The sequence below is a fragment of the Gastrolobium bilobum genome, unplaced genomic scaffold (genome assembly GCF_033153095.1).
Source record: "Gastrolobium bilobum isolate Gb01-03AN ecotype WA unplaced genomic scaffold, APGP_CSIRO_Gbil_v1 utg11607, whole genome shotgun sequence".
Lineage (NCBI taxonomy): Eukaryota > Viridiplantae > Streptophyta > Magnoliopsida > Fabales > Fabaceae > Gastrolobium > Gastrolobium bilobum.
This window is the reverse complement of record NW_026898683.1, coordinates 147,963-218,694: the sequence shown is the minus strand read 5'-3', so window position 1 is coordinate 218,694 and position 70,732 is coordinate 147,963. Positions and strand designations below refer to the sequence as shown.

General features: G+C 34.3%; 4 protein-coding genes across 4 annotated transcripts; all 4 read right to left on the bottom strand.

Annotated features, from left to right (window-relative positions):
* Positions 1–11,143: 11,143 nt before the first annotated feature.
* Positions 11,144–12,087, bottom strand: LOC133318313 (transcription repressor OFP6-like). Its single transcript, XM_061520305.1, has one exon. It carries the CDS (start codon positions 12,018–12,020, stop codon positions 11,454–11,456), a length of 567 nt encoding a protein of 188 aa, XP_061376289.1. The 5' UTR covers positions 12,021–12,087; the 3' UTR covers positions 11,144–11,453.
* Positions 12,088–14,921: 2,834 nt separating this feature from the next.
* On the bottom strand, positions 14,922–21,273 carry LOC133318289 (transcription factor E2FB-like). The gene is made up of 14 exons (XM_061520282.1): positions 21,136–21,273; positions 18,016–18,175; positions 17,756–17,815; positions 17,519–17,604; positions 17,353–17,441; positions 17,208–17,262; positions 16,782–16,834; positions 16,639–16,689; positions 16,487–16,535; positions 16,312–16,377; positions 16,155–16,231; positions 15,821–16,037; positions 15,510–15,576; positions 14,922–15,052 (listed from the first exon to the last, which is right to left on the bottom strand). Exons 1-14 carry the CDS (start codon positions 21,271–21,273, stop codon positions 14,922–14,924), a joined length of 1,299 nt encoding a protein of 432 aa, XP_061376266.1.
* A 24,403-nt stretch (positions 21,274–45,676) lies between these two features.
* On the bottom strand, positions 45,677–46,702 carry LOC133318303 (NDR1/HIN1-like protein 1). The gene has a single exon (XM_061520295.1). The coding sequence runs from the start codon at positions 46,593–46,595 to the stop codon at positions 45,921–45,923; it is 675 nt and encodes a 224-aa protein (XP_061376279.1). The 5' UTR covers positions 46,596–46,702; the 3' UTR covers positions 45,677–45,920.
* A 6,209-nt stretch (positions 46,703–52,911) lies between these two features.
* On the bottom strand, positions 52,912–60,729 carry LOC133318306 (uncharacterized protein At1g08160-like). Its single transcript, XM_061520298.1, has 2 exons — positions 59,935–60,729; positions 52,912–53,036 (listed from the first exon to the last, which is right to left on the bottom strand). The coding sequence occupies exons 1-2, from the start codon at positions 60,637–60,639 to the stop codon at positions 53,028–53,030; spliced, it is 714 nt and encodes a 237-aa protein (XP_061376282.1). The 5' UTR covers positions 60,640–60,729; the 3' UTR covers positions 52,912–53,027.
* Between the last annotated feature and the right edge of the window lie 10,003 nt (positions 60,730–70,732).

Sequence of the window (70,732 nt, the reverse complement as noted above, 5' to 3'; positions counted from 1 at the left end):
CAAATAGAAACTATTGTGATTTTATATATCGGAGCAAATTTAGAGTATCCTTCTGAGTTGTGTAACATATTCCGAATAGAGAGAAAGAAAGCAAAGAAAGCGAACCGTATGTGCTGGTGGCGGAAATGGATCATATGTAATTTAATATGGTTATGTCATATAAGAGGATATTAATTATTAATAATCAAATTAATGGTGATGATTGTATAACTTCCTATTTATATATTTTTTTTCTCTCTTTCCTTATTACTATTAATATATTCTTATACTATTACAATTACCTTATATGACATGATCATATTAATTAACATATGAGAGAATTCACTTTCTCTAACAGAACAGGTTGGCATATATAAACAGAGATATAAATATTAATTACTTGAATCTCTTATGCGCAAGTTCTCCGTTAAATAAATATAGGAAGTTATACAATCATCACCATTAATTTGATTATTAATAATTAATATCTTCTTATATGACATGATCATATTAATTAACATATGAGAAAATTCATTTTCTCTAACGGGACATGTTGACATATATAAACAAGAGATATAAATATTAAGTACTTGAATCTCTTATGCGCAAGTTCCCCGTTAAAGTGCAAGTTTGAACATAGAAAGAAGGTAATCATCTTGAGTTGGGATTCTTGGAAGTATTATGAAATTATAAGACCCACAACACAAGTTGAATCAGTCGCCAATTAAACATTTTACAGGATCTAAACACGAGTCAAAGTCCTCCCACTACTTTCCAATTATCAGGTAGAAATGGAATCCGAGCATAATTGTTGAGCATATAAAAAACATTTTACGTAAAATTTATTAATATTTTAATGATATTAATGTAAATTATTTTTTAATATAAAATTATTTATTAAACGATGGTATTGGAATATTAATAAACACATCAATATAAATTAAATGTAATTGTTTTTTTTATTTTAATTTTCTCAACTTAAACTATAAAAGTTCACGTTAATAAAATCCTTTACATATATTGATGTCTGTGGTGCCACCGCTTGAATAAGGCATGAACGTAGCCCGCATGGGACCGTTATTCATTGGCACGGTCTTCCATGACTGCTTGACTTAATTAAAAAATAATACTCATAATTTTGTAATAACATTTTATATATAATGGGTTTTATATATGGATTTTATAATTTTCATTCAACATAAGAATTAAAATTTTCCTACACACCCTTCGATTTCCGTGCTGACATGGGTTCTACATATAATTTTTCTAACACATGGGTCTCACATGCTTTTTATCTCTACAATATGAGAATTGAATTCTCATTTAACATGAAAAAATCAAACCCCTTTATATATATTATGTTGTAGGATATTTTAGTGTTATGTTATTCTAATATATCTGATGTGGGTCTACTCAAAAAGAAAAAAAAAATAAGATGGGGTCATTTTTTTTGTGAGAGTAACATTACTTTACAAATATCCTACAACATGATATATATAAAATCCATATGTAATATACGGTACATTTAAATTATACCACCGTTCAACGTTGGTGGTGTCGTTGCTGTTCCAACGAGGAGTAATTTTGACACTGTACTCCGTGGACAATATGACGGAAGGAGATTAAATGGGAACAGTGGTTAAAGTGTCACTCTTGGTAAAAATATATATTAAAATATCACGCTAACAGTAAATTTTGCCAAAATATCACGTGGCATATTTTGCCACACCGTGTAGCGAATTATTTTGCAAATAATTCGCTACACGGTATAGCGAAATATGTCGCGTCAAAATGCACAGAACCAAAAATGTCACGTGTCAGACAGGGAGAATTTCGCTACACGGTGTAGTGAAATTCTCCCTGTCTGACACGTGACATTTTTGGTTCTGACGTGACATATTTTGCTACACCGTGTAGCGAATTATTTGCACACATATTTCGCTACACAATGTAGCGAAATATGTCACGTGGCATTTTAGCAAAATTTACTGTTGACGTGATATTTTGATATATTTTTTTTGCCAACAATGACACTTTGGCCACTGTTCCGATTAAATGAAAATATCTTATAAAAAAAATTATACTCTTTCAATTTTTCTCCTTTTCATATAATGCTTTCAATTTGTTCCACCTTAATTTTTCTTAACTTTGGTTAAGTTAAAAACGTTCTTTTTAATTTACTGTATAATTTATCGTTTATTTTAAGTATTATTTGAGGTAAAGGTCAGGAAATTAATTATCGAAAACAACTCAAGTTTTGTTGTCGGCTGTCGTATTACTTACTATGCATGATGGTCAAAAAATTTGTGAGTTATCTTTAATGACTCGGACTGGAGCAATACGTAATTAGCAGGTTAACTATATTCACATGTTGAGGGAGGCCAATTGTTGTGCCGACTACTTGACGAACTTCCGGCTTGACCGCCCACGACTTAGGGGTTGTTAGTTGATGCGCTTTCTTTTTCTTTTACTTTTTAGCTTTTCTTAATGTATAAAAAAAATACTTTATGAATTGAGATGATAATTTATTCTACTCATAACCATTTCTAAAATGAAAAAAAATTAACGAATAAGTTGAAAAAAAATTAAAAAATATTACTCTGTCATTGTTTTACCTAAAAAGATTGAAACTATACGTTGGCAATTTATAATTATTTTTTCCTTTTTTTCTCTTGCCTATTGAACGATTTAAGAAAACATGAAATTTATTACGCCACAGGGCCAGTTGGCCCAATTCGGAAGTGTTGGTGTGGGCTCTGAACAGGAACGATCTTGACCCAATTAGAAGTCTACATGTCTGAGGTTGGATCCTATGGAGCACCTGCTCATCTTACTACATGTTTTAAATGTGACTGCACTGAGGGATCATCTCCTATCTAGGCTAGGTCTCCGAGATCTGCATAAACAATTTCAAATATAATAATATTATTTAAAAAATTTCTATAAAAATAATATGAAATTTCCCATAATATATTGCTGTTGAAATATGAAGTATTTACCTGTACACAATCCTTCGGGTGAAGAAAAGGAAAAAAAGAACTTCATGTTTCGCAATTAAGGATATTCAACCACTGCTGAGTATAGATTACTAAAATAGAGAAGTTCAATAATTTTTTTTTAATATTTTAAAAACATAAATATCTAATAATACTTTTTATTTATTAATTAGAAATATTTAATGAGTAATATATGTTTTCTAATGTGTGTCAGACGGTCAGTTGACAACATCCTCGTTATATTATGAGTTTTGTTAATTTTATAAGGGTTCATCTAATGGACAGAGCATAATAAGGATGAATAAATAAATAATATGAAATAATATGGGTTATAAAATAAATAAAAATATCCTTTATAATATAATTTTTTAGAATTAATTTAAAATATTTTTTTCCTTTAACTTATTATATATTAATTTTTAATTTAAATATTAAAAAATTTCTAAAGTCATAATTTTAAACTTTTAAAACTTATTATATACTAAAATAATAAATTATATCTTCATCCAATTAATAAACTTTTAAAACTGTTTTAAATTAATTATAATGGGCCTAGTGGTTGATGGCAATGATAATGGAATGGCAGTGGCTAATGACAATGATAGGATCGACTCTCATGTTCTCATCACGGAAGCTTCAGAAGGCATAGCTACGAAAACTATCAGGAAAGAGTTTTTTTATCCTATCCTATTGAATTATAACTCAATTAAGCTCCTTTTAATTTGGAATTTGGACAATTTATATATGAAGTTACGAATAAGATAAAATAAGACAATATTATAAATTTATTATATCTTGTGATTAACCAAACAATGGATAAAAATAGAATATAATAAGCTATCATATACTATTCTAATTATTTATCCACTAAATGGGCCGTATTCCATCATTTATTTATCATACTTTAATTTATAATTTTTTTGATATATACTCATTAAAGCTAAATTCACATCCTACAAAAATTTAAATTAAAACTAATTGTAAAATCATATTAAAATAAAGAAAAAAAATAAAAGTATGTAACTTATATTTATATCAAAGGAGTGTTATGAAATTAATTATTTCATTTATTTTTTTTAAATTCTAATTTAAGGAAAAGAAAATAAAACCCGAAAATTTATACAATACCATATAGCATATGTACATGTATAAACCTATAGTAGATGCACGGACACTGACACGGGACACGGGACACGACACGACAGCCGACACGTTAATTCTAAAAAATGACATATTTCGACACGTTGGGACACGTTTTGATATTAAATAATATTTTTAATATATATAATATAATTTATATTTAATTGATATAACAGTTCATAATAAGTCATATAACCAATCAAATATTCAAATTTCATAACATAAATATAAACAAAAATAATTTTTCGTACCTTATTAATTTTTCATGTCAAATTTCATAACAGAAAAAATTGATTTGTAAATAATTTTTTTTATTTTTAGTTAATAAAATAAAATTAAAAAAAAACGTGTCTTAGCGTGTCCGATCGTTGACCACGTGTCCGAAAAAGTTGACTGCGTGTCCAAAAAATGTGTCGGAGAGTTGACCACACGGACACGCGTCCGACACGCACAATCTTTAAAAAATGACGAGTCCGTGTATTGGAGCCTATATATACCAGTGTAAGAATCAAAATTGAGATATATAAATGGGTTTGCTTTTTCTGCAAGTTACTTAATATAAGTTATTTACAATAAGCCCAATACGACGTCGTTTTGGGGCAGAAATCATGGTACTTTTGTAGTTTTAATTTATTATTCAGGGTTATTATAGTCTTTATAATTATAATTTTTTAATATTTCAATCTTAAAACGACGTCGTTTTAGGAGTAAATGCAAATAACTTATCCGCATTAGCTGCATAAATGTTTTTTTCTATATAAATTAGGGGTGTTCATCAACCGATTCAAACTGCGGTGACCGAACCAAAAAATCGAAAACAAAAAAAAAATCGCAAATTTTAATTGGATTAGATTGGTTTTCGGATTGATGAAAACCGATCCAATCCAAACCGATCCAATATATTAACTCCCTTCTACCTACTTGGGCCTTTCCTCAATCATAGCCCAAAAATATCTAAACCCAAGACCCATTAACCCATCAACTAAACCCAAGAAAAAGCCTAATCACATCTCATCAACAAAATTTTATGTGTAAAACTTTATATCTCATTGCACCACAAAAAAATATTACATTATCGTTTACTAATACTCTTGTATTTCAAAAAAAAAAAAAATTACAAAGTCAATATATACAATGGATGTTATTTGCACAATAATCATGAAACAAATTTTAGAATTTTCAGAAAATCGAAAACCGATCCAATCCAAACCGAAAAAAATTGAATTGGATCGGATCGGATTTGAAAAAAAATTCAAACCTAATGGATGATTACACGATCAAACCGAAGGGATTGTTGGGAACTCGGTTCCCTCAGATCGGCTCAGGAGCCTTTTTGCGGAAGTCAATCAACAAGATCCTGATCTCGGATCTCGGCAATACCTCGGCCTGAACTTCACCAGGTCAGGCAGCGCAGCGGAAAATCAAAACGAAAACAGGAGAGAGAGAAGAAGAACACAACCAGATTTAACGTGGGAAAACCTTCTTCAATGAAGAAGTAAAAACCCACGGGACCTAGTCCAGATCAAAAATCCACCATGAAAATAATGGTTACAAAGAATCAAATACACCAATGTGGTGGTTAACTCAACCTCTCCAACAATGGTGATAATCAAACTACCCTAGAGATGTTTCACTCAAACTTTCTCTAGAGATCTCTCAAATGCAAAGCATAAAGCTTTGCTCAAACAATCAAATAATTCTCTCAAATTTGTTCTCTCAAATCTGACCTAGCCTCCACCCACAACTAATTAGTATACATAGAGGAGGTGGAAATTAGGGTTACGGTTTTTAGGAAACCCCTCAAATGGGCTTTGGCTTAGCATTGAAGGAGGAATCCCAACAAATCTCCCCCTCCGACTTCAATGCGCCGGCTTCAGCATCAACACGGCTGTCTTCAAATTTCCTTGCTGGAACCGGCTTTGTCATCATGTCGTACCAATTTTGGTCAGTGTGCACTTTGACGAGTTCGAGCTCTCCACCTTCCACCACATCCCGGATCCAGTGATACCTCACATCAATATGCTTAGTGCGGGAGTGATAGGTCGAATTCTTCGCAAGATGGATTGCGCTTTGATTGTCACAACCCAGCTCGTACTTGTCTTGATCATGGCCGAGTTCCATGAGGAACTTCTTCATCCACAGCATCTCTTTGCTTGCCTCAGTAGCGGCAATGTACTCAGCCTCAGTTTTCGATAGTGCAACACATTTCTGAAGTCTTGATTGCCAAGAGACAGCTCCTCCGGCAAATCTCATCAAATATCCTGTAGTCGACTTCCTCGAGTTGGTATCTCCCCCTAAATCAGAATCCGAGTAGCCTTGCAACTCGGCTTTGCCTTCTCCAAATCGGAGACATAAGTTGGTTGTACCTCGGAGGTACTTGAAGATCCATTTCACTGCTTCCCAGTGCTCTTTGCCGGGGTTTGATAAATACCGGCTTACCATTCCAACAGCATACGCCAAGTCGGGTCTAGTGCAAACCATTGCATACATCAAGCTTCCGACGACGGATTGGTAAGGGACCTTCATCTCATCCTTATCTTCATCAGATCTCGGACATTGCTTCTGGTTCAGCTTTATGTGTCCGGCTAGGGGGTGCTCACTATTTTGGCTTTGTCCATGCTAAATCTCTTCAAAATCTTCTCAATATATTTCTCTTGACTCAGCCACAATAGCTTCTTTTGTCTATCTCGGATAATCTTTATTTCGAGAATCTGCTTTGCAGAGCCGAGGTCCTTCATTGCGAAGGACGAGCTCAACGCCTTTTTCAGGGCGGCTATCGTTGATTTATCTTTTCCTACAATAAGCATGTCGTCAACATATAACAACAAGATCAGAAAGTCTCCTGCCTCATACCTCTTCACAAATACGCAGTGGTCGACTTCAGTCTTCTCAAACTTATGATCAATCATGAATGATTCAAATTTCTTGTACCACTGCCGAGGTGCTTGCTTCAAGCCATAGAGGCTCTTCTTCAACCGACATACCAAGTCTTCTTGGTCTGGAGCTTGGAATCCTTCAGGTTGCTCCATATATATCTCTTCTTCTAAGTCACCGTGAAGAAATGCCGTCTTCACGTCCATTTGTTCTACCTCGAGGTCAATCGAGGCCGCCATGGCTAACACGGTTCGGACCGAGGTCATTTTCACCACAGGAGAAAAAATCTCCTCAAAATCAACTCCTTTCTTCTGATTGCAGCCTTTCACTACAATTCGGGCTTTGTATCTCGGCTTTTGCCCGTTCTCTTCCTTCTTAATCTTTTAGACCCATTTATTTTTCAGAGCTCGTCTTCCTTTTGGCAACTCAGTCAGCTCATAAGTCTGATTCTCGTGCAGAGACTCCATCTCGTCTTGCAATGCCTTTTCCCATTCTTCTTTCTCTGAGCTCATCACAGCCTCATCATAACTCTGAGGCTCACCGTCTTCAGCAACAACGGTGTATTCATCGGATGGATATCTTGTAGAGGGTCTTCTTTCTCGAGTTGGAAATCTCGGCTGTTCTTCAGCTTGAGAACTCGGTTCATCAATTTCATCCCGGATCTCATCCTCAACTCGGACCTGAATGTCTTGGTCATCTTCAGCTTGTTGCTGATCATTATTTTCTTCAATTTCTTGATTTTCTCCTCCTGCTTCAGCTCGGACAGGAGGGATGGGTTCTTCACGTCTGACAGTAACCCGGACTTTGGGCTTCGAGATGTCATGAATGTTCTCATGCTCATGAAAGATCACATCTCGGCTTCTCACTATCTTCTTATTGATTGGATCCCAAAGTCGGAACCCGAACTCACATCTCGGCGAACCAAGATAAATGCATTCTTTGGTCTTTGCATCAAGTTTGGCCCTTTCATCTTTAGGGATATGCACGAAAGCTCAGCATCCAAACACTTTCAATTGATTATAGGCCGTTTTCCGACCTGTCCAGACTTCTTCTGGAATTTCTCCTTCAAGTGGCCGTGATAGTGAGAGATTGGTCAAGTCAACAGCTGTTTTGACGGCTTCTCCCCAAAATGTTTTTGGTAACCCGACATTGGATATCATGCTTCGTACCTTCTCTTCAATTGTTCTGTTCATCCTCTCAGCCAGTCCATTTAACTGTGGAGTCTTGGGGGGCGTCTTCTCAAGTCGAATCCCGGCCACTCTGCAGTATGCATCAAATGGGCCGCAATACTCACCACCATTATCAGATCAGACCACCTTCAATTTCTTGTCAGTCTCCCTTTCAACCATAGCATGGAATTCTTTAAATGATTGGAGTACCTGGTCTTTAGACTTCAACAAATATACACACACTTTGCGGGAATGGTCATCAATAAATGAAACAAAGTACTGAGCTCCTCCAAGGGATCTTTCCGACATGGAGCAGACATCAGTATGGACGAGGTCAAGAATATACCTGCGTCATCTAGGTTGATCCGGTCTCACAAAAGAAACCCGGTGCTGCTTTCCAGCTAGGCAATGCGTGCAACTCTCCAACGCTTGGCCTTTCAACCCGGTCAGTAATCCTTTCTTGTTCAGGATCTGGAGCCCTTTCTCGCTCATGTGGCCGAGCCGCTTGTGCCATAGCTCCAAGCTAGGTTCATCTTGAACAGAATTGGCTTCTCCGCCATTGATCTTTCCTTGCATTACGTACAAGGAGCCTTCTTTCTTACCTCGGGCCACGACCAAGTTTCCCTTGGCCAGCTTCCATCTCACACTACCGAAGTAGTTCACTAACCCGGCATCGTCAAGCTTGCCTACCGAGATTAGGTTCAAACGCATGTCAGGAACATGCCTTACATCTTTCAACACAAGTCGGCATCCGACTTCTGTGGTCAGTTACATCACCGACACCAACAATCTTGCTAGTCACTTGATTTCCCATCTTCACGACTCCAAAATCACCACCTCGATAAGAGGAGAAAAAACTTTTGTGTGGAGTAACGTGGAAGGAGGCACCGGAGTCAACAATCCAGGTGCAGTCATCATATGCAACATTCAAATAATTATCCTCACCAAGGAGGAATATATCGGCATCAGGGTTGGCAGCCACCGTAGTGGTGCTCTTGTCTTCCCTCTTCTTGGGAACAATCTGATCCGGCTTCACAGAGCCGTTCTTCTCATCATTCTGCAGGGTCCAGCAGTCTGGCTTCTTATGGCCTGTCTTTCCACAGTAAAAGCACTTCAACTCATATTTCGGCTTTGACCGACCTCTGGACTTGTTCGTCTGTCACGACCTCTACCTCAGCTTTTGCTTCTACCGCGGGAGTCAGATTTCCCTTTGTTCTCAGCAACGTTGGCCTCAGACGTACTCGAAGTACCTCGTTCTCTTCTCCTGGATTCTTCGCCCAGGAGGCTGTCTGTCACGACATCCATCTTCAATTTTCCATCTGGAGTCGAGTTATTCAGGGTCACCACCAGAGTATCCCAGCTTTCTGGCAGCGAGCTCAACAGCAGCAATGCCTGCAATTCTTCATCAATTTTCATATCATCCTTTGACAGCTGATTCACAATACCTTTGTAGGTGTTCAGGTGTTCAATCATGCTCATGTCGTCCTTGTATTCAAGCTTAACAAGTCGGCGAACCAGGTGTGCTTTGTTCCTGGGAGTCTTCTTCTGAATCATGGACTCCAGCTTCGTCCACAACTCATACGCGTTCGTGAATTCGGACACGTGCTCAAAGAGGCTTTTATCAATATATTTCCTGATCGTGGCTACCGCCTTCCGACTCAGGATCTCCCACTCCTTATCAGTTTTGCCTGCCGGTCTCTCATCAAGGATAATGGGCTCATGTATCTTTACAGTAGAGATGATCTTCCATCATCGGTCTCCAATAAGTGAAGTTGTCTGCGGTCAACTTGAACATATCTCCATCATGAGTTATGCCACTGGTCTCCATCTCGTCTCCCTCAGAACCCGTCGAACTCGGGCTCTGATACCACTGTTGGGAACTCGGTTCCCTCAGATCGGCTCAGGAGCCTTTTTGCGGAAGTCAATCAACAAGATCCTGATCTCGGATCTCGGCAATACCTCGGCCTGAACTTCACCAGGTCAGGCAGCGCAGCGGAAAATCAAAACGAAAACAGGAGAGAGAGAAGAAGAACACAACCAGATTTAACGTGGGAAAACCTTCTTCAACGAAGAAGTAAAAACTCACGGGACCTAGTCCAGATCAAAAATCCACTATGAAAATAATGGTTACAAAGAATCAAATACACCAATGTGGTGGTTAACTCAACCTCTCCAACAATGGTGATAATCAAACTACCCTAGAGATGTTTCACTCGAACTCTCTCTAGAGATCTCTCAAATGCAAAACATAAAGCTTTGCTCAAACAATCAAATAATTCTCTCAAATCTGACCTAGCCTCCACCCACAACTAATTAGTATATATAGAGGAGGTGGAAATTAGGGTTAGGGTTTTTAGAAAACCCCTCAAATGGGCTTGGGCTTAGCATTGAAGGAAGAAGCCTAACAGAAATTGGATCGGCTAATTTTTGCTTTTAAAACTGATCCAATCCAGACCGCAAACATCCTTAATATAAATATAAGGAGTATTTCTATTTCTCCACTTCGATCTATTCCGCATCTAGTAAATTATAACTAACCAAAAGTAACAAAAGTCAACAGACATATTTAGATAAAATAAATGCGGCCTCCATTCTCACATGCGAAAGTGTTATATATATATATATTAAATTAGTACCGTAAGCATACACGTAAAATAAATAAAGAAATTTTCACCAAAAAAATAAATAAATAAAGAAATTGAAGCTGCAACTTAAACCCAAGAGTCATGACATCTAGCATGCACCCAGCAATTGACCCATGTCTATAAACAGAAGAATTTCACATCTACCAAATCTAGTGGCAATTAGAAGCAAAAGTCTAATGAGGAAAAAATTATCCTTCAAATTAAATTAAACATAAACCAATCAAAAGTTTAAAGTGGGAAATGGAATCCATTCTTTAACAAAAGTGGGTTGATCAATCTATACATTGGATGCACAATTACGATGAATATAAATAGAAACAAATAAAAATAAGCAAAAAAATATATTGAATGCTATATACTAATAAATATTATTATATCGTTTAATGAATTTAATAACATATGAGTTATTAAACTCATTAATGTGATAGAATAATACACGGTTAGATAAATTTTTGAATGTAACCCCAACTGCTTCCAACCCAGCCTTCATAATTGAAAATTGATATGAATAAATGAATGAATGATGAGTCAAATTTGAAACCGTGACGTTTCCATGCAGCTTCTTCTTCTTCTTCCCACGTGCGAATTCAATGCCTTCACATGGCCGCCACACGTGTATGCGCAAGGTTGAGTTACAGCATCAGCAACATTCACCGACTCGTTCGAATGATGTGGTTGTTCCTGCGAGACGGTTCAGCAACAGAACCGCCACCAAACTTCTTAGGGAATGCTTCTTCACATGTTTCGATGAAGGCTTCGACGATGACTTGGTGGTGACACTGAGGATTCAGTTGAAGAAAGCATTCGAGAAGCTCTTGAAGATCGATTTCTGAGAAGATCTCTCTCTCAAAGATCATTTGCAGCATCGAATAACGGAAATCGTTGTATGGATCCTTCGATTCCTTCTCAACGGCGATGCTGTCGACGAGTTTTGTCGTAGGTTTCGGTATACCATGATTCTTGTTGGTGGTGATGTTCTTGTTATGGTCGTGATGAGTGTCGGCTTCGGAGATGCTGGTGGAAGTGAAGTGTTCGTCGTCGTCGTCATCGTCGACGGAGAGGTCGCCGGAAGTGGTGGAGGGAGTGAGGCTGCTAGGGTTTTTGTTTTTGTAAATAGAGATTTTGGGTTTTGGGATTGGCTCGTATACCTCAGAGGGCTTTGGTTTGCTACAACCACATCCTAGGGTTCTCAATAGCCTTCTCTTGTTGGAAGACATTAAAAGTACTAATAATCAAGAGAGAGAGAGAGAGAGAGAGAGAAAGAAGGGGGGGGAAAGTGAGATTGTGAAATTGAAGAGAAAGGTGGGGTTGTGGATATGAGTTTCTTTTAGAAAATATTTGGTGAGAGAAAGGGTTTTTTTTTTTTGATATAAGAAAGGGTTTTGGTTTTATGAAAGGGAGTTTCTTCTTGCGGAAGATAGCCTCATGTATGTCACGATAAGATTATTCTTATCATGATAAGATTATTCTTTGACATCAGTGTCAAATTTAAAATTTGACAGACTCTGATTTGTAAGCATGTGACATCATTGATCTTTTTTATCTAACGGCTCTCAAGTGAGGTGTCAAACTTCAAATTTGACACTGGTGTCAAAGGATCCTATCTCATTATTTTAATGATTATATCTTTCATGTTTAATTTATTAATTACTTCCCTAATAATCAGGACCGTCCAATGATAACCATAGAACATAATTTTTTTAATCTTTAATTATAATATGTCAAATTGGTAACTAACTTCTCTTGTTTATAATATAACGTGACCTCAAATTAAAGGAGAAAAAAGAAACTTCTTTACTTAATAGAATTGGCTTCTGAGGCGTAAAACACAAACTCTTACTATTATATTATCATATATCGTTCTTTGAATCTTGAATTGCGTCTTCTTTTATCCATTTACTTCATCCAATAATATATTTTTTGAGAAAAATGCAGATAAGTTATCTGCATTTATTCTCAAAACAACGTCGTTTTTGTATTAAAATCTTAAAAAATTATAAATATAAAGACTATTATAACCTTGAAATAAATTAAAATTATAAAAATACCATGATTTCCGTCCCAAAACGACATCGTATTGACTTACTGCAGATAAGTTATCTGCAGTAGCAGAAAAATCGAACCTATATTTTTTTTCCCTATTTTTTTTGTTCAAAAGGTTTCGTTTTTACTTCGTCTTTACCCCCGGCGCACACAGATATTCAAATTAATAGTATAAAATGATTTTTTTTATATTTGTGTTAATATTTTAGATAAGAATAAGCCGTTTCGTTTCAAAGTAACCTATTTGAATTTAAACAACGAGCAACAGCTCAACTGATTTCTAGAAGTAAATCACCAGAAGTTTGATTGTACAATATATGATTTAATATGATCAAACCATATCTGTTAAAGATAAGAAAAGTAAAGCTATTTTTGTGGTATGGAAGAATGGAATAGGAAATTCAAAATTCAAACTCAACCCCAAATCAGGCGACCAACATTCTCTTACATGTTAAGCCTTTCATTTATTGCTGTGGTAGCAAACCTACAGAAACTCACTTGTAATAGAATCATTCGCCATCAAATTTCTTAGTATGTACGTTGATGGATCCGAGACAAACATTTACAAGCTACAACATGTCCACGGAAGCTCGTCTTGGGAACGTGTAAGTCTCATATATAAATTGTATTTCCTCAAAAAATTTACTTTGTTGATAAAGTTATGTCACTGATTAACTAAATATATTTTGATATATTTTAATTATAAAAAAATTGATTCAAAATTTAGTTATAATTAATTGGATTTGATGCAAATGATTAAATAAATCTGATCTCTTTGAATAATAATAAGTTAATTACTCTCATTTTTTAAATTTTAAATTAATTAAAATATCTATTATATTAATAAATTACGAGATGATTGTTTAATTTTTAATTTTTAAAATTTATGTTAATGATCATGTATATAATATTATTTATAACTAAAAGTAAAATTTTATTTTATGCACGGGTAATAAACTTGTCTTCATGTAATTATGTCCTTTTGCATATTTCAAGCTCATAAGAGAAGAACAAGTTAACTGAAAAGAAAGAGACCAAAGGGAGAACAAACTCGCTTACCAAAGAAAAAAAAGGGAGAACAAACTCGGCAGTTGGCAAAATTTAGAGCATACCTGCTCACTCCATTGTTGTTTCTTTGATGTCTTTCACTCTGTTATGCTCTGATTAGCGGCAACATTTAAAAAACCTGACTTGGGATGCAATCTGATTTTATACAGTAAATGGTTGCTATGTGTAACTATACAGCATGTATTTATCTTTTCAGCTGGAAATCTAAACTAATGAGACTGACAAAGTTGGTACCTTATTTCCAAGTAATCACCATATCATGTTTCATTATCAAAGCTGCTTCTAATAATATTTTCATTTCTTTCATCAGATGAATGTTGGGTTTTCACCCTAATGGGCATACATACATCGTTTCTATTGATTATGAAAATCACATTTGATATTCAACAATTTAGATCCACTAACTGTAAATTTTATGGTGTGGCTTTAATTTGTTGTGGAACAAAGCATAATTTATTAGTATGTAAAACATTGGTAAAAATCTTAAATTCTCCATTCTCACCTCTTTACTAGAATTGCAATGACTCATTAATTATTACTGGTTATAGTCTCTGATAATGCACCATCAAGAAAGACGAAAGAAAAGAAACGAGGACATGATACATCGTAAAAATAAAACCTCCACAGAAAGAATCCTAGATGAAACTTATCATTTAACTACAATGTGCTAGATTTCGCACATTGTAGCTTAAGGAAATGGATAGATTATAATAGCGTTAAGCGAGAGCCTCTACACATCGCGCTAAGTACTCAAGAAAGACTAATATAAACAAGGATGGATTCCACAAAGCTACAAGATTTATTATTATTTTATTTTTTTTGGAACTACAAGATCACTCACTGATTATGTAGTATTATGAGGCAGTTGAGTACCACTCCTAGCTCCTCAAACGAGCTTCTTGGAGAAACACAGAAAGAATCATGATGTAACCTTCAATCCAACCTCTTATACGTTCTCCGTGGAAAGAAACACCATTTATTAGATTCGTAACATATCTTGGTAAACATCAATCTCCAGCAAGGTTAGATGCTGAAGGCACTTCACTTGCGTTCGAAGGAGTTTGGGTTGGTGGTGGGCTCACATGAGTCAGACAATAATCTTCGTGAATTGTATCCAGATCATTCCATTCAACTTCGGCTGTAAAAGTATCAAGGATTATTCAAAATACAGAGACAGGATTTTTTAATTTTTTATTTCTTTTCTCAAAAAATCAAACTCCTAAAACCCTCCCCTCCTGGTGGGTGTGTGTTCATGAATTGTATCCAGATCATTCCATTTAACTTCTGCTGTAAATGTATCAACTATCAAGGATTTTTCAAAACGGAGACAGGATTTTCTTTTCTTTTCTCAAAATAATGAAACTCCTAAAACCCTCCTCTCCTGGTGTGTGTGTTCGTGAATTGTATCCAGGTCATTCCATTCAACTTCGGTTGTAAATGTATCAAGGATTACTCAAAATACAAAAACAGGATTTTTTTTTCTTAAAAAATGAAACTCCTAAAACCCTCCCCTCCTTTTGTTTGTTTGTTTTGTGTGTGTGAGCCTGTGCGTGCGTGCGCATGCATAAAGGTTAAAATGTCCAATGAGAGGATACGTTCCGTTCTCCACATGTCTGATATGTTAACATCAGCATCAGATAAAAGCCAGTAATCAGTATTGCTCTGCAAAAGAAAAAAAAAATCCTTTTATCAACAGACAATACTAAAAATTGGATGCATATAAATAAACACATGCACGGATTGATTTGGGTATATAATTTCGAAAGGTAACGCCAGACAACTTTTGGAACTTTCTTGCGATAAGATACCCTCTTCCTCTCAATTTGCAATAATTTGTGACTTCGTCTTGGGATTGCTAGTTGAAAATCCATAGAACAAGTATATCAAAAACTGTGGTCATACTTACATCAAAATCTGAAGGAACAATCTTCATGATCCCACTCACAAAGTCCGGCGAAGTAGGAAAATCTGAACTAGGCCTATGAACATCTTCCTGTATTTCTAGGTCCTTCCCTCTATCCTCTGAGACCACAGTTGATCCATGCCTATTAAACTCTGGACTGGATGGAAGATTAGGTGTCACGTCAACACCTTTAATCTCCTCAAACTTTTCTGCAAATTGACTAGGACAGGGAGAGGAGAAGAGATCAGGAGTGTAATATTTATTGCACTTTCCAAACATCCAAGCATCATTGACTTGAAGTCAAATGAGTTCAGACCCGCTAAAAAAGTAAGCATACCTAAGAAGGTGAACATCTATTGGGCCCATAGTGCTTCTCAGGACCATCCTGTATCTCCTCTGGGGATAATCAACAGCCTGATAGAACGTTTTGCATTGATAAAGATGAATGCAAAATTAATAACTTCTATGCAAACCTTCATAGCCTCTGAAATTACCTCATCAGGATCAGGGACCTCCAAAGTGGTGCAATGTGGAGATTTAATTGCTATCAAGGTTTCATTCTGACAAAAGAAAACGTTTTTAGGTAACAAACAAAATAAATTTATAATGTGAGATGCAAGGAACACATTGAATCACCATATAAAATACTTAATACTCAAAGATATTAACCTGAAAGCAGGGCAAGCTCTTTATATCTTCCTCAGTCACAAAAAGATACCTAAGTTGGAGGAAATAGGTTACAGAGAACCACATCAAATAAGTTATGAACATAAATATGTGGCAGTGACTCAAATCTAACCAAAGGTAAAAATAAATATTACTTTTGACTGTTTTCATCTTCCCTAAGACCCCTTAGTCTTTCTTCCATCTCTCTGCATTAGTTAGAAAACTTAAGCTAAGTTAACAGATAGGAAACAAGCATGCAATTATTCAATAAAGCAGAATCAGCAAATGACATTAAAACCTTATTTGTTCATCTAACTGGCTCTCCTCCATCGTAAGATTTTCAACTTCCGCCTGCAGATGAAAAAAAATATATTACTTTTGAAGTCGATATCAAATGAATTACATTATCTTGCAAGCATTCCCAGTCACCCATAGCAACGCAAATTACATGATAATTGAAATTCAAATCAGAGGGTCTGTCAACTATTTCAACAAAAATAAACATATCAGTTTCACCAGCCCTTCTCACATTTATGAAAAATTGAAAGTATTGCAAATTTGCAAGACAAACTAGAATTGATATGAAGCAAAGAAAGTTATCGTCGAGAAATCATAAAACCAAGAAAAAATAATGCAGTGAAAAAAGGAAAATCAATCAAGATCAAGAATTTTAAAGAAATCATCCCCGTGTAAATTCCAAGCAGCAAATTGAATAATTCCTTGCCTGGAAACTCGCAATACTATCATCAGCTTCCTCTGGTCTTGAAATATCCAGGTCCCTGACCAATCTCATGAGTTGGTAAAATAATTTCAACACTTACGATAACAATATATGACAGGAATGACAGGATTATAGAAAGCACTCCTACTTCCATTGAACTATGTTTTTGCTGTTCTTTTCTATAAGGCCAATCCCTTGAAGAACATTTGTTATATCATATATCCTCCTCTTTTGTACCTGCAGATAGAAAAGCACCTTCAAGTAATCAAACTTTACATCATAGAATCTTCAGACCAGACAGAAAAATATTTAACCTCTAATATATCAGCAGCTTTTCTCAAATCAAGAATACCATCCTTTGCTAGCTTGATCAAATTGATGAACCTCTTTGTCAACATACCTAAATTTTTTATTTTTTATTTGAAAAAAAGAAAGATATAGTAACTTAAAGAGTATAATTCATTTCTGCCAGTAAAGCACAGAAAGAAATGAATTACAATAAAATTCATGATTGACATCAAACTACTGAAGACATGGGGAATGCTTGCTACCTAAAGAGGTGTCATAACGACTTGGACCAGCAGGAGAGAGATTATTTCCTGAAGGAGACCCTGACAAATTTACAGAAAAAAATAAATCAAATATATCTAAATTATTTAAAAACCAAAATTGACAAGTAAGGATGGTCTACGTATACGTTAGTTGACAATAACCTAGTTGGCAACCAAAATATTGGTTTCCCGTTCTTTCAACACGTATCAAAACTATAAATATGGAAGCCTACTATACGAAGTCTGGAAGATATACTGACCCATATTTGAGCCTGGAATTTGAGGTTCAGATCCGTTGCATTTTGTAAGTCTGGAGGCTTTGCTTGACTTCCTCGTCTGCAAAGGACTATTAGCTGCTTCAGTGGAGGCAGGAGTCATTCTATCACCATAATCAGCTGTGTCACTCTTCCGCTTGAATTTCTGAAATAGATAATTTATTTGAGGAATAGAGTCGATGGAACTTGCAATGAACAGAAAAGAGGATATAACAGAGAAGTTATAACTGGAAACAGCTGCATTTTCATAAGCAATTCATGTACCATAATCATGTGATCATGATGGACAATTCTTAAATTATAATATCTACAAACGACAATGCATGCATAGCTCACAATACTTGGAAAGATGTCAATAGACCTAATGAAAGAGGAAGGTTGAAAAGAGAAGTGCAACTTCAAACAGCCCAACAGATGCAGGCCCATGTGTAGGAGAAAAGGAGCAGCCCATGGATGAAGAGGAGCAGCCCAAGCAAAGAAGAACTGAACCAATGCTGGTTTATTACAGAAAGAATAGAAATAGGGAAATTGTGTGACGTGTAATGAGTTGTAATAAACGGTTATGGAGAGAGAGTGAGAGGTGAAGTTTGTTATTGTTGTTATTGCTTTCAGTATTGCTTTGAGACGTTTATATGGAGTGGAGAGTAGGAGTGAGAGGGTATCGATTGATTTGTTAATTTTCTACAGGTGTAGAGGGGCTAGTGGAGTTATCTCCTTAGCAGGGAGCCTTGGCTCTTTTACTTTTCTGTTGCAAACCTTACTGTAATCGTTCCTTTTATTAATATACAAATTGTCTCCCTCTTAATTGATAGAAAGGGCTAAATTCCTATCAGAAAAAAGGCAGCATTCCACTGCATTTATAAGATTTGGCAGGTTATTCCTTCACAAAATTATATACCGAAGGCAATACATTGCTTAAGCACTCCAAAGACACCAAACCTCTAAGAGTGCACCTAGTGCAGGACAGCATCTTCCCTGTAGTACCGTGCTCTATAGGGTAGCAGCACTCCTCCAGAGGACTATGCTTTCAATGTATTGGTAGGCTGTTAAGTGTGGGACGCTCTATCAAGGCCACCCACCTTGGTAAGCAGTCCCTATTGAGAATATGATACAAGTAGCTTCGGGCTTGGGCTTTCTTCAAAGCATTACATAGTGCTCTCCCTTCCAAAGGCGCACTAGCATACTGCAATAAGCACCACCAAAGTATTATTCTTACTTGGGAGATAGGCATTCGGAATATAGATTTGAGAAGTGAGAAAAGGCGCAGTTGTGAAAGAGGCAACTTTTTGTGAAGGGGAAACCCTAGGGAGGAGAATTCCCTCCTTAGGTTCTTAGTTTGTGATTAAATAAACACCACCAAAGTATTATTCTTCCTTTCCTCTCACTGTAGTCCTCATCTCTCTCTAAAAACTCAGAAATAATTTCTTGGTTCGGAAAATATTCTCACTCTCCCTTATCACCTTAGGCACTGACTCACCCAACCTCTATCTCCTAGGCATGTGCTGCAAAGACAACAACATTGCAGAAGGCCTTTTGCTGCCACGTATTTAATGCCCAACAAAGAAGTCTCCTATATAAACAAAACCTAGCCTAGCACATTCTTACACAGCCAAGGGAGAGCCTCGTGGCGGGGAGACCACCCACCATCAATGGGTTAAACAATTATCAACCACAAAAAGTGAACCCAACGACATGTCTTTAACAAAAACCTTAAGGCATTGATAGAGGAAAAAGGGTTTTTGAAGAGACAAATGGAAATAGGATATCTAATACATAACCTTTTTCTTCTTCTCAGGGCAATAGATAAGTCATCAAGGTCAATCTCACAATTATTTAAAGGAATATTCAAAAGACCATGTTCAAGGTTATGATGAACAATATGTTCAATACTTACCGTAGGCTTAAATGAATGAAGTTGCTACTGAACGAATTTGGGTTTTTCCCCCCATTTGATACAATAGTTGTGGGGGACCAGCCTTGCCTTAGCTGGCTCAGGAGCTGATTCAAGTGAGCCACCACAAGGCCCTAGTTCCTAGATATTAGCTGGGTTAGACCGTAGAGGGAAAGGCAACTCGGGAATGACTCAACTTCAACAGTGAACTCAAGAACACTCCATTCCCCTGGAGATGAGGATGAGGAAAATATGACACGTCTTTATGAAAAGTGACATTCCATGGAAATAAAGAAGCAATAACTCAAAGGGTCCTAGCATTTATATTCCTTTTTGTCAGGAGTATAACTTAGCAAGACACACTTAACACTCTGAGAATCAAGCTTATTGCGGTGTTAGCGCTGCATATGGAAAAAGGCCATACAACCAAAGACAAAATACTAAAGACTCTGCATGAGAGGAATGAAAAGAAAGAAGTCATAAGATGATCAGGACCAACATTACGAAGTACTTGAGAGACGATAGTCGATTTATCAAGGAAGCAGCAATTAAGACAATGTTCACCCAATTCGTATTCAGTTCTTGGTTTTGGAATAAAGGTATGAAGAGATAGCCAGGACTCACGAATTTCTAGGGGTTGGGAGAGTTAATCCTCTATATTTCTTTTCTTTTCCATCCTCCCTCGTGATTCTGCAATCACCTTAAATCAGAATTAGGGAGAAGAGTGATGTTCAACAAAAGTTCATTTCTTTCCATTTGTTCTCTACTTTTTATGGTTCAATTTCCATTTGTGCTCAAACCCGCTCAGACAAATCTCATTCCAAAACATACAACCACTTAATTTTTGTACACATAGATCAACAAAAAAAAACAACCAATCTTTTGTGATTCACTTCATCATGATCACAAGATTACACATAAATATCTAATCTGCGAAAGAAAAAGATCAATAAATGGCCTTGTTTAGTGAAACCAAGTTATACTTCAGTTCCAGTATTACATGCAGAACTAACAAGTAAGAAACTGATTAAAGCCCTAATTGAGCAGATCTCCATCCAACCGTTCAATTAATAAACTGAAAAGCCACTCTACAAAAAAACTCCACAAAAATCACCAACCACCGAAAAAAAAATTAAAAAAATTAAAAAAAAAGCAAAATATATTAAAGAAACACCGACATTAGCGCAGAAATAACAAAGACTTAGAAGACTAACAAGCGGATTAACGACAATGCTGTCCGCGTCGTTTTGAGGAGGGGGGTGGTGGTCGGGGGAGAATCGGTGATAATCTCCGGAAGGTGCAAAAGCTGGCTTCATGGAAGAGAAAGGGAGACGTGGCTTCTTGGATTGCATGAACGAGATTGATTAATTGGGGAGATCTGAGTGTTTGGCAAGTGAGAAAATAAAAGAAGCGGGAGAGAGAAAACGAGGGAAAAGAAGAGGAAGGGACGCAAGCAAGAAAGAAAGAAACGAAGGAGGGAATTTGGATGTGGAGGGAAGTGAGTGAAGCACCTCTAAATTGACAAAATTAATATTTACACATCACTCCTGTTTTGTACCCCTAATGTAAATAATAAATTGTTTTTTGTTTTTAAAAAATAATTTATATTTAGGCTATTAGCTTCGGTTCCGATTCGGCGCCAATCACACGGATCTTACTCCTTTAAACTTTGCCTGCATTTTTTCATTACTAATTCACTTTTGTTGTATTTTTTGTAACAATTTTTACCAAAAATATACATAAAAATAATCTTTTTTTTTAATTTTTATAAGGAATGAAAAAAAAAATATTCCTGGGAAGAGATTTGATATAAAAAAATTTATTTAATATTTTTTTTCTTTTTTAACGTATATCATGAGGGAAAAAAATAAATGAAAAATACTTCGGGTACATTATCAGGATTAGAGCTGGCAAAACAAAAAAAAAAAAAAAAAATCTGTTTACAAATTTTTTTTTAGAAATGACACTAAGTATGACCGGCCATACTTAATGTAGTTTGTAAACAAAAAATTTATAAATATAACATTCATATATATATATGGAGCAGGATCCTTTTTTGACACCGGTGTCAAATTTTGAAATTTGACACCAAATCCCAACAGTTGATTTTCGCCAATCAACGGTTATCATTTATTAAAATTAATAATTAATTAATAAGTGTAATTCTCAATAAATGATAACCGTTGATTGGCGGAAATCAACGGTTATGATTTGGTGTCAAATTTCAAAATTTGACACCGGTGTCAAAGGATCCTATCCCTCTATATATATATATATATATATATATATATATATATATATATATATATATATATATATATAGAGGTAGGATCCTTTGACACCGGTGTCAAATTTGAAATTTGACACCTTATCTGATAACCGTCAGATCAAAAAAGAACAATGGTTTCACATGCTTACAAATCAGAGTCGTTGATCTTTTTTGATCTAACGGCTACCAGATGAGGTGTCAAATTTTAAATTTGACACTGGTGTCAAAGGATCCTGCCTCATATATATATATATATATATATATATATATATATATATATATATATATATATATATATATATATATATATGCAGGATCATTTGACAACGGTGTCAAATTTAAAGTTTGACACCTGACCTGAGAGCCGTTAGATCAAAAAATATCAATGGTGTCACATGCTTACGAATCAGAGTCGTTGATATTTTTTGATCTAACAGCTCTCAGATGAGGTGTCAAACTTTAAATTTGACACTGGTGTCAAAGGATCCTGCCTTATATATATATATATATATATATATATATATATATATATATATATATATAATGAGAGAGAGAGGTAGGTAGGGATGTAAATAAGCTAAGCTTTGACTTAAAGAGACTAGGCCATGTGTAAAAAATATTGGGTCTAGCCTGTGTATGTCTCAAATTACAAGTCTGGTCTGACCTATATTTAAAAATTAAAGACTTGGCCTAGGCCTATTAGCTTATTTAAGCCTATTAAACATTCAATAATTAAAAGAATAACTAAAATACTATTACTTTATTATTCAAAATTATTAAAATAATAATTTTATTTATTTTATTTAAAATAAATAATATGATATAAGTCGGCCTGTAGGCTTATAGGCCCGACATGTACAAAAAAAAGCCTATGACCTATTTTTTTCTAAATATTTTTTTTAAATGTCTAAGTCTATTCTATTTTATTATTTGTAATAGGTCAAACCTAACCTAATATAGGCTTGGTCGTAGGCCCCTGTAGGTCGGTCTAGCCCATTTACACCCCTAGAGGTAGGATCTTTTAACACCAGTGTCAAATTTGAAGTTTGACACCTTATCTGATAGCCGTTAGATCAAAAAAGATCAATGGTGTCACATGCTTACAAATCAGAGTCGTTGATCTTTTTTTATCTAACGGCTATCAGATGAGGAGTCAAACTTCAAATTTGATACCGGTGTTAAAGGATCCTAGCCTATATATATATATATATATATATATATATATATATATATATATATATATATATATATGAAGTAAGATCCTTTGACACCTCATCTGAGAGCCGTTAGATAAAAAAACTCAACGATTCTGATTTGTAAGCATGTGATCCCATTGATCTTTTTTGATCTAACGACTATTAGATGAGGTGTCAAATTTGAAATTTGACACTGGTGTCAAAGGATCCTACCTATATAGAGAGAGATTAACTACATAAAATAAATAAACAAAGAGTTTGTTTTTTCTGATGTTACTTTAGATAACTTTATCTAATGTTCATCAAAACGACGTCGTTTTGGGACGGAAATCATGGTATTTTTGTAATTTTAATTCATTTCAAGGTTATAATAGTCTTTATCACTCTAATTTTTTAATTTTTCAACCCCGAAACGACATCGTTTCGATGAACATTAGATAAAGTTATCTAAAATAACATCGGAAACTTTTTCCCGTAAACAAATATTAAATATCATACATATAAAACACATGACGGAAACATGTGAAAATATCCCAACAAACAGTTACAATATTTATCTATAAATGTTTAGGTTGAGGATTACATGGTTAGTTGTTATCTAAAAAACAATGATTATTTAGTTAAAAGTTAACCAGAATATATTCAATTATGTTAAAATGCAATGATTGTTTTATTCAAAGAGCAATTTTCTCTCTCTCTATATATATGTATATATTACTGATCGAAAAAAGAAGAGAACAGAAACAAAAGAAAAAGTGAAAGAAAGAGGAGAACCGAGAGCAAAGAAAAAGAGAGATCAAAGAAAAGAAGGCAGTGCGGGGAAAGTGATGAAGAAGGTAATATCGAGAAATTTAAAACGTTGTCTCATTATTTTCTTTAGTTATATTATTACTTTGTTAATTTAGTCATACTATTACAATTTCTTTTCTATGTAACTTTGTTTTACCGCAAATTTATTATTTAATTTTAAATATTTTTTTTCTTTTGAAGAATAAATTATTTGGTACCAAAAAATGTAAAGAGAGTGTATAATTTTTAAGTGTATGATATTACTATGAACTGACCCACAAAGTTTAGGATCAGACTGTATAGGGTAAGAGACACCTTATTTTGGTTTGAGCTCCGCCAATCGGACTATTTCACATGCAGAGACTCATAAAATTGAAAATTTAATTAGCTTCAGTTAAATAGTACACAATTTATTATTTGTGATTATTTCTGATATTACTCATTTTTATGAAATTATTTGAGAGAATGGTTTCTTTCGTTATTACGGTTGAAATGGTTATGGTTAGAAAATCTCAATATTATTGAAATTTTTCTTATGTTTGTTTGTTTTGTGCTAATCTTTCCAAAAAAACCATATGCCTAGCTCTTTTTTTTTTTGAGAAGGATGGACTATGAATATTTATTTTATGATGGTCGCTGGGAATACTACATAATAGTTGGGAACCAAGGAGCTATAGCCATATTTCATACAGACAGTGTAGAAACATATACCTAGTGTTGGCAAAAATGAGTCAACCCGTCAGGTTGGGTTAGCCTAAATGAGCTGTCAAACCGAGTCAACCCGACCCAATTCAATCCGGACAAAAACGAGCCAACTCGCGGGTCTAACGGGTAAACTCGCGAGTTGGGTTTATTTTTTTATTTTTTTTAATTAAAAATTATAATATCACAAACATGATTCTTAACCTAACCTGATCCTTAACCTCTCCGCTTGTCGACTCAGCATCTCCCCCACAGCCCTCACCTTCTCCTCGTCGCTATTATGTTTTCTCCTCAAATGCAGTTTTTTGAGTTCCAAAACTCTCCATCCATACTGATATGATGCTTAACCTTTTTAATTTTTGGAATTATTTGTATTTATATTACTAACAAAACTTGACGGAAAAAAAGATAGGAAAAACAAAGAAGGAAAAAGAAGAAGGCAGGAATCTTGACGGAAATCTCAGGTACTCAGGTACTCCGCGTTGCTACATACTAGTGTTGGACTCTATAAGCTTTCGTTCTTATTTGATTTTGGAGACCCAAAACTCCACATGCAGGAAACAGAGATGGATTGAAAGAGAAAAACCCAGTGGCATTATTATGAGCTAATCCGCGAGCTTTTTTTCGAGCCAACCCGCGAGTTGATTTTCGAGACAACCCGTGAGCCAACCTTAACCCGACTCGAGTTGGGCTGGGTTGAGTTTCCTGACTCGTTTTTTTTTTCGAGCCAACTCTAACTCGGCTCGTTTTTTTCGGGTTGAACATGGGTTGAGTCGGGTCGAGCCGAATTGGCCCGTTTTGCCAACCCTACATATACCTATGGGCTAGATTAAAGTGAGAATTATGCACTATACCAATTTATAACCTTAAATAGTTAGGAATGTAATATATGTACAATACTAATGTAAATTAGTTTTAGGGAGTAAGCTTTATTGCAAAATATTTAGAATGTAATAGTCTTGTACTAATTCATGTCGATGAAAAAATAATGAAGGATGTTTATATAACTAGTTAATCTTCCTAAATTTATTTTTCTTTATATTTTTTATTATTAAAACATATTTTAACAAATAATATAATATTATCTATAATAGTTAGTCAGAGAGGATGTTACAATGTTGATGATTGATAATGGTTGTCATCTATGTAGCACCGATACGACACGCGACACGTGACACGACACGACACTCCGACACTTCAATCCTAAAAAATTATGGATTTCGACACGTTTTAATATTAAATAATATTTTTAATTTATATAGTGTATATTTCATTTAATATTTAATAATTTAACAAAAAAATGAAACTAAATTAATAATACCCATCAACACGTTATAAAGATGGAAGCTTTAATAAAAAAAATAAGAATTGGGGTGAGAGAGATATAATATCAGATAGAGAGATCAAATCATATTAGAGAGATCAGAGAGAAGAAGATACAACAAGAGCGTGATAGGAATTGACAACAACGATGCTTAGATGATCTCTTATCTACTTAAGGAGAAAAAAGACAAAAAGATAAAATTGATATGATCAGGTGGAAGCTTTATTAATATATTTTAACTTTAAAAAAAAATTTAAAATAAATTAAAAAACAAATTAAAAAAAATTACGAAAATGCCATTTGACCGTGTCGGACACGGTCAAATTCGCGTGTCGGAATGGTCAACGTGTCGAAAAAAGTCAACTGTGTGTCCGACACCGTGTCGGAGCGTGTTTCCGTGTCGGAGCGTGTCGGACCCGACTCTTCCTGTTTTTACAAGTGTCCGTGCTTTCTTGGTTGTCATAGTCTCATAGCTTTCGCTGAGGTAAGGGTTAAGGCAACTTTGAATTAAAAAAAGAAAAAAAATTATTTTTATTTAAAAAAATCATAAATTTTCATTTAAAAAAAATATTTTGACCTTTTTTTTTTTACTTTTGCTTATTTTAAAAGCTAAGATCCGATTACCCAAAAAAAAAAAAAAAAAACTAAGATCCAAACATCTGATCAAAGTGAAAAATACTTTGAAAAAAAAATAACAATAACTTCTTAAAGAGTATAAGTGTAAAAAGATCAAATGAACTCTAACTCAAGCCATTATCAGAAATTTATAATATAATAAAGGGGCAAGTGAGAATTTGGACATACAAAGTAGTTTTAAGGAAAAAATGTACTCAGCATAAAATAGGAAGGGCTAGAACTAGAAAGTGCTCAACTGAGAAAACCCGCTAAGTGTTTTACTTATATGTCAAATTCAAAATCAATTCATATAATTGCACACACACACAAAAAAGTCACTATAATAAATGACGATTACAATAATTCATTTTATATAAATCTTCAACCATGCTGAGAAGATTGAGCTACATAAAACTAAAGTTAGCTTAAGCATGGTTCTATGTATTTATTTATTTGTTACTTTATTTTGGTGTGGAGGTCGTTTTTATACTTCATATTAACCATAGTCCATATATGACAAAAAGTTTTGCAGAAATCTCGCGAATTGCCAAAAGATGGCATGTGGGACAGAAAGATCATTTCTAGCAAAATAAAAAAGCAAATGAAAATGAAGTCGTCAAGTCATCAATTATCCACTCAAAATCAAAGCAGATATTTTTGGGAGGATCTTGTATCTTCATGCCCAGTTCAATATATCCCCTTAATAATTACATGAGCTAAAAACACGGTTCCATGTATTAGATTTTCCATGAGAAGCTAAGATAATAGGCAGCCAAGACTAAGAAAACGTGTAAGTAGTTTATTAAAATCAACACTCTTAATATTGGAATATATGATGGCTCATGTGTTTGTCACTTTGTTGCTATTGATTGCAAGCATTAGGTAGTCCACATTCTACATTCTAAAATCAAAAGCTAAAGCTTCAACATGTCCAAGATCAGCGTAAATAAGAACCAGACCTTTCAGCAAGATGAAGCTAACAAAACAACTTTTTTGAACTCAGATTTTCTTACCAATCAATATAAAATTAAAGGTGCTTTGTTTTATCAAAGGGGGTTGGTTCAAGTGGTATATGTTTGATTCAGCTTAAGCAAGATTTTGGGTTCAAGTCTTTGTTAATGTCCATGGTTTATCCACACACACAAAATGCTTGATTTTGAATCATATTTTAAGAAGACTTCCATTTTTGCGTATGTATGATATACATAATCCTAGAGAAACTATTATGCACCCTAAAACGATTAAAAGTGAGAAAAAAAACTTAGTTAGGAAGTTGGAAAAAATAAATAATTATTTCTCCAATATAAACTAATTTAAATACACGCATAGTTTGCGAATAGACATCCTTATTTTACATATTAAATAATAGTGACGCAAAAATTTATAATTACTTAATGTAAAATACGATGTGTTATTTATTAATTACCTTATCTTCATAATTCATTCAGACTAACTCTATACAAGAATTTCTGCATAATATTGTATTTTTCTCGAGAATCATTAGCATAAGTGTTATGGACCCATATATTAGATCCATTAACTGACAAGCCCAACAAGGGGCAATTTAAGATATAATCAGATATAACTATAGAAAGATATCCATCAAAGATATCAATTCTAATACGACGACAGCATAATATATGGGCTTGAGCCATCATCAAATGCGCTAAAGGTCCAAAATCCACTATCTCTATAAATAAGAGGTAAAATCTACACATACGTTACGCTCTCTCTTACTATTATGCTGTTATTGTGCACACACACACACCCTTTGGCAAAGCCGTTTATTACTCAATGCACATTGATCTACTTGACTTGAGATATCTCATCCATAGATACCTTGGAGATGGCACCTAGATCCAATAGCAACATACTAGTTCATTGGGCTAGACATCTTTGTCTCTAAGACAGAACACTGGCGCCATCTTGGGGACTCGATAAGATTCGATATTCCCTCGATCACGACTGACAATGGCGGTTCGCACAAGAAGTAACAGCCAACAACCAGGTATAGCCCCCAATCTTCCATTGGATCCCGTGTTGGAAGAAGTCAATCAGCCTCAGAATCAACCAGAAAACGAGGTGGACTGTAATGCAGTCCATGTGAGTAAGGACGTCTCGGATATTGCCTCGACGCCAGCCCCCCGCAACCGAGTTGCAGACCCAGCTCCTTCTCCTCTGAATCCTGCAGATGCAGCTGCCCGCGTTGCGCTTACAACAGATCTTGACTCCCGCCTTGCCCAGAATGTATTCGCTGCAATCATAAGGCGGATGGAGGATATGGAGAATCGCAACAACCTCCAACGAAGAGAAGATTTCTGGAAGAAAATACAAGGAGAATGCAAGATTTGGAGCGACGCTTACTGGAGGTGAGAGGATTGGGTCCTGAAGGAGTCCAGACCCAAGATGATAATGATCAGAATGTGGATCATAACCCGGATACTCAACATCGAGTTAGAGAAACTGAGATCCAGAGAAGATCAAATGCTGGAGTAGTTGTGGACCCAAACCAGGGGAACTTTGAAGATAATCAGAATGCGAATATGAGGCCTCATGCACAGAATAATATGGCAGGAGGGAATATGCAAAAAATCGGAATGAAAAACATCTTAATCGGGATACTCAACCTATCAGAGGAAGTGCTGAACCCGGTCTTTACAGAAGGAAGTATAGATAGAAGGGTGTTTCGGTAAAATGTATATGATAAAAAAAAAGTACGAAAACACCCTTCATTAATTCACCTAAACTTACAAAAACACCCTTAATTAATCAAAACGACATAGTTTTTGGGGTAGTTGTAGATAACCTTATCTAATCTAAAGTGGCTGTAGAAATGTTTACCATATGGCTGTAGAAATGTTTACCATATATATATATATAAGGGAAGGATCCATTTACAAACTTTTTTTTACAAACTATACTATGTCTGACCGGTCATACTCTACTCAAAAGTGTATTACCGGTCAGACATATTGTAGTTTGTAAGATTTGTAAACAAAAAGCTTGTAAATATAATCTTTCATATATATATATATATAGAGGTTATACTTACTATCTATTTTTCTTACTACCTGTTACTACCAGATCTTAACTGTTGATTTCTGTTAATCTAACGGTTGTAACTTATGGGGTTATACTTATTAATTAATTATTAATTTGCAATAAATTATAACCATTAGATTGACGAAAATCAATGGTTAAGATTTGGTAGTAAGAAAAATAGGTAGTAAGTATAACATTTTTCATTTATATATATATCTGGGTTAACCGGTCTGATCAGTAACTCACTGATCCGACTAATAATCTAGTGACCTAATACTTTAATCGGATCGATATCCGAATCGAACCAATAATCCAGTGACCTAATACTTCAATCCGATCTGTGAAATTTGAAGAAGAAGAAGAAAAAGAAGAAGAAAAAGAAGAAGAAGAAGAAGGAGAAAGAAGATAAATCTGTAAACTGAATAATACTTTCATTAAAAATTGCAACGTGTAATATGTTAAGCTTATATACATCAGCTAAACTAATACACATGTAAAGAAAATAACAGAAAGAACTAAAATAACAAAAAAAATAACCAATTAGCTACTAACACCAAAGCTTTAATATAAAATGACGTGGCTGCATATCCATTTCACTGGTAATAGCCCCCCTTAAGGTGGGAGATGAAGATCAAACATGCCTAGCTTGGAAACAAATTCTCTGAAAGGAGATGGATGCATTGATTTGGTAAGTACGTCAGCTAATTGATGATTACTAGAAATTGGAAGCAATCGAATGAGACCTGAAGTAATCTTCTCCATAGTAATGTGACAATCGATTTCAATATGCTTACTCCTTTCATGAAAGCTTGGATTATGAGCAAGATATATGGCTGCTTGATTATCACAGTAGACAGAAACTGGATTAATCAAAGGGAGATGGAGGTCCTTAAGAAGATAAGCCATCCATTGAATTTTGCAAGTTACAGAAGCAAGTGCTCGATACTCTGCTTCGGAGGAACTTCGAGATACTGTGCTTTGTTTCTTAGATCTCCATGAAATCAAGGAATTACCCAGAAAAATGCATAAACCTGTGACAGATTTACATGTATCAGGGCCACATGCCCAATCACTGTCAGAAAAAGCAGACAATTGGAGAGAGTTGGATGTTGAAAATAGAAGACCTTTACCAGGAGAGCCTTTTAAGTAACGTAAAATGTGACAAGCAGCAGTGTGATGTTCATCCATTGGATTAGAAACAAATTGACTCAGCTGATGAAAAACATGAGTGATGTCAGGACGAGTAGTTGTTAAATACAACAACCTGCCAACAAGTCTTCTATAAGTAGAAGGGTCACTATAAGGAGTGCCTTGATTTTGTTGAAGTTTAATTGAGGCATTCAAAGGAGTGGCAACTGGTTTTGCTCCTAGAAGACCAGAATCTGTCAATAATTCCAGTGTGTATTTCCTTTGATTGAGAATTAAACCCCGTGAAGATCGTGCAACTTCTAATCCCAGAAAAAATCTAAGTGGACCAAGATCTTTAATTTTGAATTGATTATGAAGAGCAATCTTTACACGCTTGATTTCTGTTGCATCATTACCAGCTAGCACTACATCATCAACATATACAAGTAATGCTGTAAAGAATGAGAACAGTTTCGAACAAATAAAGAATGATCTGCAACTGATTGAGTATATCCCAATAGCTGAAGTGATTGAGTAAGTTTGGCATTCCATTGTCGACTTGCTTGCTTCAACCCATAGAGGGATTTTTGAAATTTGCAAGTAGCATTAGGAACTGAGGAATGAATACCAGGTGGAAGAGACATGAAGACCTCTCATGAAGTTCACCATGTAGAAAAGCATTATCAACATCTAGTTGTTCCAAGTGCCAGTCCTTGGCTACAGCTATAGCTAGCAAAGTGCAAATTGTGGTCATTTTTGTAACCGATGAAAAAGTTTGGAAATAATCAATTCCTTCACAGTGTGTGTAGCCTTTAGCAACAAGGCGTGCTTTATATCTATCAACAGATCCATATGATTTTCTTTTGATCTTGTAAACCCACTTGCAGCCTATGGATTTTTTATGAGGAGGTAGTTCAACTATGGACCAAGTGTTATTTCGTTCCAAAAAAGGTGAACATCTAGAATAAGAAAGAACATTGGATAAATGGTAAGGTGTAACAGAAACCAAACCTGAGGATGTATTGGCATTTGTTATACTCGACAAACCACAGTGAAAATCTGTTAGATAATGAGGCTTAGACTTTGTTCTTGTGGATATTCGAAGATTATATTCAACTGGATTACAAATTATATGAGGAGCCTGATCCTGTGTAATGTGATCAGAAGAAACTATGGATGATGGAAGATTAGGAGAATTAACAGACAAAACAGGTGTGTTAGAATATCCATCATAAACAATATCAGATGATTGAATACAAAAAGGAATAGATTCAGAGTTTCCAGACTTGTTTGAATCTATAAAAGGAAAGTGAGACTCATAAAAAATAACATTTCGAGAAGTAGAGATGAGATTTGACTCCATATCAAGGACAACATACCCTTTTGTACCTGATTTATAACCAAGAATCGCATGAGCTGCAAATTTTGAACGGTTATGGGTAAGAGTGGATACAAAACATAAGGAACCAAAGACTTTCAAATGAAGAAGTGAAGGTGCAGTCCCATATAAACATTCATAAGGAGACTTATTTGTGAGGACATGAGTAATAATACGATTTATGATATATGCAGCATGGGTTATACAATAGCACCAGTAAATTTTTGGTACATTGGATTGAAAAAATAATGCCTAAGCTGTGTTTAGTAAGTATTGGTGTTTACGCTCTACAATTCCATTTTGTTGGGGACACTCAACACAGGATGTTTGATGGATTATCCCTTTTGAATTATAAAATTCTTTCAAAAGGAATTCAGGACCATTATCTGTTCGAATCACTTTAATATTGGTATGAAATTGAGTTTCAACACAAGAAACAAAATTATGTATATGTGATCGAGTAGCAGCTTTAGTTTTCATTGGCATTACCCAAGTAAACCGAGAATGATCATCTACTATAGTCAAAAAATATCTATGATCGTGAATTGAGGTAACAACATGAGGACTCCATATGTCAATGTGTATGATATCAAAGGGTAACTTTGACTGAGAAGTGCTTAAAAGAAAAGACAAACGTTTCTGTTTGGAGTAATGACAAATGTCACAAACATCAGATTGGGAATTACATGAAATGAAAGGAAAAACTTTTGACATGCTATGTAATATTGAAGAAGAACAATGCCCAAAACGTCTATGCCAGATAGTTGAATCAGTTGCTGTGTTATTGCAGCTTTTATTCTGGTTCACTTTAACAGAATTTTCACTTGGTAATGTGAGTATGAACAAGTTGTTACACTAGTTAGCAATGCCAATCATCCTCCCAGTTGTATTCTGCATAATGGAACATGTTAGTGATCTAAAAATGGCATGACAATTTGAATCACAAAGTAATTTGGTGATATAAACAAGATTAACATAGAATTTTGGAATATATTGAACATTTAATAACACAAGTAAAGATGATAAGTGTATGCTACCATAATATATGGCAAAAACTTGATTGCCATTGGGCAGGTTAATTGGAATAAGATTGATTTGTTGGGGACAAGAAAGTAACTCAAAGCAATGAGTTATATGGTCAGTAGCCCCTGTGTCAAGAATCTATTGAAATTTATATTTACCTGTGTTTGAAGATATTGTATTGGTTTGTACAAGATTAGCAGAATGAGCTCCATTTTCTTGTGGTAGTTGAATCAGTCCTAATAGACTGTGATATTGATCTTTGGTGAAGTGAAAAGATTCACTGTGTTCATTTCTTCCTTCATCCAAGTTTCCACCGTATTCAAAAGGATCATCAGAATTGCAAGTAGCTAAATTTTCTCTTCTGATCATCTTGTTTCTATAACCTAGAGGATATCCATGCTTCTCAAAGCATGTTTCTACAGTGTGATTTGTTCTCCCACAATGAGTGCACACCTTTCCTGGCATTAATCTTCCTCTCCCATAGCTTGAGTAGCATCTTCCTTTGTAGGAGCTTTGACCACGAATGTGTGGTTGTTCATTTGTATTCAAGAAACCTTGGCCACGAACTTGTGATTGTTCATTTGTATTCAAGAAGACTTTTGCTTCTTCTTTTGTTTCAACATTAATATGTCTTTCCTGTTGAGCAATTAAAGAAAATACTCTATTTATATTTGGGAAAGGATCCATTAACATCACCTGAGAACGAACACCAGCAAATTGATCATTGAGGCCACGCAGACAACGAATGACATGATCTTTTTCTCTGTTGTTTCTTGCATGTGTTTGCATTATCAAGCCACAGGCACAATTAGGAATGCACTTACACTTTGGTAACGGTTGTAGTGTATCCAACTCGTCCCAAAATGTCTTGAGCTTGGTAAAGAATTGAGTCACTGTATCAGCTCCTTGATTCAGTTTATACATATCTTCTTGAATATCTGCAATGCGGAATGCATCAGTCTGAAAAAGCGTTCACCAAGATCTTTCATACATCTGACGCAACTTCCATCCAAACAATTGAATGGATTATTGATTCTGCAATTGAATGATGTAACCAAGATAATACCATGGTATTACATCTATCCCATGCCAAGAACAGAGGATCATATTCTTCTAATGGAGCTGAAATGGTTCCGTCCACAAAGCCTAATTTGTTCTTCGATTTCAAGGCCATCTTCATCGATCTTGCCCATGTATGATAGTTTCTACCATAAAAAACTGGGGATACTAACACCAGTGATGGATTTTCGTTTGCATGCAAGAAATATGGATTTGTCTGGTTTGTTTGAAAATCAGAAAATAAACCAGATGGTTGAGAGGAAGATGCAGTTTGTGTAATTGGAGGATCCATTATTAAGGACAGAGTTTTCTTGTGCGAAAGCTATGAGTGGTTACCAGAGCCCAAAAATGAGCTCCGATACCATGTGAAATTTGAAGAAGAAGAAGAAGAAAAAGAAGAAGGAGAAAGAAGAGAAATCTGTAAACTGAATAATACTTTCATTAAAAATTGCAACGTGTAATATGTTAAGCTTATATACATCAGCTAAACTAATACACGTGTAAAGAAAATAACAGAAAGAGCTGAAATAACAGAAAAATAACCAATTAACTACTAACACAAAAGCTTTAAAATAAAATGACGTGGCTGCATATCCATTTCACTGGTAATATGATCGATATCCGGATCGAATTTAATAACACTACTTCTATACCATAGAAGAACACCAACACACTACCCACAAAGAATTTGTAAAAAGGCACGCATTGGATCCAGGGTAGAGGCAGTACGAGCAAGGAAGCACGGACACTTGTAAAAACAGGGAGAGTCGTGTCCGACACGGCGACACGGTGTCGGACACGCGGTCAACTTTTTCCGACACGTTGACCATTCCGACAGGCGAATTTGACCGTGTCCGACACGGTCAAATGGCATTTTCGTAATTTTTTTTTTAAAAAAAATTATTTTTTTAAAAAATTAAAATATATTAATAAAGTTTCCACCTGATCATATCAATTTTATTTTATTTTGTCTTTTTTCCTCTTAAGTAGATAAGAGATCATCTCAGCATCATTGTTGTCAATTCTTATCACGCTCTTGTTGTATCTCTGATCTCTCTCTAATATGATTTGATCTCTCTATCTGATATTATATATCTCTCTCATCCCAATTCTTATTTTTTTTTATTAAAGCTTCCATCTTTATAACGTATTAATGGGTATTATTAATTTAGTTTCATTTTTTTGTTAAATTATTAAATATTAAATGAAATATACACTATATAAATTAAAAATATTATTTAATATTAAAACGTGTCCCAACGTGTCGAAATCCATAATTTTTTAGGATTGACGAGTCGGAGTGTCGTGTCGTATTAAATGTCGCATGTCGTATCGGTGCTACATAGGGTACGGGCATCATAGTCACAACAATTTTTCATACGGAGATTCTTCTTAATCGAAGTGTAAAATCGCAAATGAAAAGTAATTTTGTTCACAACCAACATGTGTCTCCTCTTCCTCCTTTAGAATCTATCAACTGCATGAATGGATTACGAAATAACTTTGGTAAAGAAGAGCTTTCATATTACTTTGACTAAATAAATAATCAGCAAACAAAGCCATTGCTTAAGTGCCTCCATTAAGAAATGACGTGTACGTGTGATGTCATGTGTTAATAAATTCACAATGATTGTTATTGAACATGCTCCTCTACCATTTTTAATCTTTTACTTTCGTTGTCTAATATATATGCATGCACATTGGAAAGAAAATAACCAAGGGTTAAGGCAGAGTCAAATCAACGGATGTTCGATGAAATTTCCTGCTACATTCAAGTAATGAGGGGCCTTAATCCAATAAATGATGAGTAAAAGTAACAAGCCCAAACTGCTCTACTTGAAGATTGGATGTAGTAGAAATTGTAATTTTAATCTCATATTGGGTCCTCAACAAAATTTGATTAGAAATAGGTAGACCGAGAAACGAACTCGTGGGACCTTGAAAGCTATATGATAGTCCTTAGATTAGATTCATAATATTAATATGTGACGGTGGATGGAAGTGGGAGATGGATAATTAAGTTTGAGTTTTGCCTTATCTTTCAAGAAAGACATGTAGGCCTTTAGGAATTCATGTACGCAAATCATGTCCTCCTAATGCATGGCCATTTTCTGCATGACTCGTTAATTTTCTCAATCGTTGTCTTTTGTTGATATTCTGGTCGTCAATCGTTTTCTTGGAAATCAAAATCACTATGAAAGCTCTCCATTCCACACAGGTACATTACTAAAAGGTTGACGAAGACTTGGAGAAGTTTTGGGCCCGTTTGGGGTATGAAAGAAGAGGGTATAATAGGATAATCTATCATATCATACTTTTACTCATTATTTGATGAACCAACATGATATCATAAGCTGACTCATTTTATCCTATGTACAAGATATGATAACAAATGTTAATTTCTCTCATCCATTTATAATACTTATGATCGGCCCATGCCATCGGTTGCTTACACCATTCCTTAACGCCATCACCTTCGCCACCAATCATCGCTCATTAGCTACCAGTCATCACCATATTGTCACTACCTATCACCATCCACAACCACCAGGCATAGCCACCATTGATCAACCTCCACAATTGCCATCGGTTATTATCGACATCGCCGCCACCACCATCACCAACCAATTATCACCTTGGGCCACCTGATCCCCTAATTAATCACCAGGCACCAACCTACATCACTACCACCACCATTGTCATTAGTTAACCACCACAATTGCCACCAGTCACTGTCAGTGGCAATGCTACCACCACCACCACCATTTCCACCTCCACCTGCCACATCGTACCAACCACCACCACTATCATTGTCGTCACAATTGGTAATCGCCATCACTAAATGCTGCCATTAGTTAGCCATCATAATTGTCACTGACTATTACTGGTGTCATCACCACCGTCCATTGTCATTAGCCCCCATAACCTCCATTGTCACCACCACCAATTCAACTAGTCACCCACCGCACCAGCTGCCACCATTAGTAGCCACCAAGAAAGCACTAACATGCAATGTTTTTTGAAAAATATGTGTCCGACATCGACACGTTCTGATAGGCATTCGACACGGATCAACATTATGGGAAACGCGATCAACGCTCCGACACGCATCCGGCACATTTTTTTTTAGTCTAAATTTTATTTTTTTATTTTATTAACTAAACATGAAAAAAAAATATAAATTAATTTTTTTGTTATGGAATTTGACATGAGAAATTAACAAGGTACAAAAAATTATTTTTGTTTTATATTTATGTTATTAAATTTGAATGTTTAATTGGTTATATGACTTATTATGGGCTGTTATATGTATTAAATATAAATTTTATTATATATATTAAAATATTGTTTAATATTAAAACATGCCCTAACGTGTGGAAATATTGTATTTTTTAAAATTAACGTGTGGACGTGTCATGTCGTGTAGCATGTCTCGTGTATGTATCGGTGCAACATAGGTTGCCACTGTCACTAGCCACTAGCTATCAATATTGATAATTAATTTAAAACTTAATTTTTAAAAATTTATTTGCTAAGGGTATAATTTTTAATTAGTTATTTATTTATTTTGATATATTTTATTTAAAATCGTGACTTTCAAATTTTTTTAATAATTTAAAATGAGAACTAATGTGTAAATAAGTAAAATAATAAATTTAAAATTCAATTTTTAAAAATATACAAATTTCTATCAAAAAGTATATTTTTTCTTATTTATATCATATTATATGATTCGTCTAAAATAACATTATTCTATCATGCTTATTTAATGCATATCAAACACGAAATAGAATCCAAACTTATGATATCATATTATTTTCTAGTCTTATCGAGTCCTCTTGTACTATTCATTCTTATGATAGTATTCTTAATTTTAGGGTCTACTGTACTAAGCGCAATTTGAATTTTGAACCCATTAGAAAAAACGTACAAAGCACCACGTCCGAAAACTAATTAAGAACTATAACACTGATCTGCGGCTATGTGAATTGGCATTGTTTTTTCGATGTTATTGCAATCTTCAAATGAAATTATTACCACACTAGCGAGCTTGTTAGCATCTTGGTCTTCCACCATATATGACACTATACATATTGAGGGTGTAAAAAAAAAATGTAATGAATCGAACTGTACTGTACGTAAACCAATTCAAATGGTTTTATCAAAAAAAAATAAAAAAATAATTCAAATGGAACCAATTTTTTATTTTTAATCGGTTCAAGAACCGAATTTTTTTTTAAAAAACCAATTTGATTTGGAATCAAATTACTTTACTGATTCGATTCAATCATTGGCGAACCTATTTGGCTGCCAATGCGTACATAAATTTGGTCATACATTTTTTTTACCAAAGAAGAAATATATTTTTTAATTAATTAGTAATGTCACTCAAGGAGCAATTTTAGTGACCGCATTGCCAGGAATACAACTTATACAAGCACATGTACTAAGAAAGAAATACATCTTATATTACAAAAAAAAAAAAAATACATCTTATTTACTACTTATGTTTTAGTAGTTTTATATCATTAAGTTGATTATTATTTTTTTATGTTAAGTCGAAGTTTTTTTTTTCTTTTATTGTTTGAAGATTATATCTCTCATATTATATGAATGAAAATTTTTATCATATTAAAAAAAAGACAAGTTATATAATATTAAAGAAAGTGAGATAGCACGTTATTCAATAAATTAGTCTTGTCTCTTTCATCGACGAAAGATTTCAATTGAAGAAAATCAAATAGAGAGGAAAATCAAATAAAGAGAAGGTAGGGGGAATTTAAAAAGGTTTTTATTTAAGAATTTAAACTTTTAAGTTAAAATGATTCTTTATATGACATTAAGGGATGTATTGAATTAGAATTTTAAAAGAATATTTTGATATAAAAAATCTTATAGATTTTAAAAGACTATATAGAATTGTAATAATTTTAAAGACTTTTTTATAATCAAGATTTTATAAGATTGAATTTTAAAGAATTTTAATATAATTTATAAAATTTGTTTCCTTGTTATTCAAGAAATGAATATTGAAATTTTGTCTCTCATTACATAAAAGTAAGGGAAATATATTCTTATGTTGTAGGAGAGTGTTTTTCTCTCCTACACATACATCGATTTCCATGTTACTTTTTCTCTTTTTTTATAAGTAAATAGGTCCCACACATAATTATCTCTATAGCATAAGAGAGCTTCTCTCCTATTGCATGAGATTAATAAAGCTCTAAAAAGTATTGAAATTTTTTTATCGGCAATATATTGTTTATTAAACATGTTTATCGTCAACGTATTACTAGTGCTACGATAACTATATCAAAATAAAATAAAATGGAACACATTATTAAAGACAACAAGCACAACCATAAATCATCAATTAACCGTGAAGAAGAATAACATAAGGATAAATGCCAAAACTAGAGAAAATATATAAGAGTCAAAAAATAACATAACTTGGCTTTGAGAAAATACTAGGTAGATTGTGAGATACTGCAATAGAGAAATCTCAAGAAATTCCAGGGATTAGGGTGAGATTATGAGAGAGGTATGCTATTTATACTTTTCACTAAAAAGTCTAACAAAATTCACACTAATAGAAAATCTATTAAAATCGTCAAATTTTTGAATATTATAAGATTATTATTATTTTATTTAAAATCCTGATTGAATACCTCGAGATTTGGACAGATTCTAAAACAATTTTTTAAAATCCTAATCGAATATCATGTGACTTTTTTATGATCCTTTAAAATTCTAATTGAATACCAATGAATTTTTTTGTCTAAAAATAATTGATTAAAATCCTTTAAAATCTCAATTCAATACACCCTAAGTGATCACGGATATTCGATCCTCATCATTCTCATTCCATTAATAAATAATTAAATATTATAAAATTTGTTAATATAGATATAGGCATATACATTATCCACCTTGAAGTCCAATAAACTCTTTTACAGGGCTTAACCTTTAGAATTAGATTGATAAGACTCTTGAAATCAACACCAATATTGCATCAGCAATTATGATACCCCGAAAGGATTAGTAGCAATTCCCGGCTTCTGCTCCTGAATAAGAACGTCCTTTACATAACTTGAATGTCAGAAATTAAAATTGTATATAAAAGTAAAGAGATGAAATCCTTTTATACCGATATCAAATAAAAAAATTGATACCTCATCTGATTAGATCAAGGCAGATCAACGTTTCATATATTTATAAATTAGAGTCGTTAAATCTAGACAAGATCAATAACTCTCAAATGACATATTAAACTTTTTTTAACACCGATATCAAAGAATCATATCCCACAATAAATTGTATTTCAAATAGGCAGTTACTTGTTTTTCTCTTCATTAGTGTTTTTTTTTTAGAATTTAATGTTTATATCGTGAATGTAGATAAGTTATCTACATTTGCTTAAAAAACGACGTCGTTTTGAGTTGAAAAATTAAAAATTTATAATGAAAAAAGACTATTATAATCTTGAAAGAAATTATAATTACAAAAATATCTTGATTTTCGCCTCAAAACGACGTCGTTTTGGGCTCACGGTAGATAAATTATCTACATTGACTGTAGAAAAAACGAATTTTTTTTAAGCAGATATTATTTGTGTTCTTTTTATCATATTCTGATTGTTTGCTGTTGCAAAATAACCTTACTACACGGTTCCATGTATTAGATTTTCCATGAGAAGTTAAGATTATAGGCAGCCAAGACTAAGAACTTAATATATATTCGAATATATTGCTCGTGTTTGTTGCTATTGCAAGCGTTAGATGATCCACATTCTGCATTCCATAGCAGAAAATTATCTTCATTCAACTTGAAAGAGACAGGATTGGAAAAGGTGTGAACAGAGTTTTGCGCAGAATTATTAGTCTCCATGGATCTATGTAGCTCTGATACCATGAAAGGTATCAAGGCTATGATGCAAGAAATGAAAGATGAAAAGAGAAAACGTGAAATGAATAAGCTCAGAGAAAAATGTATACTGAATAATGAACTGTATATACATTTAGGGCCTGTTTGGTGTGATGTATAAGGCTTGATAGTATAAATTTATACTATACGTTATGACATTTTCAGTTATTTGGTGTGACCATCGTATTGTATAAGCTTATATAGCAGAACCTCTTAATACATCAAAATGATGTATAACTTAATCAGGCCTAATGAGATGAGATTAGGCCTGATAAGGGATTGATGTATTAATATTGCTTACAAGTACAATTCTCAAGAACTAATATATCATTTCAATATTAATATATTAAAATAATTTTTTTAATATATTAATTTTTAAAATATTGGAGGATATTATCTTATACAATACCATACCAAACGCTAGATAGTATTTAATCAGGTCTTATATTATCATGCCTCATCCAATACTATGCACCAAACATGCTCTTAGAGTAAAGCAATTGCTTTATATACATTAAGGTTGGATAAGATCAGCTATACATCTGTAACTGAATAACTAAGAGTTTGTTAGAACTGAATAACATAATTGGATCTGTAACTGAATCTATTGGGCCTCTATGGCTATCAGGGAACAAAAAGGAAGTCAGAATCCTTACCTGATGATGAGTGAAGAGAAGAGAAAGGAGAAGCTGATGATGAGTCAAGAATGGAGAGAGCTAGAGAGGAGAGAGCCAAAAAGGATAGTGCCAGAGAGGAGAAGCCAAGATAATACACAAAAGACTCAATATAGTTATCGGTACAAAAAAGGTGAAAACAGAGACCTTTTAAATGCTAATTTTTTTAAAACTAAGTCAACTCATTAAACTTGCTCAGTAAACTGAGTTTATCGAGTTGACTCGTCATTTCAACCGAGTCAACTTAAAATTCGTTTCTACCACACTTTCAACACATTTTTTGTGTCAGAAACGTAGACTCTTTCATTTTTATCGAGTCGACAATACATTTTAACAACAATGCTAAAGAGGTGTAATAGCCTAGATCAAAGCACAAGAGGAGTCACCGTGAATGTTGTCGCAGATGGGACTGTGAGTGAGGGATGTGTGTAAGGCCACAGTGACTCTAAATTTCGATAGATTAACAGCTCATAAAAAAGTGTGATATCAAGTGCTTTCTATATTGGAGAGGAGAAATTTATAAAGGATAAACAATATTTCGATAAAAGAGAAAAAAAAAGAGTTAAAAATCATTAGCCAATGCCTCAACTTTATAGTGAGACATTATCTCATCAGCATGTATGTACAATCTTGAGTTGTGCATGATTGAGACATATTCCTCATGGTAAAGTCCATGTACTCACCATAATATATTCTAGAATTGGGCCTTGGATAGCCGGCCCAACTCGCCGGTCTGTGTTGTCCGGCCAGAACACTTCTTAAACCAGGATGTGTTATTAATTTTTTGTTTTATACGTCAGGTCTTTTCCAAATCCAATAATTGTTTCATTTCCCAAAAATGCAAAGGTCGAACGACAACTTTCACGGCTTTAATTTGTAACCATATCTAATGTCCAAGCTTTGTTTTCTTGGGCCCACTTGTTTTCTAGTCTCGTCAACTGTTGTTCTGGATTTAGCAGTGGTGACAAACAGATGGAGGCCAGATAGAAGAAGAATCTGATGGTTACACCAAAACAAAATAGAAGTGAATACATGAAAACAAGAAAGAAGAGTGTAGCCATCCCCTTTACTTTATTGCTCCCTATACTTCTTTAATTTATTGCAGCATTTTAATCAAGTTCAATTTATCAACTTAGCATTACGTAAGCAGTCTAAATGCGTGATTACCGAAAAAAGCAAATCCAATGCATAATAATAACATCGTTTGAGTTTTATTATTTACATCTATACAAATACATAAAATTTAAGGAAAAAATATTTCTGCAGTTATTGCAGATAAGTTATCTGCATTTATTTCCAAAACGATATCGTTTTGGTATTGAAATCTTAAAAAATTATAAATATAAAGACTATTATAACCCTGAAATAAATTAAAATTACAAAAACACCATGATTTTCGTCCCAAAACAATATCATATTGGACTTACTGTAGATAACTTATATACAGTAACTACAGAAAAAACAAACCCAAAATCTAAATGCAAATATAGTATAATATATACAGAACTTTGGAAGACCGATGTTATTCACTTCAATTGCCAAAAATACGTTTGTAAATAAATTTAACCGCAAATAATACGTATCGCCTTATCTAGTATATCTTGAAATTGTGTAACACTAAAAAAAATGAGTGTTTTTCTTTTCGGTTTTCATAAATGAGTTCTTTTTTTATAAAGTTATTTTAGATAATTTTGTCTAATGTTTATCAAAATGACATCGGTGTATTTGTAATTTTAATTTATTTTAAGATTATAATAGTTTTTATAATTTTAATTTTTTTTAATTTTCCAACCTCAAAATGACGTCGTTTCGATAAATATTAGACAAAATTATCTAAAGTAACATTAGATATTTTTTTTCCTTTATAAATATAGTGAAACCGATCAAATAAATTAGAACTTCGTGATAATAATATTTTGCTTATCTATTTATTTGATTGGTTTTATGTTGACGAGTATATTGAGTATGAAAGAAATTAAAAAGAGAGTCAATTTAACAGTTAGAGTCATTAAAGAGAGAGAGGTTGGTAATAGTTTCTACAGAGTAATGAAGGACAAAGCAAAAAGGCAGAGCAGGTAACGAGAAATAGACCAATATTGAATGAGAGTTTCAACCTCCAATTCTCCAACCGCGTACCAAGGACCTAACTAACCTGTCCCACATGGGTATGCTACATATCATATAAGGTTAAAGCTATGATGCACGGACATTGGACATGAGACATGACACGATACGATACGCTGACACGTTAATTCTAAAAAATGTCATATTTGGACACGTTTTGATATTAAATAAAAATTTTAATATATATAATATAATTTATATTTAATACATATAAGAGTCCATAATAAGTCATATAATCAATTAAATACTTAAATTTCATAACATAAATATAAATATAAATAATTTTTCGTAGTTTGTTAATTTTTAATGTCAAATTTTATAACAGAAAAAAATTAATTTATGAATTATTTCTTTTATATTTAGTTAACAAAATAAAATTAAGATTTAAAAAAAAATAAAAAAAAATAAAAATAAAAAAAACGTGTCCGAGCGTGTCCTCAAATGTTGACCGCGTGTCGGAACGTGTCGAAGAATTGACCGCGTGTCCATAAATGTTGACCGCGTGTCGGACGCGTGTTCGAGCGTGTCGGAGCGTGTCCGTGTCAAATACGTGTCCGACACATAAATTTCCAAAAAACAAGCGTGTCCATGTATCGGAGGGTTAAAGTGTAAGTTGGTGGAACAAGTTCATCCATCTTTCCTTTTAGAATCTACAGAAAATCACTTTTTGTAAAGCTACAGGTAAAAGATTAAACCACCGTGAATATTTCTCCTGACTCAAAATGATATGCATTTAATTATGTCAATCCCAACGAATGATTTCTAAATTCTTTCAACATTGAACTCTGCTCTATGGTATCTTTGATGCCATGTGGTCCATAAAAAGCCCCATACCCCAATTAAATTTTTTTAGTTTGTGCTGTCATGAAAAAGTAGTCTTGTAAAATGTAACTTGCGCTAAAAAGAATTGTCCTTGGCGAAAATATAACTGGGATAAACATATATAATAACTGTTTTGTCTTTGAACAGAGATGTCCCACCTAATAGGCTGTATGTTTATTTTGGATCTAGTGTCTTCTATAAGGTATATATAAAGGAGATACCTTGAGTCAAGCAGATTATTGTGCACAGAATACTATAATGACATTAGCCAATGAGGTGTGTACGCACAATGACAACATAACAATAAGAGAGAGCGTAGCGTACCTTTAAAATTTACCTCAAATCCTAATAATAAGGTGTCCAATTACGCGTTCTTCCCCAGGACAAGGTCCCAAACTCCCAATATACCAAAAAAAGAACAGAGTCCCAAGGAAAACTTGGTCAACTACGTGGAAGACAAACTATACCAATTCCATCAAATTCGAGTCAATTTACGTTACACATTTTGATTCTTCCATTTACAAATCCTTATTGTTAAGATTAAAGAACTAAAAAGAACACTTAACAAAATAAAAAATTATCTGAAGAGACACTTTATTAGAATTCATAACCGATTCGCTTACGCAAATTCACATCTACAAAAAGATATTTTAAAGAAAAAGACAAAAACTTCATTCAGGAGGGCGATTAACAACTAACAATCAAAGCAAACTACTTTTTTTTTAAATATTAAATATGATAATTATACTTACCATTATTTTATACTTATTATTTTTATTAACTGTTTGGTTATAGTTAGATTAATTTGAAATCAATAACATCTAATTTTTTTTTTTCTTTATATGATTTCAAATTCATCCGACTATAATCAAATAATAAAAATAATAAGTCTAGAACAGTGGAAAGTATAATTTTTTCCTATATTAATAACTAAACATCGACAATGCAACTGTGTTGAACCGGAAACTTCACCGCCGGACCCGAACCCGGAACCGAACCTCCGATGCTATTATTCCGGTCTACGGCGAGAACGATATACGCTGGACAGTTAACATCGATGTGGTACGTCCCAGAAACCCAAGTCCCCACCTTCCATTTAACTCTCCCGTTGACCTTGACGTTGACCAACACTTCCCCTGAAGTCTGGTCCTGTTGTAGAGCATCAGACATGAACGGAGGTACCGGCACGACGGATCCGTACAGTAACGGCGACCAAACGTCGACGTCACCGTGGCCCTGGTAGGTTGGTGGCAGCTCCGCCGCCAGCGAGATCTGCTGGCCCCTGTAGGAAACGTAGACGTCAAGATTCTGATAGTAAATGCCGATTCGCTCGTTTGGGTTGTACGATGAGAGCGTGACTTGCATGCTGACGGTGAGGGTGTTGGGGTTGGGAGCGGTGGCGTAAGGCGCGGCGCCGGCGGAGGAGATGTTGAAGGCAAAAACGGTGGCGTCTTGAAGGACGAAACGGGGTTTGGTGGGTTTGAGGGTGATCCAGATTATGAAGATGACGAGGAGTACGAGGATGATGAAGGCTAGGATGCCGGCGAATATGCGGCGGAGAAGCCGGCGGCGCCCGTCTTCATATCCGCATCTGTGCTTAGACATAGCTGCAACTGCAACAGTTGTTTTTGGTATATATGTATGCTAATTGCTATGGCCTAATTAACCCAAGGCTAAGTACAAAGTTGTGTTGCTTTTGCTTCTAACTTCTAATGGAATCACCGATTTGGAGAATATTTCTTACATGAAGTATGCATTATATAGGGAAATACAGTGGCAAACAAATAAATAAATAAATAAAAAACGAATTATCGTGAGGACCATATATTTTAAAGGAAGAAATCTTTATTTGATACTAATCCTAATACGACGTGAATGGAACAACTATCGCCCCTAAAAAGATTTTTTTTTTTTTTGGTACATTGCCAGGAGGTATCCCCATTCAACCTTCTCCGGGCACCATGCCTTCGGGGTACAACCCGTTTGGGCTAGCCCCTCATTGTAACAGTGGGTGCGGGCACCATGCCGAGGATTTTTAGTTTATCCTCTGGCTCCCAAAGATTTTCCAAGAAACTGCTTGAGGCAGGGTTTAATCCCTGTACGAAGCAATCCCTTGGGAGCTCAGCTGCAAACTGAGCTACCTTGGGGGTTAAAAAGATCTTTAAAGATCCATAATTTCACTACCCACCATTAGCTTTATAAATATAAGGTAAAACATACATATATAACACTTTATCTCTTATTATTAGTTATTATTGTGCATACAGTACTCTACCCTTTTTGGCTACGCCGTTATTTTTGTGTATAGTAATCTGCTTATTTCAAAAATATTTTCTTCGTAGATATATGAGAGAGCCCTAAATCCAAGATCAATCCACTAATTTCTGATTAGATATCTCTGATCTCTAGGATATAACAAAAGATTTAATTCAAATTACAACACGAGTATCTCTCTTATATAAATATAATATAAAATTATTAATATGTTCAATCTTCTGTGACTAGATTTTTTGGCCATATTTAATTCATAAATAATTAAAATTATATAAGTTTTGAATATAAGCAGGCACTATATATTTACCATCAATTAAGTTTATCATTTCTTACCATCAAATTTTAATTGTTGAATTTTGTTAATTTATGGGTTATAATTTATTAAATGATACTTATTAATTAATTATTAATTCTAAAAAATTTAGAATCGACGTATTAACAAAAAGTAACAACTAAAATTTGGTGATAAGAAATGATAAACTTAATTAGTACTAAGTAGATCCTCCTCTAAGCATAAACGACTTGTGTATGGTACACCCAAGTCAAATGAACTTTGTGTGACTGTGTGAGGGTTTTTTTCATGTAAACAGCTTGTGTTTCTATCTTTATTCCTAATACCCAGAACGGATGAAGTGTCAAAAGAATAGGGTTCGAATTCGGAAAAAACTTGTTAATTGGGTTAGAGCTCGACAATTTTTATGCTTCTTGATATGAGCGCTCCTTTTCCCACTGAATTTTAAGATATCCAGAATACTTGATTTGCCGCAAAAGAATAATTAGAGTTATGAAATAAAAAATAAAAGATAATAATAACTTAATTTCAACAAAGACTTGGGTTGTTATCCAAAAAAAAAAACAAAGACTTGGGTTTACTCTTCTTGTCATATATGTGCCTAAGCTTGTAGTACACGGGAAGCGGTCAATTTAATAAAATTTAATATTTATGTTGACTCTCCAACTCCAAGTCTCTCTTCCTTCTATAATAAACATTCAAGTCTCTGTTATAATAATAAAAAAAAGCCCTCTGTTATAATTTAATATTCAAATCTGTAGTATTAAAAAAAAAATTAACCCTTTACCACATATTATTTTAGTGACTAACTCCTCAAATACTGTTATGATTGGTAACCTACTTACCATCAAATTCAATCCGATATGATTAGATTAAAATCAACTTGGTGATGTTTGTTAGAACATTTTAAATTTGGCTTTACATTATTAAAATCCCCATATGTATAATTTGGTAATGTTAGGAGTTTAGAAGTTTGATTAAGTAAAATAAGTTGGGGAGGAGATGTTACTGTAACCTAAACTTCAAGGTAAATGCATCCCCCAAACCAAAGATTTTACAAAGGTCATGGCAGTGGAGGGTCCATCTAATAACTCCTCGATAGTTCAGCATAGGAAATACCAATTGTGAGATACTCCTACATTTAGCACCTACCATAGCCTTAAGGACTTTGCTCGACCTAATGCCAAATAATTTTTTAAATTACTAATTGAAATATAAACTAAATTTTCATTTCTTAAATAAAAAACTTATTTTCATAAATATTAAATTTAAAAATGTACAATACAATCGTATCCCAACTAGTTATACCTAATGCCTCACACATATGCTAATTTGTAAAGAAATCATTACTTCAATCAGGAAAGTGAATTCATGCAGAATTAAACAAATCAATAAAAGTTAAAAGTTATATGTCAAATCAAATCAGGGAAAAGATCATCATAATTAATACCAAAGAAAAACAAAGCACAACCAAAGGAATATGGTTGGATATATGCACATAGAATTTGCCATTTTAGCTAATTATACAAAAATCTAACCATGATTTTAATGTTTAATTATGACTTGTGAGGTGAGATATATTAATCATATATAAAAAGCAACTCAAAGGCTTAGACAGTTAGACTATACAGTGTATATCTATAATATGATTTGAGTTTGAATTTGAAGTTCTTTTGTTAACAAGCGATATATGGTTTTATTATGATTTTTTTGTTGAAGTTAGCTTCCCCCACTTTAGAATAAGAAAGTATTTTTTTTATTTTTTCATATATATGACTAAATCCCTCAATTAACATGTTAAAGGTGAAGAAACTTCCATACTAGGGAAGAAAACCAACACACTACCCACGAAGAATTTGTAAAAAGGCACGCACTGGATCCAGGGCAGAGGCGGTAGGGTATCATAGTCACAACAATTTTTCATATGGAGATTCTTCTTAATTGAAGTATAAAATCGCAAATGAAAAGTCTAATTTTGTGCACAACCACCCAATTGCTGACCTTATTGTATGGGTAAGGTATTCATAAGTCTCCAATTTATTATATATTAAGGATTAATATAAGTATGAAATTGATTTAAAAGTAATTACAAATTATGAGAATCATAATTAAAGTATTATATTTTTCTCAGTAATATACTCATAAATTTTTTATTTTGCAGTAATTTTCAGCTCAATAAAGAGATAAATTAGAGAGCTCAAGTGGATTTGCTTTGAATTTCTGAATCATATAATTCATTGAAGATCTTATTGAATCTTCCCTTGAATATTTTTAAGGAAAGTTTTCCTTTAAATATAAAAGGAAAGATTTGAAGGATTAATGGATTAAAGATATAATTAGAAATTCTAGTGAAGATTCCATCGAAGATATTACGAAAAATTAAAAGGTATGGTTTCATTACTATAAAAAAAGGGTTCACTTTTTTTGCAGTTACTGCATATACGTTATCTGCAGTAAGTCCAATACGACGTCGTTTTGGGGCGGAAATCATGGTGTTTTTGTAATTTAATTTATTTCAGGATTATTATAGCCCTTATAATTATAATTTTCTAATCTTTCAATCCCAAAACGATGTCGTTTTGGAAGTAAATGCAGATAACTTATCTGGCTTAACTGTAAAAATATTTTTCTGTAAAAAAAATAACTCTTGGAAACACAAAGGAGGCTGACACATTCTACAACAAAGAGAGACAAGAGAGAGAGAGATGAAGATTTTCAGAGAGAGAAGCTTAAAGGAGATTGAGCAACATTGATTCTTTTTCTTTTTCTTCATGACTTCTTCTATTTCTTTTTATTATTTCTTTGTTTTGTTTAAGTCAACTATGTCTGGTTAGTTTTCTTTTGTAGTTAGGATTATGGATCCGACGTGAATCCTATTTGTGGTTTAAATTTGTTTCTTTAATAAATTATTTCAATTATTTGTGTTTTACCTTGCACGAATTTCTATATCCTTGTATGAATTGATCACTCTTATAGGGAGTTGAGGGTTAGAGTTCACAATAGACATATTGAGATTCTAATCCTGACAGGGGTAAAATATCAATTCTTACATGATCTAGACATAGGCTTGCTTGGATTGCAAACTTAATAATTCATCACGCTTAATACTTAATCTAAAAGAGAGCACTAAGACATTAGAGTTTTAATTGGGTTAAAGGGTTAAAATCACTAAGACATTAAGATTTAACTAATTATTTTTAGAAGATGAATTGTTTGAGATAAGTGAGATACATTATTATTGAAATTAATTTAAACTGTTTAAAGGAGGATCAAAGATGAAATAATTCTTAGCTACAGTTTCCATCTTTGATACTTAAAAATCAATTTTAAATTCTGTGTTCTTGCATGTTTTTTTAATTTTATTACAATTGCCTTAAAAAAAATTATTTTCTACATCAAATTGATTTGTCCAAATTAAAGGAAATAGTGAGAATAGTACTTGGTGCATTAATCCCCATGAGACGATACTCTACTCATATTTTATTACTTGAAACGATCGATATACTTACTGTGATCACAACAGTGAAGTGTTATCAAATTCACATTGGTTAATATTGATAGCATTTTTTATCTTTTACTTTCGCTATCTATTATATATGCATGCACATTGGAAAGAAAATAACCAATGATTAAGGCAGAATCAAATCAATGTATGTTCCATGAAATGTTCTGTTACATTCAAGTCCACTCCGACGTTACCGCTGCTTGGAAGGGCACCCATAGAAATTATACAAATGGACAAGTGCATCGTTTTCCATGGATGCTAGCGATTGTAGCCTTCAGTGAGGGGCCTTTATTCAATAAATGATGAATGAAAGCGTCAAGCCCCACACTGTTTTTTTTTTTTTTTTTGTGGGAAACTGTTTTACTTATAGGTTGGATGTAGTAAAAATTGTAATACTAATCTCATTAGGTTCTTACCTAAAAAGCTTTTTTTTTCTTTTAAAAACTGCTTTTTTTCAGAAGAAGAAAAAAATAGTTCTCATTACAAATTTCGTTTGGATATCTGTTTTAAAAAAAAACATAAGTCACAAAAAATGCCAAAAATCTATTTTAAGTTAAAAAATTTAACTTTTAAAAAATACAGAAGTCAAAAGTTAAATATTTTTTTCAAAAACCAATTTTTTTTAAAAAATCTATATAGTTTTAACTTTTGCAAAATGTACTTAAAAAATAATCAAGGCATAAAAAGTCATTTATTTAGAAGCTCATTTAAATGGGCCTAATATTTGATTAGAAAGAGTGTTCCAACTTTGACAAATACATCGATCGTACAAGTAATAAAGTGTATGAGTAAGAGATCGTTCCCACGAGAATTAAAATTTCAATCAATATTTTTGATTTATTTGGACAATCGATAACAAGAAGGTTTGAATTGAAATTTAAAACCAAACAATAATAAATAACAGAATTAAAAAGCAAGAATTTAATTATAAGTTGTTTTGACAATCAATAAAGACGTAGTTAGGTTTCGATTTCCCCCAATTTTTCTTTTATGTTATGAATTAAACCCTTAAGTAATTGCCTTTAAAATATTGCCAATCGATTCTCTAAATTAATTAAGATTCAATCCCTTGACACCCTAATTATATATGATCTTTAAAGAATCATAGTTCCCCGATTATTCCTCAAGATAATACGCATTAAGACCAAGAATCACAATATTGCAAAATTACCCTATGTCTATTCCTAGAATCATAAGGATTAAGATAAATTCATCATGTATGGATCATGTACCAACATTTATGTTGTCATACATTCACCCTAAATCAGTCTAGAAGATCAAACTCATAGAAAACATTAAGAGTGGATTAATTCATGCAATAAAAGAAGGGAAATTACATTACATTTCAATTCATAATCGCAAATGTTTAATTGGGTTCCATTTACCCCTAACTCCAAAGAAACCTAACCTAGAATAGCGAATTCAAAAACACAAGAACACGATAAAGCTTCCCCAAACTCCATTGGTGAGATGGCATTGTGAATCTTCAAAGTACCCAACATATTCTTGAATTTCACCCGCCTCCATTACTCCAAAGCATGAAGGACGCGCTTCTATGACCAAAACAGGATTAAGCTCTTCAAAATCATCAAAAAGTGTTCAATTGATTTTGAATTTCCCTTTAAATAGGTGTAGGATCTGTTCCCTAAGTTAATTTCAACATTGTGCCTAAGTTGGACCGCAACAGGGAGCTAAAGTGCTAGATAGCGCGCTGAAATATGTTGTGAAAATTGCATGAGCGCACTTAAGTGCCTTCGAAAGGAAATTCTTCATGATAACGTGTGTTAGCGCTCTAAAGAACGCTCTTCCAGAAGGTTTGGTTATTTGTGTACATTTTGTGCGCTTTAGCCCGTTGGAGGGTGCTAAAGCGCCTCTTCCAGTCTTGAATTTTCTTCTGGATATGGACTTCCTTGATATTCTATCTTGTACTCCATGTCTTTTAACTTCATTCTTGCTCCAATTCACATCAATTTTCCTTCAAAACAAGTAAGAATCAGTTATGTTAGTTCCTAATTCAACTTTCATGCTTTTTCATCATAAAATCTCAAGTTTTTATGCTTTTGACTATGTAATTCATGTGATATTAGCCTTTAAAACATCATAAACTAAAGGTTTATCAAATATGTAGACTGAGAAACGAACTCATGGAATCTTGGAAGCCATATGATTGTCCTTAGGTTCTGGGGTTGACCGAGGGAAGGGTTAACATTGGCTGCTGCCCCTCCTTAAATTTTAATTATTATTATTATTATTATTTTATGTATAAAATAATATTTTTTTAATAATAGGTTATTAGTACTGACAATTAACCCCTCCCTCATAAATATTTATAATAACTAGTATTTCTTATTAATCTTAATAATATTTAAAATTTTGAAGTTTTATTTTCGCGCTTTATTATAAAAAAATTTGGGTCTATAAATTTAATCATATTAATATGACTATGTGGCTGTGGTTGGAGATTTGCCTTATCTTTCAAGGTAGACATGTATGCCTTTAGGAATTTATGTACGCAATTCATGTCCTCCTAATGCATGGTCACTTTCTGGTCACTTTCCGCATGACTCGTTAATTTTCTCAATCGCTATACTTCGATGATATTTTGGTCGTCAACCTGACTATACTTAATTTTTTCTTGGAAAAGTCAAAATCACAATGAAAGCTCTCCTTTCCTTGCGGGTACTTTACAGGAAGGTTGACGAAGACTTTGAGAAGTTTAAAATACTAAGCTCGATTTATTTGTTTATGGTCAACTGTACTAAGCCCAATTTGAACCCATAAGAAAAAACGTTCAAAGGACCGACGTCCAGAAACTAATTAAGAACCGTAACAGTGATTTGTATGTGAACTGGCATTGTATTTTCGATTTTATTGCAATCTTCAAAAAAAAAAAAAAAACTATTATACAGGCTAGCTAGTTAGATCTTGGTCTTCCACCGTATATGCCACTGCATATACACGAAATAAACTTAAAGGCTATCTCTATTACGTCGTATTAGGTAAAAGAAGCATCTTGAAAAGTATCATGAGGCATTTTTGGCACATACGAGGTCAGGATAAGCCTTTACATCAAGTGGGGTTTTTTATTCCTGAGATGTGCATCCAAGAGGTTAGAGGTCTTCCATTTTCATTTTATCTTCAATTGAAGGAATTTTAAGAATGTGGAAAAGTGCCAGTAGAATATTCTCTGAACCTCCGTTTTGTATATCCAATAAATCAAGTTGACACCACATTCTCTTTTCAGAAAATGAGTCAAGAGATGCACTAGCGATATAGGAATAAAGCGAAAGCAGTCACATAATATCACTTCATTGATGAAAGATTCCAATGGAAGAAAATCAAATGGAGAGGTAAAGCAAACGACAAAGAGAAGGTAGGGGATCGGTTTCAATCAATAACCAGCAGCTTAGGAAGATCATAACAAAACTAGCTATTTCATCATGGGATTCATAAACGTAAACTAGGAACCTAGGACAAACAATGCCATTTGCATTAATAGCATATGACAACTTGTCAAATGCAGCCCAAACAAAATCAAAACCGGGTGACTTTCGTTCTCTATTTGCTTGTCCCGTACCTGTCTTCATTCCTCTTCAGCATTTGCTATCATCATATGCTTTTTTTCCCCAGGATTGATCGAGCTGCTTACACGCAGAAGGATGAAGTTCCATCCTCCATCCTTCTTATAGATCTTACCCACCCCAAGACAAAAGATCAAATCTCATCCTTCTTTTTTCTTAGTTTCTTACCCACCCAAGACAAAGGTTCGCTTATAGTGCAACAAAAGAAACTGGGACTAAAAGTATTTCAGCACACAAGAAGAAACGAATAAAAAATCTAACAAATGTAGAAATTCGAAAGCTTTTTCTCTCTTATGGATGGATAGAACAATTTGCTGCCCAACCAAAGATCAATTCCCAAGATGCCAATAGAGAACAGGGAGGCCAGGGTTTATTTCGTTAAAAAGCTTGTCACTTACATTCTTTAACAGAAATGATAAAGCATAATTGGCAAGATTCTTCTCTGCCTTTACAACGTATTTTCAAAATAAAAAGAAAAAAACAATTAAACGCAGACGTTTTTCTTTCAGCTCCAGGAAACGGATTTCATCATTTTTCATTATATAGATAATGACCGAAAGAGTTAATGATGCACCTACCGTTGTCTCATTTCACCTGTCTCAACCATTGATTTAAAAAACCCGAAGTCAACCAGAATTGTGACCCAATAAGTATAGCCCAATTGTCACAAGAAATAGTAATTTGAAATATAACATATAACGATCAAATCCAAGTCTAAAGGAAGCAGTAGATATGATTCTGATTTGTTTGACAAGAAAAGAAAAACAACACATTTGACATGATTTGAAAATTTGGGACGTGTTTTGAATGATTTAATTGTAATTATTTATTTATTTTTAAAAGATAATTATCATCATATTTATTTTTAGGAATTTTTCTTATCTTTAGGATTTTAGATTTTGAATTTTGGACCAATTTGTAATTAGTCTATAAAAGGGTACTTATGACCATGGTAGTTAAAATTTCGATTTAAATCTACGCTTTTACGCTTATATGATTTTTTTTAATCAAAACGATTTTATCAAAATTCCAAACGCTCTTACGTGTTTACGATTTTTTTTTACATTAGAATTTTACGTTTTACGATTTTTTATCCTTCTTCCGATTTTAGGTAGAATCCCGATTTTAACTACCATGCTTATGACCCTTATTGTGGGAGTTGAATTTTATAATTTTGATAATAGAAATTAAGAATTGGAGGATTACTCTTTCATGAAATCCTAACTTTCTGTTTAACCACTTTTCTATGTGCTTTCGACATCATTTGGTATCAGAGCACTAGGTTTCCTTCAACCAATGACTGAACAGAATCATAGAGGTCGTCAATGGTGGAGTCGTGAAGGCAAGGGACGTGAATTCATTCCTAAAGAAGACATACAACCGCGTCAAATAGACCCGCATGATATAAAAAAAGAGCTCGGAAGGCGGATCCAGGATTTGAAGCGACAACTTGTGGAGGCACAGAGTATGAAAATCCAATTTTTGGAGCGACTACTTGTGCAGGCGCAGAGCAAGAGAATTCAAGATTTGTATAGACAACTCGCGAGGGCCCGTACCGAGAAAATCCAAATTTTGAAGTAACAACTTGTGGAGACGCAAAGCATGAAAATCGAACATTTGGAACGACGACTTGCGTGGACAATATTGGGCATTCAATCCGAAGAAGGAATAGAATTAGAGAATGCATCTGACGACGAAGAGGAGGACGTCAATCACTTTGAGATTCTAAACCAAGGACAGAATTAGGAAATACGATCTCGAATTCAGTCCATTTTTCAAGATATTGAGATGCAAATCAACATTCCTAACTTTGATATCTATGATCACAACACAGTTTATGATGATTATCTCATTTATGATAATTATTCATCTTATGATGAAAATTCATTTTATAATGATAATCTAATCGGTGATAAATCTGATGGAGAATCTGATGTTGAAGATCTAATAGAGAAAGAATTCTCCATTGAATTTTTACCTAAAGAGATTGATATAAGTGAAGATGAATAAGATTCGAGGACGAATATTTTCCTAGTAGGAGAGAATGATGCACTTACAGTTGACCCATGGCACATAGCTCAACCATTGATTCAAGAAGCCCAGAGTCAACCAAAATTATGGCCCAATAAGTATGGCCCATTGTTAAAAGAGTCAATAATTTGAACTATAACATATTGCGATCAAATCCAAGTCCAAAGGAAGCAGCAAATATGATTCTGATGAACCTATAATAATGGATCTTCTAAACAGAATTTGCCAACAGTAAATGTAAACAAAACCTCCAAATATATTGATATCAACAGTACTAGACATTACAGAGACAATGACCAGTAAACATAACAAAGGAATGATAAGGAAATAACAGTAAAATGCAATGCAAAAAAATAAACCAAGGTTCTCAACTCACCCTCAAAGCCAAACACCTAGGCCTCAAGAGATCCCTAGAGATCCTTTTCCAAAACCCCATTCACCATTTGCTTAATTTCATGTATAAAGAAACCCCACCCTAAACATCTCTATATATACTAATTCCTAATTAATGGGCTTGGTTACTTTATTGAAGGCCCATCAGATTCTAATTTTTTTGGCAAGAAAAGAAAAACAACAGATTTGATATGATTTGAGATTTAAAATTTGGGATGTGTTTTGAATGATTTGATTGTAATTATTTATTTATTTTTAGGAATTTTCCTTATTTTAGGATTTTAGATTTGAATTTTGGATTAATTTATAATTAGTCTATAAAAAAGTGCTTATAACCCTTATTGTAGCAGTTAAATTTTATTATTTTGATAATTATAATTGAGAATCAAAAGATTACTCTTTTATCGTATCCTAACTTTCTGTTTAGCCCATTTTCTATGTGCTTTCGGCATTAGTTAACAACCCATCAGTTCACAGTAGTGTGCTCTTCATGAGCTGGTATCCCGGACTGGCTAGCAACACACCCAATCACAACCTGTTCCCCCCAAAAAATAAAAAATCCAGCTTTCATAGTAGAATTTGCCGTACGCACTCACTTCCCTCTCCCAACAAAAAAACAGTAAGGGGGCGCCAAGCACTACCAAGAAATGCAAGTCTTCAAGGCATTCGATTACTGTATGCATGAGAGCTTTGCTAAACCACCTATTAGGCGAACTACGCTGAACCTTTAATTTTGAAAATTGAAAGCAAAAGCCACCTACTGATGCAGAACAAAGGGAGTCAATTATAGTCATAAGGGCTGCGGTTCAGGCTGGCAATTGTTCATCCTATAATAATAGTAGCACAGTACTTTATCTCCAGAAGGCTACAGATTAATCCTACAGCTTTTATGCTACATCAACTATGCATTTATCTTCATAAATTATCAAATTAGTAATCAAGTGTCTTACGAGGTAATCAATATTTATGTATAAATAGAAATAAACAAGAAAAGTTGCATGAAGATTTCCATTTTCATTTAAATGCCTGCTTCAATGATCCACGTCAAATGTTAAAAGACTCCGCAATGCCTAATTCCTCCAAGAAAGTTAAAATCAGACAAGCATTTTTACAAAGATTACATGCTAGTTTATATTCTAAAGCCGATAGCTATGCAGCAGACAACTGATACATACACAAATACCCAACTCTCCAACACTCATCCTTAAAAACTGACCTATTGCTGCCATTGTCAAATTCCATTACAGCATTTCAGATTTCACGACAATCATGACTCCTCCCAATCTCTAAATTAATAGCAAGCCCCAAATTGTTACTTAACCAATAAAAGTAAACAGACAAAAGTGACAGACACACCATAGGAAAACTGTCAACTTTAATAGGTTAATGAATCCATCCTATAGGACTAACCAAACGGACCAAACCCAACACAGATCCTAAACAGACTCAATTTACCCCCCATGGGCACCGGTAGCATCTAGCAGAGTGAAAGGACAACCCAGGTCCTACATCCCATGCCAATTCAAGCACCTTCTTAGAGTTCAGAAAATTGCTAATTAGCCTGAAACTTAGGAGTTGGAACAACTATCATCATCATCAACGCTTCGCAAGAAATCTTTTAGAAATATGATCCTTTTTTCTTTTAGGTTAATTTATTAATAAAATTGCAGAGGGAAGGGCAACAACAAATATGCCATGTTTAGACTCTTAAAGTTTCTTAAAAAAGAACTCAATCAGCAGAAGGCCTTCAATTTGGATACACGGAAACACTCAAGAAAAAAGACCTCTTGTAACCCAATATATTCTTCTCTAATGTATAAAAGGGGAAATACCACAATTTTAGATTATTTCTATAATGATAAATATTATAACATGCTCACAATATCAAAGTGTGACAGAAAAAGAAAAAAGAAGTAGGAAACTGAAATTTTGTTTCTTTCAGAACAAATTACTACGATAAACTGCATTTGTCATGATTTCATCAACCTTCATCTTTAAAAGAATATCAAGGAACAGCCAGAACCAGAAATAGAGTAAAAGTGGACAAGTTTCTTTTGCTGGTTACATGGTCTGACAGGTAGGCTGTTTTAGTTTTCTTTAGCAATAAACACTTCAATTCAACTCAACTCAAAATGGCCAAGATCCGAAATAGCCATTAATTCAAAGAATAATAGAAGACATTTATTCTTTCAATTGAACAACATATACAAAGTTCAACTGCTCCGGGATCAGTAAAATGTGAAGCTCATTGTGAACAGGTTCCAAAGACAATTTGTTCAAATAGAGGAGCCTATTTTATCATGGTTGGATATAAACTAATAAAAACATACAATTAAGGATTTATACAAAGACAATTTATGGTGACAGCGTAACACACAAGAAGCAAGGCACACAATAATTTTCTTGGAATCAGTATCTTCATAATATTGGAATTGAGAAACAAGCCAATGAATGATTTATCATAATCTGAATAAACCCCATCAAGAGACAAACCATAAACAACAACATTGGTTAGTTGTTAGTAGCTAGTTGCTACACTCAGCAGAATAGACCAGTCATATTCAATCTGGATCATCCAAATAAATATTATTATTTGCTTGCTCTCTTTGTCTCCATTCCACAGACAAATATTTTCACATTTCAATTGACTTCAAGTCAGGGAGAAAGAAAAGCAAATATTATAACAGGCGAGAATTATGTACAAGAGATAGACTAACCAACAATATTCAATTCAAACCTAAAGCAAAACGCATAGCTATAAAATTGTTAAAAACATCAATCAGTAAATAGAAAAATCCAATTTCCCCCCCTTTTTCAAACCTAGGGTTTCAGAAACCGGAAACCGGATAGCAAAATTCAAGTCCACACCTGGCATTCCCTGGCTCCACCCACCAATTCGCCGGAAGTTGCGTTCATCGAAATGCCAACGGGGACTTTCCGGCACAGAACCTTAAGCACACGCGTCCTGAACCTCCAGGAACCAGAGCGAAACGAAGTTGAAGCCAAAACCTGCACATCGAAGAGAACGGAACCACGCGCCCTTTCACCGTTAAGCTCATCGACGACGCGCGGGTCAACGTAAGCGTTGGCGGCGGAGAGAGTCGCGTTGAGAGTGGTCTGCGACTTCGTGTCCTGCTTGAAGGGCGCGAGCTGCGACTCGGCGATGTAATCGGAGCGGTAGAAAACGGAGGAACGGAGGGCGTTGTAGGTAACGGTCATCTTCTTGTTGCCGTTACGGACGAGGAAAGCGATGTGCCACGTGGCGGAGAGTGATTGGGTGGTGGTGGAGAAGTTGGTGAGGGAGAGGGAGTTGAGTGTGAAGTTTGGAAGGGAGGGGCGAAGGACGAGCCAGGTTATGATGAGGATAACGCCGAAGATAACGGCGAGGCATATCATGGTGGCGAAGAACGCGCGGAAGAAAGAGCGTGAGGCGTAGGAGGGTTGATTGGTGTTGTAGTATTGGGGAGCGGCGTAGGGATACGCGGTGGGTGGTGGCGGCGGCGGTTGGCCGCCGTTTTGGTGGTGGAAGAGTGGGGCTGGGTAGCCGGTGGCGGTTCTAGAAGGGTCTTGCATAGGTAATTACCACTGAGAAGAAACAACGGAGACTGAAGAATGAAGATTGAAGATTGAAGAAGAAGAACCAAAAACGCTATGGAGTGAGAAAGTGAGTGAATTATACTGAAAGTGAAAGAGAATGGTGGCTTTTTATATAATTGGATACGACATTGTTAGTAACAAATAATGAATTTGATTGAAAAAAAAAATAATGTTTGATTAAGTAATGAATTTGATTTATAAAATTAAGAGTGAATACTTTTTGGTCGCTAACAAAAAATACGGTATTCACTTTAGTCCCTTACAAAAATAAATTAGTCAGTTAGTCTCTAATAAATTCAAAGTGGATCCATTTTAGTCCTTTGAGAGGGACTAATATGGGTCTTTTTTAAATTTGTGAGGGACAACGAATTCAACTAAATAGGTCCACTTTGAATTTGTTAGGACTAACTGATTAATTTATTTTTGTAAGGGACTAAAGTGAAGACTGTATTTTTTTGTTAGATTGCAAAAAAAAGTATTTACTCAAAAAATAATTATTGATTGAAATAATATTATAAGAATATTATTTCAATAATATTATGTGATTAAAATATGATAGTAATATTATAAATTAATAATTAGAATATTGTGAATTAATAATTAAGTAATTTGATTTGTAAAAATAATAATTTTTGATTCACCGAAACCAACCATTAAAATATGATAATAATATTATTCGATAGCTTAATCCTTAACTCTAATGTCGATCGAAAAATTAATTAAATGAATTGCAATACCTTAATAAGTGTTTTTTTATCATATTTAGCACTAATTGATTTTTACTAATTTATCTAACAAATAAATGAATTTCCTTTTTTTGTAATTATCTTACGCGGTCTAGCCCTCTAGGGATAGGCTGTGGCACCAATTTCCAAAGCAACAATTGAAGATTTTTTTACCAAAAAATAAAATAATAATTGGAACTTTCACCTTGAAATTAGTTCTTGATGTGTTTAGCTTTTTTTTTTTTTAGTCGTGTTTAGCTTTTTTAAAAAGGAGAAACTTATAAAGAAAATAACAAAAAAAGAAAATAAAGTATCAGAAAAAAAGTTTTTCTAATAAAAATATGACAAAAGTGTTTCTCCTGTAAAAATAAAATAATTTCCTGTAATCTCATAATGAAATGGTTTTAGGGTTTAGAAAAAAAAAACTAAAGTATTTTAAAAAAAATTCAGTCTTATATTTTTGAATTGTAGAAGAAGTTAATCTGTAAAAATATATGTAATAATAGTATGATTTAAGAATTTAAGAATTTTTTATTAAAATGAAGATGGCGGTGAAGGCGTTACTAATTAACAATTGAGGATTTCTTACCGAAAAAGTAACCAAAGATAGTTTACCGAAAAAGAAAAGCAATTTGGATTTTCACATTGAAGTTATTGATCTATTTAGCTTTTTTAAAAAGAGACGAAAGGTCGAAATGGATGCAGAGCTGGTGATAAGATTCGACTACAGGAACGTTACAGCCTAATGGGCATGCACATTAGTTTACGTCTTGTAGTCTATCCGTGGTTTATGCTCTTCACGATCTTTCCAGTACATAATATGCAAAGAATATTCCATTTTCAAAACAATAGACATGTATTTAATTATTAAACTAATATATGAGACAAAAAAACCGAAATGCTATGAGTATGTCTATTTAGGGATACTCTTAGGCCCGTTTGGTAGGAGTATTTTTTTTGTTTTTCCGAGATTTCTTGGTTGGGTAAATAAGAATGCATCGTTTGGTACAGAGTTTTTAAAATTTTTCCGGGAATCTGATTTTTTCGGGATTTTGTTTTGTGTGTAAATTTTTTTGAAAAAACTATCCAGGAATGCCATCCAAAAGGTGGTATTTGAAGATTTCTATGGCAGGAAAAAATTTAATACAACTAAACACAGCATCAACAAAATTAACCCAATATTCCCGGGAATATGTTAGTCTACCAAACAACTTTTTGGTAACATTCCCAGAAAACTCATTTTCTCATTATTCTTCTGAAAATCGTGATTCCCGGAGAAAAAAGAATTTCTCCTGTACCAAACACCCCCTTAGTGGTAATGATATAAACCTAGGCCCTTATAGAGTTTCTTAGATACTCTGAGATAACAGTGGATGTGTGTTTAGTAGTTATGACAGTTCTACGATTGAGCAAAGTAACAGCTCATATAAATAATAGAATAGTGGTGGTATCCTCATGAAAGATAAGAGGTATTAATATATGGAGTTTGACCTTTTTTGTGAAGTGGGAGGGTAAGGAAAGATGAGACAAGAGAAGCACCATAGCATCGTCTTGTTCTACGAAGCACTGATATTTTAAAAATTCTGACATATCGTATTCGACACTCAAACATGTGTTATAGAGACTCAAAAAAAGATTCAAATGTTGTGTTGCGTTGTGTTTTTAGTTTCAATTATTAGATTCGTTGGATTATGATTATCATTTTATTGAGTTTAATATAAATATTTGAGACATCTTATGTTTCTTTGCAAAATTGATGGGTATTATAAGTTTAACTTTATTTTTTGGTTAAATTATTAAGTATTAAATATAATATACATTACATAAATTAAAAATAATATTTAATATCAAAACGTGTCAAAATATAATATTTTTTAAAATTAACATGTCAAATTGGCGTGTCATATCATATCTCATGTTCCGTATTGATATCGGTGCTAAATAGGTCTTCCTTAAGCAAAACACATCATATTTATTGTCAGTGTGTAATGATTGCTTGTGCATGGGGTGGGAGATGACATCCCCTAAAAGGCTTTATCTGCCTCCTTTGGGGATGTCCATTAGAGCCTTTATGTGATGGGTTCATCATATTGGGCCAAACTAAATGGCTGGTCGGAACATTTCTAAATTGGAAAAGGCACAAATAGCTTTTTTTATTCTTTTAGCTCGGGCAATAAGTAAAAAATGGGCTGAATTAAGTTCTTATCATGCTGAAAGGAATTTTTTTGATAATATATAAATTTGCGAAGAAATTTTACAAAGTTTAAGCGCTAAAATAAAAAAGTGACTGGAATTGATCTAGACGTGAAGGATTTGGATAATTTATATGAGATTATAAGTTCAAACTTCAGTGTCACCAATATATTCCAAAAAAAAAAATTAAAGTGAGGCTTAGATATTATTGAATGACTCATCAGAATAATGATCGTATGCGTGATTTATTTATAAATTATAGAAATAACAAGATGACTGTGCTTCTTCTTAAAAGGAATGGTTGGAGCATCTTATTTTTAAATGGGAGATGTTATACTTATTTCTGAAAAAATTTACATCTCTTACTACTAAACTAATCATCGTTGATTTCCGTTAATTTAACGATTATAATTTATTGAGAATTAATAATTAATTAATTAATATATCCAAAAAATTATCACAATTAGATTGACAGAAATTAACCGTGATTAATTTAGTAGTAAAAGTTGTAAAACTTTTTAGTAATAAGTATAACCGCTCTGTTTTCAAATATAATTTTAATCATTTTAGTTAATATAACGTAAACAATTTAATTATCTCATTTTTCATAAATCTAGATTCACTATATTATAACAGATTACATGACATTCAAAAACTATTTCAAACTCAATGATAATTAAATTGATGAAGATATTGGTGCGATCACGACAAGTATACTGGTCGTACAAGTAATAAAAAAGTGAGTAGAATATCGTTTTCACGAAAATTAGTATTTCAACTTTCAAGCATTGGTTCACTATTTTTACTTAAGTTGGACAAATCAAATTTAGTTTGAAAAGGAAAAAAATTAATTAAATACAAAGTCAACTTTAAACAAAGCAATTAAAAGAACAAATGCCAAACAACAATTAAATGCAATATTCTAATATTTAAAGATGGATTTAAAATCAAGTATGGAAAACATAGTTAATGTTTACTTTACCTCTGATCCCCCTTAAGTGATTTAACTCAATTCAATAACTCTATATCTTTATTGTTTCAAACAATTTATCATCTAAGAATTTGTTGGCTAAATCCTAATATCTTAGTTCTTCGACCATTTAATCTAATTGGAATCCTAATGTCTTAGAAACTCCTTTCAGATTAAGCCTTACGTGTGATGAGTTACAAAAGTTTGCAATTCCTACTAGTCTATGTCTAGATCAAGAAAGAATCGATGTTTATCCCTGTCTTGATTAAGATCTCAATATATCTATTGCGAACCCTAATCCTCTTTATTCCTATATGGTTGGCCACATAATACAAGAATTTAAACAAGCAATTCAAGATAAACACAAATAATTTAAGACATATAGTATTGAAAATAAAGTAAATCCAAACATAAAGACTCACTTTGGATCCATATCTCTAACTACAAATAAAACTAGTCAGACATATCTGGCTTAAACAAAAAATTAAAATAAAAGGAAATAAAAGAAGTGACTGAGTGATTGTTGGTTGATCTCCACGACGACGCTTCGATCTCCCTCCACCTTCGTTCTTGATCTTCAAAACTCTCAATTGTTTGATCTCTGCCACCTTTCTTTTTGCGTAAAAGAATGAAGGGGAAGGATATACTTACCACCAAAAAAGTTTACCACCTTTACAACTAATTTAATCACCGTTGATTTTCGTCAATCTATCTTAATCACCGGGTAAGTATATCCTGCCCCAAGAATGTCCCAATGTTTCTAAAAGTTCTTTTTTTATTGAGGGAAATTATCTCTTTTAAAATCCTATCAAATCCTCTGCCATATCTTCACGATTAAACTTTCTTGAATTAGATTCAAAATTCCAAATCTTCCTTTAAGCAATGGAAAGTTTCCTTTTTAAACATCAATCAGATCTTCAATCAAATAATCAATTAGTATAATTTGAAATTTTGGGCTGTCAATTAGACGTCCTCCTCGCACTAGTAGCACCACCTTAGCATTATTGGCCCCAGAAATTGTTGGGCTTCCTTCTTCAATGCTAAGCCCAAGCCCATTGAGGAGTTTCCTAAAAACCCTAAACCTTAAACCCTAGATTCCACCTTTTTTATATATATATATTCATTAGTTGTGGGTGGAGGCTAGGTTAGAGAGAAAGAGATTTGAGAGAAAATTATTTGAGAGATTTGTGAGCAAAGCTTTAAGCTTTGTATTTGAGAGATCTCTAGAGAGAGTTTGAGTGAAACATCTCTAGGGTAGTTTGATTATCACCATTGTTGGAGAGGTTGAGTCAACCACCACATTGGTGTATTTTGATTCTTTGTATCCATTATTCTCATAGTGGACGTTTGATCTGGACTATGTCCCGTGAGTTTTAACTTCTTCATTAGAGAATGTCTTCCAACGTTAAAACTGTTTGTGTTCTCCTTCTCTCTCTCTCTCTCCTGTTTGCTTTTTTTATTTTTGTTGTGCTGCCCGACCTGGTGAAGTTCAGGCCAAGGTAATTGCCAATATTTGAGATCCAGGATCTTGTTGATTGACTTCCGCGAAAAGGCTTCTTAGCTGAGTTGAGGGAACCGAGTTCCCAACAGCAGTATCAGAGCCCGAGTTCAACGGGTTCTGAGGAAGACGAGATGGAGACCAGTGGAATAACTCATGATGGAGATATGTTCAAGCTGACCGCAGACAATTTCACCTATTGGAGACCGATGATGGAAGATCATCTCTACTGCAAAGATTTACATGAGCCCATTATCCTTGATGAGAGACCGGCAGGCAAAACCGATAAGGAGTGGGAGATTCCGAGTCGTAAGGTGGTAGCTACAATAAAAAAATATATAGATAAAAGACTCTTTGAGCACGTGTCCGAGTTCACGAACGCGTACGAGTTGTGGAGGAAGTTGGAGTCCATGGTTCAGAAGAAGACGCCCAAGAACAAAGCACACCTAGTTCGCCGACTTGTGAAGTTGGAATACAAGGACGACATGAGCATGATTGAACACCTTAACACCTACAAAGGTAATGTGAATTAGCTGTCAAAGGCTGAGATAAAAATTGATGACGAGATGCAGGCTTTGTTGCTGTTGAGCTCGCTGCCAGAAAGTTGGGATACTCTGGTGGTGACCTTGAGTAATTCGACTCCAGATGGAAAATTGAAGATGGATGTCATGACAGACAATCTTCTGAACGAAGAAGCCAGAAGAAGAGAATGAGGTGTTTCGAGCACGTTTAAGGCTAAAGTTGCTGAAAACAGAGGGAAATTCGACTCCCGGGGTAGAAGCAAGAGCCATGGTTGAGATCGTGATAGAAGAGAAAAGTCCAGAGGTCGGTCAAAGTCAAAATATGAGTTGAAGTGCTTTCACTGTGGAAAGACAGGGCATAAGAAGCCAGATTGCTCGACTCTGCAGAATGACGAGAAGAACGGCTCTGTGAAGCCTGATCAAATTATTCCTAAAAAGATGGAAGACAAGAGTACCACTGCGGTGGCTGCCAACTTGGATGCCGAGATATTCCTCCTAGGTGAGGATAATTATTTGAATATTGCATATGATGACTGCACCTGGATCATTGACTCTGGTGCCTCCTTCCACGTTACTCCACACAAAGGTTTTTTCTCCTCTTGTCGAGGTGGTGATTTTGGAGTCGTGAAAATGGGAAATCAAGTGACCAGCAAGATTGTTGGTGCAGGTGATGTAACCCTAACCACGGATGTTGGGTGCCGACTTGTGCTGAAAGATGTAAGGCATGTTCCTGACATGCGATTAAACCTAATCTCGGTAGGCAAGCTTGACGATGCCGGGTTAGTGAACTACTTCGGTAGTGTTAGATGGAAGTTGGCCAAGGGAAACTTGGTTGTTTCCTGAGGCAAGAAGGAAAACTCCTTGTACGAGATGCAAGGAAAGATCAATGGCGGAGAAGTCAATTCTGTCCGAGATGGACCTAGCTTGGAGCTATGGCACAAGCGTCTCGGCCACATGAGCGAGAAAGGGCTCCAAATCCTGAACAAGAAAGGATTACTAACCGAGTTGAAAGGCTAAGCGTCGGAGAGTTGCACACACTGCCTAGCTGGAAAGCAGCTCCGGGTTTCTTTTGTGAGACCGGATCAACCAAGAAGACACAGGTATATTCTTGACCTCGTCCATACTGATGTTTGCTCCATGTCAGAGAGATCTCTTGGAGGAGCTCAGTACTTTGTTTCATTCATTGATGACCACTCCCGCAAAGTGTGGGTTTATTTGTTGAAGTCTAAAGACCAGGTACTCCAATCCTTTAAAGAATTCCATGCAATGGTTGAAAGTGAGATTGGTAAGAAATTGAAGGTGGTCCGATCTGACAATGGTGGTGAGTATTGCGGCCCTTTTGATGCATACTGCAGAGCGCCCGGGATCCGACTTGAGAATAGGCCCCCAAGACTCTACAGTTGAATGGACTTGCTGAGAGGATGAACAGGACTATTGAAGAGAAGGTTCGAAGTATGCTATCCAATGTCGGATTGCCGAAATCATTCTAGGGAGAAGCCGTCAGAACCGCTGTTGATTTAATCAACCTCTCACCAACACGACCACTTGAAAGAGAAATTCCAGAAGAAGTCTGGACAGGTCGAAAAGCGGCCTATAATCAATTGAAGGTCTTTGGATACTGAGCTTTCGTGCATATCCCTAAAGATGAAAGGGCAAAACTTGATGCGAAGACAAAAGAATGCATCTACTTGGTTCGTCGAGATGTGAGTGCGGGTTCCGACTTTGGGATCCAATCAATAAGAAGATTGTGAGAAGCCGAGATGTTATTTTTCATGAAGATGAGACCATTCATGACATCTCGAAGCCCAAAGTTCGAGTTACTGTCAGACGTGAAGAACCCGTTCCTCCTGTCCGAGCTGAAGCAGGGGGGGAAAATCAAGAGAATGAAGAAATTGATGACCAGCAACAAGCTGATGATGAGGTCCGAGTTGATGATGAGATCTGTAACACCCCGTATGCATCCGGTTTGTTAACATGTCATCGTATTAAGCCACGCTTAATTTAAAAATGCGGAATATCTTTTTCTTTTTAATTATGACGTCATTATTCTTAGCCAAGTTGATTACTTAATCAATTTTCGTAAAACATCGCCTGTATGATATTGCAAGAGACAACTAACTGAAATACATCATATATAAATAACAGTGAGTATCTAAAATCACGGAACTACAACACGTAGTCCGGACATAATCCTGATACATTATTACAACTCAAATCTAAAACAAGACATAGTCAAATCAATGAGGCATGGACAATTCCTATGCTCACCAAATAAGGCAACAAAGCCAACAACGTTTCAACAGCACAACATAATCATAAAGCTAACAACAAAAATAGCAACACACATAATCCAACATCCAACATAATCAGCACGTAAAACAGCAATATCAATCAGCTAAGCTCCGGCCTCCTGCCGCTAGAGGTCTCAACCCCCGCACTACCTGAACCTGAAATGGTGCCCCAAACATGGGGTGAGATCTCTAAAAAGAAATCTCAGTAAGACAAGGGGTCCTCAAGGATCTTCCACCCCAAGCTCACTTACATGTGCAATATAAGTTTTAAAACAGTTTACACAATAGATATAAGTTCCAAAATCAGTGTAATGCATAGATAACCATGTCATGTGTGTCAATATAATCTACTGGCCAGAGAAAATGCAGGAATACGTCTATTACCCACACATAGTGCAAGGCGCTACTTGCATCCACCCCAGCTCACCATCTTGTATGACACTACATACTCAGGCTTACCATCAAAGTAGAACAACACATGCATATTATAAGGCCCTTACACTTAACAGTTCAAAAACATTCCAAATCATTAAGCATGAAAACACAACATGCATATAAATCATTCCCCCATGGGGTATGGTGGAACCAAACAATGGCTAAACCGAGGACACGAAAGCTTACCTCGCAAGCTAACTATCCAAGCCAAGAGTCCACGCTAGCTCAAGGTCACCAAAAAACACAATCACAGTCTGTTTATACCAGAATTATCATCAATACTCATGCTCTATAATTTCATGCTAAAAGGAATACATTTTCTTTCTCATTTTCGTTTACTGCAGGCTTTTCTCAAAGCCTTAAGCATTACACTGCGTTTACTATTTTAAAACTTTAATTGCATCTCTTCACCGAAAATTCTAAGATTTTAATATGTTAAACTAGACATCTCCATCTTTACAACGACATATTATATGTCTCAATCGGAGTTGTATAACTCCGGTTATGTTTTACGCAAAGTGACTAATGTAACCGGAATTTCCAACAACCAAAACGCGACTTCAAAATGACACTGCGATCAAACCACTTATCCAATGGCTACGAAATTTTACAGAGTTGTGGCCCTTTGTGCTAGCTTCACATAGGTCCAGCGACACTCAATTTGGAGATCTGCAGCTCAAGATATCGAATTTGTACTAAAACAGGTTCGTTGATGTCCAGACCAAAATATCGGGATATTGCCAAAGGAATATCGGGATATCAATATCCGGATATTGGTTTTCCAATATTGAGATATTTTGCGACAGAATGCCAAAAATGCATTTTTTCAAGAGTTTTTCCTACAAGCTTCAACTTTTAACACTTCTAGACATTCAAGCATGCATTTTTAAACACATTTAAGCTATTGATCATCTTGGTTATTTATTTTCTTCATTTAACATACCAAGGCTCAAGCTTTAACATCTAAAACTCATGATTCAAGTGAGGGTGCTTACCCAAAAGCTCAAAATAGAAAAGAGGATGCTCTTGGAGCTCTCCAATCAGCTCCAAAGGTACTGACTTTAAGCTGCACGAAAATATACACAAAGATGGGTCCTTTCTTTACAAAGATCACACCTTGAAGCCACGCAAGCAAGGAACTATGACTCTCACTACAAGTTTCATGAACTTAGCCCCTAAACAACACTCATAGAGGCCAAACTCAGAAAATGAAACACTCCCACACCTTCACAAGACCCACACACAAGGCTTTGGTGTTTAGATGAAGAAAGAGTGGAGAAAGATGATCACTTGGGCTAGTTCATGAAGCAAGATGGTGGTGACAAGAGGAGAGACCAAAGGTTCAGAAATGGAGGCACACACACCCACATAGAGCTGATCAAATCAGCCCAGGGTTGTGTCTAGCTTCCTATTTATAGCCCAATTACAATAAAACA

Excerpts from the sequence above, each read along its gene's own strand:
- LOC133318313 (XM_061520305.1), bottom strand. The coding sequence starts at position 12,020 with ATGTCTTCCAACAAGAGAAGGCTATTGAGAACCCTAGGATGTGGTTGT.
- LOC133318289 (XM_061520282.1), bottom strand. The coding sequence starts at position 21,273 with ATGCAATCCAAGAAGCCACGTCTCCCTTTCTCTTCCATGAAGCCAGCT. Across the intron at positions 16,232-16,311 it reads AGGTCCCTGATCCTGATGAG|GCTGTTGATTATCCCCAGAG; the intron begins GTAATTTCAGAG and ends ACGTTCTATCAG. Across the intron at positions 15,577-15,820 it reads TTGTTCCTTCAGATTTTGAT|AGCAATACTGATTACTGGCT; the intron begins GTAAGTATGACC and ends TTTCTTTTGCAG.
- LOC133318303 (XM_061520295.1), bottom strand. The coding sequence starts at position 46,595 with ATGTCTAAGCACAGATGCGGATATGAAGACGGGCGCCGCCGGCTTCTC.
- LOC133318306 (XM_061520298.1), bottom strand. The coding sequence starts at position 60,639 with ATGCAAGACCCTTCTAGAACCGCCACCGGCTACCCAGCCCCACTCTTC.